The sequence below is a fragment of the Ciconia boyciana genome, chromosome 2 (assembly GCF_034638445.1).
Source record: "Ciconia boyciana chromosome 2, ASM3463844v1, whole genome shotgun sequence".
Taxonomy (NCBI): Eukaryota; Metazoa; Chordata; class Aves; order Ciconiiformes; family Ciconiidae; genus Ciconia; species Ciconia boyciana.
In genome coordinates this window covers 99,186,986-99,259,074 of record NC_132935.1, presented here as the reverse complement: position 1 = coordinate 99,259,074, position 72,089 = coordinate 99,186,986, and the positions used below count along the sequence as shown (strand labels likewise).

The 72,089-nt window shown below is 41.3% G+C and overlaps 1 protein-coding gene across 1 annotated transcript; it reads left to right on the top strand.

The window, feature by feature from the left end:
* Positions 1-43,642: 43,642 nt before the first annotated feature.
* On the top strand, positions 43,643-60,090 carry MYLIP (myosin regulatory light chain interacting protein). The gene is made up of 7 exons (XM_072853324.1): positions 43,643-43,895; positions 45,042-45,232; positions 54,462-54,647; positions 55,402-55,599; positions 55,936-56,100; positions 57,904-58,324; positions 58,704-60,090. Exons 1-7 carry the CDS (start codon positions 43,809-43,811, stop codon positions 58,791-58,793), a joined length of 1,338 nt encoding a protein of 445 aa, XP_072709425.1. The 5' UTR covers positions 43,643-43,808; the 3' UTR covers positions 58,794-60,090.
* The last annotated feature ends 11,999 nt before the right edge of the window (positions 60,091-72,089 follow it).

The window sequence follows — 72,089 nt, the reverse complement described above, 5'->3', positions numbered from 1 at the left end:
TAAAATGCAAATATTCACCTATAAAGCTTATTAATTTCTGCATAAGTTTGCCACAATTAAGCAATACTATGAAGCAACAATATTAAGCGATGTTGTGACACAGTTCACAGGTAGATGATGCATCTGAGCAAGTGCACTTAAATCTCAGTTTCCAAAACACTGTCTTTATCTTTTTTGACCAGTGTGTTACGTTTGTATTTCTTAAAGACATACCTTATGACTTCTCTGTGCATGTATTGATTTTTAGCTTATAATTGAATACATAACTTCCCTTTGCTGACCAGGTCAGATAATGCCTCTGCCAATTACACTTTTAAATTATTCTATAACAATTCCTACAATATTATTACATCCTAGGATTCTCTTGTTTCTTATGTATCTGCTACACTTCATCATAAAATCCTTCCACATCCTTCCCCACCTTAAACCATTGGTCAAATAGGCATACCGAGTGTCACTTAACTTGGTGCTATAGTCCAAAACCTCAGCAGGCATGTCTTAAATAGGCTGCAAACTATGAAAACATTCAGTTTCTCTAATGATGCTTGCAATTATCATCCCTCTTCTCTGCTTTTGGAATAAAATTGACTGAAATATATGCAGAAAGCCCCAATCTGACTGGTTTTATCTCACTCTGGGCAGAAGGACAAAGTTTTGGTCATCATAAGGAGAAATAAAGACAATTCTCTTAATACTTTGAACTGTTTCTCACCAACATTTTATGAAAAAACTCTTGAGGAAAAAGGTGTTGATACCTTACGTAGTGAAGGGGCATTTGTTTCTTCATTTGCCTTTGCAAGGCACATTTGTGGAGCTGTTTCTCTCTCAGCAGTAGCACTGTCATTCCTGCATTCCTTAGTCCATTTCCAGGGATGCTAGTAATCCACCACTGCAGAGGTGAGCCTGTGCTCCAGCTGATTCTCCCTGTAGAGTTGGGGGGAAATTTAAGTCAGAGACAGAAACTGGTTTCTAACTAGAAAGTAATAAAATGAATTATCTTTTCTATTTTTCTTCGAAGGACAGTATTTTCTTGTGACATCCCTCTGGAGCTGTGTGAATTGAGATGGGACAGGACATTTCTTTATACTAAATTAAATAACAGTTTGGCTGAGCAAATCAATCTACAAAGTGCCTCTAAAGCTGTTTACTGGGGCCTGATCCTATATTATTGATTGATTTCAGTGAAAGATGTGAACCTTAAGGGCATGCTTCTATGGGGAGTTATTTCAGAAGATCTATTGAATTGTTGGTAACTCCATGAGTGGATGTGTAGGATAAGAGTGCTTTTAGATTATTTAGCTGGATCTGAGCAGCTAAATACAACTGTTGATACCAGGTTTCCTGGTGGACAAAGTAAAAACCGTTTACCCTGTCACAACAAAATTCTGCCACGTATTTGAAGAGATGACAGGTCCACTTACAAGCTAATGGTAGCTTGTAAGGTAGAAATAGTTTGCTTTTCCAGAGTCATTCTTAGGAAAATATCCCAGCATTTTAAAAACATTTTGCCCTCGTATTTAAAAGCGTGTTTCACCCTCACTTTATAGATGAGGGAACTGAGGCACATTGAATTTTAGTAACTCTCTGATGTCAGAAACTTGGAAAAGGGCAAATCCAAAAATAACAGCTGGGTCTGGATAGCAGCAGCCAAATCACTGGATAATATTGTCTTAGAGCTAAAAGCCTGGAGGAAAAAGCTGAAATATCTTTCTTCCCCGCTCTGGCTTTACCCATGTCTGCATATCGGAATCACTGAGCTGGAAAAATGTGAATGTTGCTGTACAGCGTGAATGAACTAAGTTGTCTCTTGTGCAGTGAGCGCATTTCCCAGCTGGGTAGGACATTGCAAAGCTTTTATGAGTTTCCAGCACCATTTCACTCGAGCAAGACCCTCTTGAGGAAGTCCTGGTTGAATGCTGCTTTTATTTTTCTTCTTCTGTCTGGAGGAACACAACAACCTCCCATTGTTTTCAGCACAGCCTCTGCCAGAGATTAGGGCAGTGCGCATAAACAGAGGTCTCTGGTGCAACAGGGGCTGTTTCAGAGATTCAAGAGCCCTGTCTCTAAGTGGAAAGGGTCTTCAACAGCTTATATGGTTATGTCTTTATTAGCTGAACAGGAACCTTTGCTGAAACCACCAGCTAGGAGAAATTGCAACAAGACACTCAAAGGGCAGTGCAGGTGAAATTAGTGCCAGTGTGATGAGACTGCTGCTGCTTCTCCAGCAGATTGCTCCTCCCTTAGCTACTTTAAAAAAATAAAAAAAACAACCCACAAAAAAACCCACACCACCAAATCCCTCTTCAGTCCTGACATTTCAAAATAACTTGACTTTGCACTGAGTAATCAGAGTTTGCCTCCTGCCCAAAGGCTCCAGAGGAGGATACTGTGAACCTTGCTCTGCTTTGAGATGGCTCCCAGGCTACAAATACACTTCTTATTCTCCAGCTGTGTTTTGCATTGACATGGAATGGAGATGGTCAGATTGCCTTCTGGTGCCTGTCTGGGCCAATAACCACTGACGGTGGCTGCTTGTTTCTCTGGCGATATTCAGAGGTGATGTGCAAAGGGAAAGAAGTTAACCGTTTGACAAGGGACAGCTTTATTTACAGAGTGCTGCCAGGCTAAAATCAGTTGAACTGGGTGAAATAATGTGCGCTTGTTCGGAAAAAGAGACAAAAAGCTGTGACACTGGCAGTGAAAAGCCTATAAAACAGCACACGTCAATGGGGTAATAGACTGCTTCCCTCACATAAACAATTTTTCTCCTTGCTGTACTCCTTATGCACTTGAGCAAGCTGCGATTCATAGTGATGGAACGTAGCAAACAAATAATTTTCTGAAAGCTGTGGAAGATATGAGACAGAGCTTGAATGAGAGGGTCTTTAAAGATAATATTAGTAATATTAACAACAATAATTTAGTGGATTATCCACAAAACCACTGACTCTCAAACTATACTGGGAGAAGAATTTCCTTTACAGGAATTCAGCCAAGCAAGGGAACAGGGCAGCGCTAACTTTGCAGACGTAACGCACCCACCTCCCTGTATCTGCCTGCTACCTCGGGTCCCAGAGCTATTTGGAAGCTTGCTCAGCATCACTACCTTGAGTGTTGTTCAGTTATTTCCAGGGATCTGGCATTCGGATTTTGGAAAGGTAAAAACCTTTTTGTCGGGCTCCTGCTGGCTTTGTTGTTTTTAATGACTTTTCCAGCATGTGAGCGTTGGCTTTGCTCCCCTTATAAGGAGGATCAGGTTTTCTTAAAAAGCCAGCAGGAGTCTGTGCAACTTATAGCTAAAGCAAGCGTGTGTGCAGGGCCTGGCTGCCTCGTGTGCTGCTGGTGCACTACCCTTCAGCCAGGCAGAATTAACCTGTGCTGCAAGATTAAAGGACAACCTTGGGCACGGCGAGGACTTCAGAAAAACATAATGCTGCTTTCAAAACAACGTACTCTGCAATAAGCAGAGATAACTCTGAGCCACAACACTAGGCCTGGAGCCAAGCTGTTGCGAAGTTTGGCCTGCTCAGATGTAGGGTTTCTTCATAAACATCTCCACAACAGAAAAAGTTTGCGGTTTCTCTTTTGCAGTTCTGGATTCATAATCCCAGCCGTTCTGCTGTTGAGTGTGTTCACCTTATGGTTTTCCCTTGATCTGTTGTGAACTAAAGGGTAGCGTGTGTGTGGGGGGGTTGTTCAGCTTTGCTTTATTCTGCAATGAAACCATGTGCTATTCTTATGGTCTCAGATGAGATTTTGTGAGCTTCTGTCATCACAAAATTTACGGAGGCTATTGTGTACCAGCTATGCAACTTTACTGCAGGATCAAACGAGAGGAGCCAGGTCCCTGTGAAATGTGTGGGAGTGAAGGTTTGATTAAGTGGAAGTATCTTTGAATGCTTTCCTAGCCTCTTTCCATAACTACCGGTGGGTTATACAAGACAATGAGGTGGAAGGGTCCTCCCTTTGGAAACTGCTTTCCAGGCAGGGACAGGAAGGTGCGGCAGGGAAGAAGGCAAAGAGCAGGCAGAGCAAGCGTTCTGCTGGGAGCAAAGCCAGCCTGGCCCCTGCACATGCCTGGGGGCTTCCTCTGCTCTCCCCCACCTTGGTTTCTGCTCTTCGATGGGGCGCAGGGCTCGTAGCTGGCAAAAAACAGCGGCAAGGACAAGTTGCCAAAGATGACTACTGGTGTCTGGTACTTCAGTGGGGCATGCGACTGGCGAACATGCCTCTCCTCTGTGTCCAAAGGGCTGAAGAGGATGTAATTGAACCGTTTGCTCAGTGTGAAGACAGAGTTCAATGGCATGTCTCGAGGGATCGCACTAAATTGATACTGCGAAAGATAATTAAATCGTGTGGCAGTTTATCACGGGAGATGCCCGAATGATCAGTGATTTTAAAGGCCTTTAAATCATGGGTTTGTAGCCTGACTGTATTTATGAACTATAAGGAACTCCTGTGGATTTTGCTTGGCTGTTAGATTCTGTGGAGGAGCAGTCTATTTCTGTCCGGTTGAGTGATGCCACCTCATTAGAAATGATGAAGTACTGACCTGGCCGCGGGCGGCAGACTCTCTTGCTTTCAAATCCCCATCTGGAATTTCACAGAGGGTTAAAACCATCAAACACTTAAGTGAATGCCTTGATATGTCACTTCCATTCACAACTTCTCCTTTCTTTTGTCAGTTATCCCCTCTGCATTTTCCTCTCTTTAAGCAATTCAGGAAACATTGCCTGCAATTCCCGTGTTATTCCTTCCCATATTATGTTGATTTCTGCTAGCAGGAAAACAGAGCAGCAAAACCCTACTTCTCAAGAGAGAGAAAGCACTTCTGAGTGGGGTTCCCAGTTGCGGGGGGCAAGGCCAGTGTTACTGGGAGATTTAGAGCACAAATTCCTGGGTGATGCTTACCACGCTTTTCAAACCAGCCTTTCCTAGCTAGATCCCAGAGTGCAGGCAACATGGGAGAGACAAAACCTCTTGGGCACGCCTGATTTTGTTGCCACTGAAAGATGTTGTTTTCATTCCCTCTGTCATCAGATTGACTCAAAACCTTCAGCCACAAGTTAGGACTCAAAAGGATTTGTAACAAGTTAACCCATGTAGTCAGTAAGGCATCTCCAATATATCCTAGGTGTTTCACTTTGCAAAAGCTCCATCTGATCCATTTGTATGCTTCCTGCACCACCATTTTATTTCTTCTTTTCTCTGTATCATCCTCTTGGTATTTTTTTAATTCCTGCCCTAGTCATGCACAGATGCAAATTTCTACCTTAGGCTTCCAGACCTACATTAGCATACATCAAACTTGTCACGGTGACCTGGACCCTGGGACCCTGGGAGCCCAGAGCATTGCAGTCTGTGAGAGCCTGGGACTGCCTGTATTTGCCTTGAACGTTGACCTGGGACCTGAGAAATCATCTTTCCTCAAAATGGCTTTTTTCCTAATTAATCTCCGTACATGACTAGGTGTATATACACACACACACACATATATATATCTAAACATATATGGAGAGAAAGACAAGCACAAACTTACATGTAATTAACACTTGCCTTCGTACAAGTCTATTTTGTATGTGCAGCTTAGAGGCTTACACCCTGCTTGCAGCCATGGCTTTTTCACTGGGCTCATATATTACAACACTGATTAACTACAGATATCTTGTGGGATTTTTTTTCTTCAGTCAATTATCATCTAGTTCCTGAATGAGGAAACGATAAATTTTAAAGGGTAATATTTTTCCTGTAAGAAAGAGGGATAGAAAAAAAATGCGCAAATAGAACTTTGTTACCCTTTTGCTATCTTCAAGTGAGTCTGTTGCTGAAATCAATGAAACTCTGTCCTGTTCTTTCAAGATGCAAGGCATTAAATGTGTTATTTGAAATCCATGAAATAAATCAGTTTTTAAACTCAGGACCCAGGTGCATCAACATGAAAAAGCTGTCGTACATTGCACATCCTGCTATCACTTAAGCATTTCTAAAAGCAAATTCAGTAATTGTTTCCTGCTTTCAAATACTATAGTTGAACTGTGAATATAAAATATGCCAGATTTAGCAATTCACTAATAAGACAATGTCAAGAACTCTATATTTCAAACTCTCAATTGCAGGAACGATATTGCAGTCAGAAATGCTTTGCACGCACTCTTAGTCCTGTGGCTCCCATCTGTGTATGTGTAAAGATTAGATTCACAAAACACCTTATTAAAAGCAAGGATTCTAAGGTTCAAGCATCAAACATGTATAAGGTAGGAAGTGCCAGAATTAAGGCAGCCTTGTGCAGGTTTAATTTGCTATCCACACCTTTCCTGCTGATGTACATACGTTCTGATACAGTCTTTAAAGATATAATCAGTTACTCTCTTTTTCCACTAAGCTTTCTCTAGGAGTTAATTGGGGTTGTATAATGAAGGAGATGATTAATAAAAAAGAGGGCCCCTACCTAAAAAATTTGGGAGGTATATAAGTCCATAGAAAAAGAAATCTTTTAATGAACTACAGAACTAATAAAAACTGTTTTCCTGTGGTTTCCAGCCTTCCATTCCATAAACCTCTTTCCCTACTTCTTCTTCTTCTGTAACTTCTCTGTTTGCCCAAGCAAATGGCTGCCCTTGTTGTGTCTGAGCCTGTTCTGGGTCCTCGCCTCTACCCAAGTGTGCACAATCTTAAGAGCGTTAATTTATCTTTGACATCACTGACCTTCTGTGAAATTGGGCTGAAACTGCCCAGCAGGTTCACAAGTTGTCAGGGTGGAGAGGCAGGCAGGTGAATAAATGGACAGAGAGAGGATTTGACTAACCTCAAGTTTATTCGTTTTTAATTATCTGTAAAAGACAAATATGATACCAAGTAACTCACTCTTACTTATACAACACATTCATGTGATGTGAGGTAAGGCTTTTAAGCCAAATTTTTCATAGATAGTTGCAAATTTGTATTCTTAATTTTCACAGAATCACAGAATCGTATAGGTTGGAAAAGACCTTTAAAATCATCAAGTCCAACCGTAAACCTAACACTACCAAGACCACCACTACACCATGTCCCTAAGCACCTCATCCAAACGTCTTTTAAATACCTCCAGGGATGGCGACTCAACCACTTCCCTGGGCAGCCTCTTCCAATGCTTGACAACCCTTTCAGTGAAGTAAAATTTCCTAATATCCAGTCTAAACCTCCCCTGGCGCAACTTGAGGCCATTTCCTCTCGTCCTATCACTTGTTACCTGGGAGAAGAGACCGACCCCCACCTCTCTACAACCTCCTTTCAGGTAGCTGTAGAGAGTGATAAGGTCTCCCCTCAGCCTCCTTTTCTCCAGGCTAAACAACCCCAGTTCCCTCAGCCGCTCCTCACAAGAGTTGTGCTCCAGACCCTTCACCAGCTTCGTTGCCCTTCTCTGGACATGTTCCAGCACCTCAATGTCTCTCTTGTAGTGAGGGGCCCAAAACTGAACACAGTATTCGACTGCGGCCTCACCAGTGTCGAGTACAGGGGCATGATCACTCCCCTAGTCCTCCTGGCCACACTATTTCTGATACAAGCCAGGATGCTGTTGGCCTTCTTGGCCACCTGGGCACACTGCTGGCTCATATTCAGCTGGCTGTCAACCAACACCCCCAGGTCCTTTTCCACCAGGCAGCTTTCCAGCCACTCTTCCCCAAGCCTGTAGCGTTGCATGGGGTTGTTGTGGCCCAAGTGCAGGACCTTGCACTTGGCCTTGTTGAACCCCATACAATTGGCCTCGGCCCATCGATCCAGCCAATGAGCACCTTGTTTCTGAGCACCTTGTTTAAGGAGACTGACATGTGAAAGTGCTGCAGCATTCACGGCTGCATTTGAAATCAATGGGACTGTGCGATGTTAAGTAGTCACAAAACATCAGGCCTAAAAATCTTAAATTAGGCCAGAACATGGTGGTGATTCACCAAGATACTCCAGTGATGACTGCCAGCGATAACCCCTAGGAAAATTTATAATGGTCTTTTTACTAGGGTTTGGCTGGTGATACTAATAGACCTTGGGGCTTTATGCTAAGAAGAAAACAGTCTATGGAATAGCTGCTCACTCATTCAGCTCTATCTGGCCATCTACCAAATGAGGTATGTTCCTGTAAGAAAAATAATTTGTCATGATGGCCTAAGATTGTACCATTTTGAACGCAAGGAAATTATTTCCTACAGGCATGGTATGACCGGAAGAGGGGAGAAGCAGGAGGTTGGACAGCCTTAATTCAATGCCAGAGTATTTATTTTGCAACTTAAAAGTTCTTAACTGAAGAACATTGTTGTCCTGGTTTCGGCTGGGATGAGCGGCTGGAGTGAGCGAGCGGCTGCATGGTGCTTAGCTGCCAGCTGGGGCTAAACCACAACAATTGTTCTCATATAAAACATGTTTATGAACAAATATAGCATGAATATTTTTCAAAAGCTTGTTTCTTGTGGCCCCTGTGATTAACGACTTCAAACAAGTGATCTATATATAACTGCGAAGCCCAGAAAATTTTGAAGGGCAGCTTGGTACCTTTCATAAATCCTAGGGATGGGGAGAAAGGAGGGAGCAGGAAGAGGGAACTGTGGTCTAGCAAGTCACTTGTTGTCCACCAAAGACCAGACCTTGATATTCAGTAGGGAGTGAAAGTGAAGCACGAGGGAATGTAATTCTAATAAACTGATATCCCTGACACACAATCTTCTTCCTGAAAAATACATCCCATGATTTCTGTGTTGGAGTGCCAGCTTTACCTGCACTGCTAAAGAAAATAAGCCCTTACCTTATCATTGGAAAAATGACGTTTTCTCCTATCTCACCACCCAGACCATACCAGAAGCATTTCCACCCTCAGATGCTTGCTTTTCCTCTAGTTTGACTCTTTTTCACTGTGGCTCTGACACTGGCCAGAACACTGATTTTTTTTTTTTAATGTTATGTCTAGTTTGTTCACTATGGGATATCCATAAATATAAGATATGCCAGCAACTCCTAAGATGACAAAATATAAAAGGATTATAGAATTACAGTTCTGTCCTCCAGAACTGAAAAACGCATTTTAGAGACAAATAGAGAAATCTTAGTTTTAAAAAATGAGCCCTTATGTCATGCTGGCAAGGTCATTAACAAAGAAAAAGGTATTTATTGTTTGCTGTCTAAATGCATCACTAACTGACAATAGCACCCGATATCAAGAAAAAATTAATGCCAGCTGAAAGATTAAGTCCAGCACATTTGGAGGCAGCTAAAAGAGTATGATACTTCCTAACTATTTAATTTACTGTAGGGCAAGCCTTGAATATTTACATATCAATTGAGTCCTAGTTTCTTCCATGACAGCCTCAAAATTCACTGATTCTGTTCTCCGCATGCTTCCATGGTACAGATGATGACCAGGATTATATGGATATCTAATGACTTTGGTAAGATTTGGCATAGTTTGGTGATCTACCCGCACAGAGAAACTGGACCATCAGTTTCCCAATGTGCCAGTGAGGCAGGAGAATTAATGGATTCCTATTAAAAACAGCAAATTGAAAAAGAAAGTGGAAAGGTGATTTGCAGATTTCCTCTTAGCAAGCCATAAGTACATCTTTACAGTCCTTCGTGTGAGTCATTTTTACCATACCTGGAACAGCTGGAAAAAGAAAACAAACAGGGATCATATGACTCACAGTCATGTCAGCTCAGAGAAAAAAACAGAGCTGAAGTTCACAAGCTCCAAAGAGTAAGAAAACTGTGCGAGGTGGACTCATAAGCTCGCTCTTTGCCCTCCAGGGAGCAGAAATAATGGGGAGTGAGGAAGATTGACTGAAAGATTAGGATTTTATAAACTTTATTACTAGTGTTGATAGTGTTGAAAAGAGTTACTGACAAAGAACTTTCAGTATAAATTTTAGATGGGGAGAATATCAGCAGTATGCAGGGCCAAATAAAACAAGTCATCCATCAAACTGCAAAAATCCTGTGTCCCCATCCTTTACCCTTTTGAAAGTGTTTTCTTCCTTTCCCAATTTATTTTGCTCTTGCAGAGTGACTCCCATACTCAGCTGTGGAATTTTACCCTTCCCTGGAAAAAGCCAGCATTGATCTAGCAGGCATCAGGGTCCAGGGTGACCCTACTGTAGATGTATGTGCATCTCCTGTGCCTGACAGAGGAGCCTTTAACCTGGTAAGTGCTGGCTGTGTGCTCTACGCCTCGTCATGCTTTCAAGCAAAGGCAAAAGCGGTGGGATCCATCTGTTCCTTGTTCCTTCATAATTCAGATCTGAAGCTGATGGAGGGAGCAAGAAAGTGAGCACAGAGGGTGAGCCATGAACTCCGTATTGATGACACCTAGAAGAACTACAGAAGCTTTAAGGTAAATAATTTCCTTTCATGCTCACATGCCAGTTTGTATCTGCACAAGCTAATGTTGTCATCATGGTGGTGCAAATAGAGAACACTTGGTGCATCAGCCAGTCATTGCATTACTGTTCCTCTGAGCTGACGGTGTGACTAACAGCAAAGTTCAAAGTATAATTCTTTCAAAGGTCAGTGGCCTAGATCAGATGTCTGCCTTGCTAGTTTTTTCATATTGACACTCTTCTAGATAAGACAGAAGACACCCCTGAACTTTGAAGTCTGGTGAAAGACATATGCCAGGCAGCAGACAATACACGGAAACATTCGTGTCATCTGTTTTGGACTCTGGGATAAGATAGCCAGGCTGTAGTCAGAAAGAGATAAGACCACTTTCTGAAAGATTGTCTCATCACTATAATAAGCAAGTTATTTTGCCTACAAGTAACTAATGTCTTTCCAGTTGATTGAGTGTTTTGCTTGTGATTTCTGATTTGCAGAGAGCAGTCCTTATCCATAGTAGTAAGGCAGAGAATGTCATGATCCCAGGTGCAGTGATTTAAGTTATGGATGGAGTACTTGATCGTGATAGTGTGAGTTTAGGTCCTTGTCTGAGGGCTGGAGCAGAGGCTGTATGAGTCTGTAGTTAATACATCTGTAGCAAGTCTGTCAGCCACAAGTATCATGGCCAATTGTGAGCTATAAGAGTGATGCTGGCTTTGTCCCTCTTGTTGTATGGAAAGGGTACTGAAGAGCACTGGATTTGATGGAAAGCAGAAAACAGGATCTAAGAGAAAAGTCGAAGAAAGCCATCTGACTTAATAGGTGCTGCAATTGATTCAATACCATCTGCATATTGGCCCTCTACAAAAGGAGTTTTCATTGTGGAATATGATACATATTGAAAGTGAGTCCTACCCAAAATCATTTTATCCAGCCTCACTTAAAAAATGCTTGACAAGGCAATCCAAAGAGTAGTTCAGCAGATGTAGTTTGAGCTCAGCACCTATTGATTGGAGGCACACAGGAAACAAAACTTCATATAATCTGGCATTTGTAGCATGAGCAAACAGTTAGTTAAGAAGAAGAAGAAGAAATGTGATCATTAAGGAATGTGGCAAAACCTGGGAAAGTAGGCTGTTCAGTGCTGAAAAATGGATGGAGAGTGCACAAAGATTCCTAGCAGCATTTGTTGGAGAAACAGTGTAAGACTGCCCAGGTGAGCTGAATAAAGTTAATACCTAAGGATAACTTTCAGGGTAGAAGATTTTGGGTTGTTTTTTCAGTTTCTTAAGTCTCAGAGATCCATAATGACATGCAGGAATGTATTTCGGTAACTCTGTATTTTACAAAAGGATTTTATTGTTTTTTATTTGCCCTCTGTAACTTTGCTTCCAATATTTTACTGGCTATTTACATTTGGCTACAATCAACATGCATTTTCCCCTTTAAAGATTATCTGGTTTAAGAGAGATCCTGGGTGACTTTGACAGGAGCAAAGCATATTGATTATCCACCAGACCCACACTCACTCTTATACTTGGATGCAGTATGCATTGAGGCCATGCATTTACCAAAGCAGCCCCAAGGCCACCTCAGACTGCCACCATGGTGGTCTGTTACAATTAAACTACACCATTAAAACCATTAAACTGCACCAGTAGACTGCCGCCGTGGCAGTCTAATGGACGTCAGCAAGTATTTTGTTTAGTGCTTTCTTTAGAGACAGTGACAGTCTGGTGATGCTCAGTTTCATAAGCTGCTATGTTTGGAACTACTATCTTTAAATTCATTTCATACAGACAATCAACAAGCCAAGTTCTTCTCAGCTTCACCAGCACTTGCTCTTAGCAGCAGCAATCACACACGAGAATATGAATTTTGTCATTGTACACAAATCCTAAATTTATCTGAGAGTCTCTGGCCTGGAATATGTTTCTTGCCAAGCCTTGAGGAATGGGTTGAGAGTCAGTATCATGAAAAGTGAAGTTTTGAGGATAAATCTTTCCTCTAAGGTGTTAATCAGTGGTCCTCTGACAAGGAGCAGGGAGTTGCAGGGAAGTTTCAATGACCAAGTGTCTTCAACCTGTCACGGGCTGTAAAGAGAGAAGCAAATCAAGTACTTGTGGATGCTATTCAATACCGAGGCACACGCAGCCCCCGAGGACATGAATATTCAAGGGATGTGATTTCACTGGCCCAGAGTTCATGCAAGCTCTCAGTGAGATCCGTGCTTTGTTTTTTATTCGTAATACTTTGTATTTCAACTTGAATACTAACTTCAAGAATCAGAAGAAAGTGAAGTTCACAGAAAAATGATAATGAAAACAGGGTTTAGTAAAGCGACTTCATAGGAATTTTTAAGTGAAAAATGTATATGGTTGGTATGGCATTTTAGACTGCTGTTTTTACCCACACTTTACAAGTGCAAAAAAAATACAAATGCAATGTTGTGTCTGTGTTTTTATATATCTCTATATATGTACATACTTATGTATGCACATCTGTATGTATGTACATGTGTGCATGTACACGTATACATAGTTACCAGTGTCACTGAAGAATCTGAAAACCCATTATATGTTCCAGTGTATCAGCTGTATGAACTATGCAACATAATAGTTATGCATAAGCAGGGACAATTCCACTTTTTTTGTCATTTGTAGTAAATAATTTTTGATAGATGCACTAGCAGAGTGGCTACAGTTGAGACACAAAATTTTCATTATTGTTTTCCATTTCCATTTTACTTTACCCTACCAAATAACTTACTCTTCATTTCTCAAACCCATAGTAGTAATGCACAAGGGCCACTACACTAATAGTCCTTATTTTGCTATCCTAGGTATTTCTGTTCCTTCTAAATGAAGTTTTCAGACCATGCTGACTGATTGTGTAAATGTAGGTGTTGCAGAGAAGTAACAGACCTTTCCCATTGAACACCGTTTGTGCAAGTAAACTAAGAACAGCTAATAAGCAGATATACCTTACAGCAAGCAAAAATTGTCAGGGAGGATGATGATATGCATCAAGCTATGCACATGCAAAACTGTTTTGGCTATAGAAAGGGGTACCTCAGGTTTCCTTGGGAAAATGCCCTGCCATTCCTCCATGCTGCCACCTCCAGAAGAATTCCTGGCAAAGGCTGGATTGTCGCAATTAGCACAATCTTTTATGCAGTGCCACCTCCTGATAAGAAGGAGCTCTGATATCAGGCAGGGATGGGCTTTCAAGTTTTTCATGAAGTGCACTTGGTCATGGGTGAACTGGACCATCTACAGTATTCTCCTTGCCCTGTTCTGCACGGTGGTCTTCACCCAGAAGGTCAACTATACTGACCCTTTATGCTTAGTAGCCTCCCCTGCTGAGCAGTAGGACACACAGAGAAAACAAATGGTTTCTGGAGTATCAGCGTTGCTCTGTGGGTGACCTGAGCTCAAAGGACAGGGAGAAGGTTTTTGCACACTTCCATAAATGCAAATAAGGGTAATCTATGCCTAAATGAGATGTTCTCCCCACCCCAAACCCCCACCCCCGCCCTGTATTTTTTAGGAAGAATATACAAAAAGCCCTGGCATATCTTAACTGTCATGCCTGAGCCTGAATTCTTGTTCCCTTCTGTACTTTGAAAGGTTTAAACCAGCTCTGCACATTTTTCACTAGCAAATGACTCCTACAGCCCTGCTGTTCTGCTGCAATCTATCAGTTTCACGGGGTGCAGCACAAATGCATACATTTGTTCTTGTCATAAATCTACTGTGCAGTTCATCTTCTTTCTGTGATGTTCTCCAGGAGATCTGTATGTTCACTTCTAGGTAATAATCTACAAGCATAAAACAGCTTTGAGGGCCTGCTGAATCCACACTACAGTTTAATTGTTGATCAATGTTTTTCCACCATATGCAGCCCTACCTGTCTCTTTTTCCCCTAGCAGATGGAACTAATCGTCAACACACCTGTAAGCAGTGTTTCCTAGAAGAACCACCACGTATTTCTTCTGTAATAAAAGAGTCAGGCTGACTGATGATACGCATATGGACGTCACCTCCAGTATAAATACTGCAGGAAAGGTGAGTATGAAGTGCTACGCTAAGGGAAGGGAAATGAAATGTAGAAATACTAATTGGGGAATATCTGGCAGAGAAACAGCATGGCAGAAAACAAGGTGTTGTTATAGAGAATTACAGGTGAAATATGAGCCAGCAATGTGATGCCAAAAACAGGAAATGGTATTCTATGGCGTATTAACAAAAAATGTCATATAAAACACAGGGACATAATTACGGTGCTCCACTCCTCCTATAGAGGCTTCTGCAGGAGGTGTGTGCCGGCTTAGGTGTGTGCCGGCTTAGGTCATGGCACTCTGAGGAGGCTGTAAGAGAGAACAGCAGAAAGAAGTTCAGAAAATAGGACCTATGAACAGAGGTTGAAACAACTGGCTGTCTTTGGTCCAGAAGCAAGAAAATTCAAGTGAGATGTATGTCTTCTAACATAAAAAGGGCTATAAAGGTTACAAAGAAGGGATCGATAAAACTGTTGCTGTATAATTTTTTGTCATTTCTGCTAAGCGAAATGCCAAAATGAAATTAGTTTAATTTGCAACAAAGGAGAACTCAGCTGAACAACCAACTTTGGGTTTTGGGTTTTTAGTTTTGTTTTAGAAAGTGTATTGATTTGGGCTGAAAATTAAAAGAACAATCCTAATACTAAGAGCAATGAAGTCCTTCAACAGCCTTCCAGTAGGAATAATGATGATAAAATGCTAAAGCTCACTACATTTAAGGTGGACTTCAAATCCACTCTCTTTTCCCCCACAGTGCTACATGACCTTTACGAAGAGCAAAAAAGAAAAGTGTTACTTAACCACTCCAAAAAGTTAAAGACTTACCAGAACAGGACCGCTATAATCACTCTTCAGTCTTTTATTGTGAACTGTATCAGTACAAACTGGAGTTCTGATTTTACAAAATCCATTTATCTTTCTATTTAGATATGTATGTCTACAAATTCTGTTCTAATCTGTACATGCAAATGCCACACAAATCTACAGGCAGTGTTTGTCCCACAGGTGATAAGGTAGAATATTATTGCCTTTTCTGAATTCTGTCATGTATATTCTATCAAAATGCATATTCTGCAATTCTGTTGTATGCAAAGTGCAAGTTGTCATCAATACACTAAAACAATTTTCCTAATTCAGCCTTAGATTTCCATCCCTATAAAGCCTTTGGCTGCTTGTCATAGACTTGCCCGCATTTCATCAGGGACATGAATAGTGAAATTTTACAACCAAACAGTATTTCCGGATCTGCACTAACGAAGTTATAGAGTTATAGCATTAGCCTTTCATCCCTCCTTTGCCCCTTTGGCTGTTGCAATGTATTGCTGTCCCAAAGCATCCCAGCCAGATGAAACTTTTTTACATTCCCAGCTCCTTTATAGCACAATCCAGTATCTATACCGGATGTGTGGCCTTCACCATTGCCAGCATGCTATAAGGGAACCAAAGTCCAACTGGGAATCTGGGAAGTTTCTCATAAAATAAAACAAGGATGTTATCTTCTATTAGATGTCTAACCTACTTGCTAGCAGTTGTATCTGAAAGTGTTGTCTCTAGTTGCCCATACTGTACGTATAAAAGACAATAGAAACACTTAAAGTTGAGAGGTTGAGGCAAGAGCTTTGTATGCCACAGATTAAGACCCTGAAGGACGGTGAAGGAATTTGTTGGTCTTTGCAATCTGCCCCTGGGAGGGTGCCCAGCCAGGAAGGACACTGCTTCACTGGTACTCCAATCCCCACAGAGGAGGTACCACAGAAGAGTAAGTGATTGTGGCTGCATGAATGTTTTGAGTTAACTTAAGTAATAGCTGCTGCTGAAAGAGATGGTTGCTACCCACCCCTCTGCTCCATGCCATGCTTTCCCCATGCCTCTTTGTGTTGCCACTCACATTCATGCACTCTCATGCAAGTGAGGTCGGGGGGCTGCTCTGTCTGAAAACCCAGCACAAAGCAATAGTTTCCAGCCAGATGACTTTTTGCTCTCCCTCACGCATGAGCACAAGCACCAGTGCAAAGCTGGGAGCAGCAATATCTCCTGGGGTGCCGGGGAAGCGCGAGATCACACATTTCAGCTGCTGTCTGCACCTAGACTGTCTTAAAGATGCCATGAAAATGCAGCCTAATCTGTCTGCTGGTACACCTCAGGTTATTTGGATGAACATGGCAGACATGTTTAAGGAAGCTTGAGCTCCTTCTGGTTCATCTGCAGAAAGACAGTAGTCATGTCTCCCTTTCAGTGAACAAGAGTAGGCAGAACTTCTGTGGAGCCACCGCAAGGCTGCAAAGCCAGGACAACTTGCTGATGTCCCAGAATGCAGCTCTGGTGGGTACCATTGCCATGTGCTTCAGGTGGACACATAGTTAATAAACTATATAATACATATAGAAATGTGTATGTATAAAAATTGAAGCTACAAAATACTTCTATGATTTAGCTTCCTAATTAACTCATTCTACTTTACTGGATGAATTCATAATATTATTTCTAGTTTCAGGGGGAGGGTATTTCTAGAGGCAAAAGGTTCTCTCTGACTCATTGTTTCTGTCTTAGTTCTCACATTTTGGTGATAGAAAAGGGAAGAAAGGAAATTACAAACTGAACGGCCTCATGAAATTATAAATTATAAATGAGGAATCTGATCTGAAGTATGTGACAGGACATCTTGCCAACCTGCTTTCTCAATCTTTTACTTTTTCACAAATAATACCTCCTTTTCTAGGCAAGAAAACAGAAGTAATGCTACATCAGTTCTCATTTTATGAAATGGCTGAGTACCTTTTTAAGTTCCAGTGAACATTAAGTAATGTGGTAGGTGAATTCCTAGTCCTGCTGTAACATATTCTCTTCCTTTTTTGTCTTCTTAAGGTGTGCAGGAAGCCTTTAAACCACCATGATTAATAAGGAATTTTCTAAAGAAAATTGCTCCTGACATGTTATTCTTTGTAAATAGGTGTAGTGTTCTGCTTAGTCTGGTATGAATGCTTGCATTTTGGCATTGCTACAGAGTCTGTTGTGATCAAAGGTGAGCAGCCTGCTGTAAACTCAGCTCAGGCCTCCAGGCAACTTTGCAGATTTCTCCATCACTTGTTCTTTCCTTGTGTTTCTATTACAGTAACATTGGGTGAGACTTCTACCACTTGACTGCACGCAAAATAAGTCAGCCTCCCGTCTTCCTTTTTTCCCCAAACCAAAGCTTCCTCAAGTAACTGAAAATGAATGCTTGTTTTCAAAGACATGGCTTCAAGCTGAAGACAGGTTGAATGCTTGGGCTTTGAGAATTATCACACACTTGATAGGGGGTGGAAGGGGGGTGGAAAGTGATGAGGGGGTGGAAACTTCTTTTTGATGGAAGTGTATATATCTCTAAATATAATATAGGTACTAGCAAAGCTGATTTTGAAACTTCCATTAAAATAAGCAAAAGAATAATGCCATTTACATACAGTAAAACAAATGTATTGCTCCAGGACCAAACTCTGTTTGTGCTTGCACAGGAAAGGCAGATGCAGTGTGGTAACTACCTGAATGCAACAAGTAGTATCTGTGTAATGCATCTATCTGGAAAATACACTTTTTATTTTAAGAGTGAAATGCTAGCCTGTTCTATGTAATCAGGTTCTCTCCCTTAGATTTCACCTATCCTGAATTTTGAGGTTTGTGTATGCATGCACAAAATCCAGATACAATTCAGTCAAAAGTGCTGAATATTACCTCTTTGGGGGTTATGTGAATGTCACATCTTTTCAGTCAGTAACAAAATACCTACTTGGTGTTTGTCCTCAAACTTGGAATATATCAGTCAAGGTAAGCACAAAGAGTATCCTTTCTTTCCTACAGGCTGTTACTTCTTCCATCCCCACTCTTGTGAAGGTTAAATTCTTGTTAAAGTAGGGATTTCCAAAAGCACAAGATTATGTAAGTAAGCCTACAGAAAATGGATATCTGACTTCACTGTGTCACAGAAATGCCAGCTGAAGGTGTCTCTGGAATTCCCCTCAAAGCAGAGCTGTTGCCATCCATGGCCTTGCCTGGCCAAGTCCTTAAAACCTCCAAGGTATTTTCCTTAATGAGCAACCCAAATCTATGTGGCAATTGCCTCCTTACGTTCTCTGTAACTACCAAGAAGAGTTTGGCTCCATCGTCTCTGTAACTGCCCTTCAAGTAGTTGTAGGCTGCTATTCCTTTTGTTCCTTTAAAATCTCTCCATAACTATCAGGGAAAGCTATGAATCCTTTTTATCTGCACTAGAGCTGTGCTAGCTGTCTGTGCTAGCCAGCACCTAACACAATGGCAATCTCTGTAAACTGGTAAATTAAATACTATCCTGGACTTCGAATAACTTGGCACAGAGAACTGCCTGTATTCAGGAGGTTTGGGACTGATTGTTTGCACACCTTCCACAGCATGCTAACTACTAAAGAAACAAATACAGACATAAAATTCCTGATCTTAAGTACTCGCTAATTTGGAGACAGATTCTGTTTTGTTTTGGCAAATGACCAAGCGTGAGCAGTACTGGAAGATTTCCCCACAGCCTACTTGCACAAATTGAGCTTGTTCAGCTCTAAATAAGACTATGATCCAGCCTTTGCAAACAGGTTTTCAGCAGAAAAGCTGGATCCTTGCCTCAATTCCTTTGACTCTACCCCAGGTGCCTGAGCTTAGTCTTTAAAAGTTCATCTGAGTCTTTTCACAGGCACTAGATTGGGATTTAGACCCAGAGAAGAACATGTATTTTCTTAGAAGGTAGTCCAATAACTTAATATCGGGGCTCTTGAAAACTTTGGGGAGACTATGATCATATTCAAATCCACAAAAGGGAAACAACTGAGCGTCACCCCAGAGCTAGAAATTAACTGTTACAGCAAATAGGTAGTATACAAAAAGAATGCCAGTTGGACATAGTAGCATGTAATATGGCAGAACAGTAAATTTAACACATTACATGACACAGTTTGTTTGAACTGTATTTTCAGAAAAATATTTTTCCACCTCCCTTGCAACCGCTTTTCTAAGGGGAGGACAAGGATTGTCTAGATGCTGTACGCATGGGGATCGTATGTTGCAGGGTGTTTCAATTTTGTTAACCTTCAGCTCTATTCAAATATAGGTGCTTTTGCAAAAATTTAAATCCGGATGAAATCCCCTCTGTAAGTTTGCAGATGACACCAAGTTGTGTGGGAGTGTTGATCTGCTTGAGGGTAGGAAGGCTCTGCAGAGGGACCTGGACAGGCTGGATCGATGGGCCAAGGCCAATTGTATGGGGTTCAACAAGGCCAAGTGCAAGGTCCTGCACTTGGGTCACAACAACCCCATGCAACGCTACAGGCTTGGGGAAGAGTGGCTGGAAAGCTGCCTGGTGGAAAAGGACCTGGGGGTGTTGGTTGACAGCCGCCTGAATATGAGCCAGCAGTGTGCCCAGGTGGCCAAGAAAGCCAATGGCATCCTGGCTTGTATCAAAAATAGCGTGGCCAGCAGGACTAGGAAAGTGATCGTCCCCCTGTACTCGACACTGGTGAGGCCGCACCTTGAATACTGTGTTCAGTTTTGGGCCCCTCACTACAAGAGAGACATTGAGGTGCTGGAGAGTGTCCAGAGAAGGGCAATGAAACTGGTGAAGGGTCTGGAGCACAAGTCTTGTGAGGAGCGGCTGAGGGAATTGGGGTTGTTTAGCCTGGAGAAAAGGAGGCTGAGGGGAGACCTTATCGCTCTCTACAGCTACCTGAAAGGAGGTTGTAGAGAGGTGGGGGTCGGTCTCTTCTCCCAGGTAACAAGTGATAGGACGAGAGGAAATGGCCTCAAGTTGTGCCAGGGGAGGTTTAGACTGGATATTAGGAAATTTTACTTCACTGAAAGGGTTATCAAGCATTGGAACAGGCTGCCCAGGGAAGTGGTTGAGTCGCCATCCCTGGAGGTATTTAGAAGACGTTTGGATGAGGTGCTTAGGGACATGGTGTAGTGGTGGTCTTGGTAGTGTTAGGTTTACGGTTGGACTCGATGATCTTAAAGGTCTTTTCCAACCTATACGATTCTGTGATTCTGTGATTCTGTGAATAAGGAGTTCTAAGTGTTTGGCAGTTCAAGCCCTGAACCTACAGAATCTGAACTGCCTTTATTGCAAGATCAATGCCTCAAGCAGGACCTCGCTGGAGCTCTGGGTTTCACTGTGAAAGTTTTGAGCAGATATCATTGTCACCACAAATCCTCCTGCTTTTTATTTTATGAGAAATCAGTTGTGACTTCCTTTAAAAAAATCTGACAGATTGTTTTTTATAGCTAGGGAAGCAGGCTGTCTTTTTTGCCTTGAGGTTGTGAAGACAGAATAATTTTACACTATCTAGATTACAAAAGAAAAATTAAAATTGCTTCTTCTTGCTCTTTTCTTTTAAACCCATCTGAAGGAATATTTTCCTTTCATTCTCAATAACATACACCCATATATGTATTTATATGTACAGTTAAAAGTTAAAATCATCTTATCCTGTCAGTTTTCTTTGTTCAGCCTTCATACCTTTCATATTAACAACAAACCTTTATCTGCCTGTACACTACTTTGTTATCATAGGGTTTTTTTCTAACAACCTGTGGCCCTACCAGGTTCAGGGAACATTGCTTGTTATGACTATGCTTTGCTCTTCATTTTGTTTAGAAATTCACCTACACTCTATGCAACAAAAATTCACTTTGCAAACAAATAAAAAATGTCCAACATAACACAAATTTACATCTGTGTCAAAAATGACACCTTTATTTTCTCTGGCTTTTGTAATCATGAGAGAAACAAAAGTGTCTCATTCAGATATAAAAATTAAACAAGTCCCCAAATTCATATTTGGAGTTTCCGTATTTATATTAGAATATATGTGTTTATTATGAGACCTGTACTGACTTCACTAAGATAGGTTTAATTTCCGGATGAAAGGATTTCTTTTGATATTTTACAGTCTGAATGTATAGCCCTTCAAATCATATTTCTGTTAATTTGCAATAACAATTGTAGGATTAGACTTCCAGGCAACTGTATAGTAGAATGTTTATGAATAGAGAATATAATTAAGTAATTTATAAGCAAAAATCGGGAAAATGAAAGAACGCTACTAAGACAAGAAAAAAAGAGCAGTTATTCTGTCTCCTCTCCTTTTTTCAGATTAGAATTGTGCTCTTAAGGATCCTATGCTGCTTCGCATAAAAACAGAATTTGATTTTACTGGCCAAATTCCAACTGCAATTTGCCTAACTAATTGCTTCTTGCATTCTTAATTGGAAAAAGCATTCCTCGGTTTCCAGTCCTGCCTAATTTACTTTTATAGTGTCCTTAATTCACTATAAACCAGGGACATCCTTCACCAAGAGGTGATTCATCTTTGAAGGTAGACAATGACGCACTTACTTATACTAAGCATGTCACATATACCTTGCAATGTAATATCACAGTTATTGCTTCTCAGTATCCAGCACACCTAGCAAAGTAATGCTCCCCTCCTATCACTAGATTTGATCAGTTCTGTGAAAACCATTCTAAGCAAAATCCTCCTTTCTGTGCCTCAGACATGCATGCAAATGAGAGGTGAGTTAAACCCTCCATTTCTATATCAGGAGCAGCAGTGAATTGCCAGGGCTGGCTGGGTTACCCAGAGCCCTCCCATCTCTTTGTCCAGCGCTGCAGATCTTCTGAGGAGGAGAGACAGATGGCATCCAAGTGCTCGGTACTGCAGAGTAAGCTTTCTGGTATCCTCTTAATCAGCGGCGCGGCTCTGCCGATGTATCGTGTATCTCTTCCTCTCCTCCTTTCAGTCTTTCTGAGAGCCAGGCATGGAAATAATAGAATCTGCACTTGTTAGGCTTACCAGCTTGCTGACCCAAAAATGAAATTCTCTCATGATTTGTTAAATTCAACCAATCTACTCAACAGTTGATGCTACCGATTACTCCTGTAGCTCTCTTTTCTCTACTTACTAGGTTTGATACTCTTGTGTATATGAAATGCATAAGTGTCAGCAGACATTATGTTTGAGTTATATAGCGTTATAGTCCAATACAGAAATACAATTTTAGAAACTGCAGTTATTCATTTTGAAATGTGATTTTAAAATATACAAAGTTCCTAGTTAGGCAGCTAGTCGTGGGAAATGCCTGACAGGAGAGCTGAATGGAGAGATCTAAACTGGCTGCTGCTGCAACAGCAACTGCTACTGCTGCTTTTTGGCTAATTCAGGGGAATTCTGAGGCAATATAGATTTTCACAGGTCATTTCTGAGTAGTAAGGGTACACAGTTGAGAAAGTACCTAGGTTTTAATGAAAGCTTAGCTACTGATTTGTATTTTGAGTTCGGGAAAGGGAGGTAATCTATGCCTTAGTTCTTTTTCAATGAAACTGGGGTAAAAATACAATTCCACTTTCAAAAAGATACCGAGAGTTGGTGTATGATACTTTTTGGCTGTATTTCCATGGTAGCTGATCAGACCCGAGGTCCTTTTTTTCAGACTTGCTGCTTGCAGAGAATGCAAGTGCAGTACCAATGGCAGCACTGAGGTTGCAGCGTTGATGTATCCTTTCAGATCCCTGAAATGAGAGGTGCTGCAGTACTAGGTAGTGGTAATCTCTCAGGTGAATCGCCCTTTCTCCTCTTCATGCATTGCTGCTCTATGAATCACATGCTACTGCAAGATAGTACAGTGGTATCCTTCCTTCCAGTTACCACCACGAACCACCACCTCTGTTTTGGTACCCCTGCTTTAGCATGTTTTATTGTCACTGTAGAGAGTAACACTGACCTTTCCTATGCTGCTCTGTGTTCTTTGTCTCCTCCTTAGTTCATTTGCTTTAGCAATAAAATGATATGACTCAAGACAAGAGTTATTTACAACATCTGTTTGAAGGCAGTTTGACAAGGCTTGGGTAAATATAGATTTCAAGTATCCTACACAGATTCATAAGTGACTGCTTTACATGCTTCAAAATCTGACCCGTTCTTTCAAAACTGGATATTTTCCAGGGGGTAATTGAGTCCAACTGTGAATAAGAATAAAAAAAATGCTTTCATTTTGACCTATTGCTTGAAGTTATTCCATGTCAGATGTGATAAATTCATGATAGACTGTATTCCCCATGATGTGGTATGTTGCATAACAGAATCTGCATTTATTGAACACCAAGTTCAAACAAATAATGTATTAATACAATGCTAATTTTGAGATAGTAGGGCCACCGTACATTTGTGGGCTTTTCTTCTGAACATATCTTCATGGTTTTTTTCTTCAGAGTCCCATCCAAGTGGATTTTCAGTAAATCCAACCTGTACATGGATTTTTTCATCTGCCACAAGCAAGATTTTGTAGGCAAGGTGCTGAAATCAGGAGGGGACTCAGTGTGTGCTGCTAGACATAGGAGCACAGATAGCAAGGAGAAGGACAGCAGAAACAGCAGCTGACTGGGAAGAGCTGGAGGAGACTATGCTGGCATGACACGTATTGGAGCCTCTTGGGGAAGCTGGACCCAAGGAGGAGGCATACGGTGTGCAATAAATGGAGAACTCCAAGGTTGGAGGAGCTTGATCTTAGCAGAAAGGAGGTGGGTTGGTAGCATGGTGTGGGGAGTGAGGGGCTGTAGCATGTGTTTGTGAGAAAAAGGAGGAAAGGAGGAGGCTTGCAATAACAGATTGGGGTGTGCAGACTTGTGGAGAAGGAGTGAGGACTTGCGACTTGAGAGAAGGAGTACTCTAGGGGATGGGGATGTGATGGGAGGAGTGGGGAGCACAGCATACTGCAGATCAAGAGTCACTGGGGTTACTTAATGGCAGTCTATGTCCTTACCACCTTGTAAAGCAGGCACAGGTATGGAAGCACAGACGTGAACAGCGTCATTCCCCACCCACCCCTTCTAGTGCAGCTACAGGGATGTTCTCCTATCCCCCCTGTTCCACCTTTTTAGCTTTTGGAAATGTGATAGCTCAAAATAAGTACCATAAATTCAGGTAATCCAAAACACTGGGGTAAATGTTTTTTACCCCAGTGTTATCTGACATATTCTGTATATTTAATGGTGAACAAACAACCAACACACAAAAGTTTACTTTCAACAAGCATAGTATTTTATGGGGTGTATGTAGGAACTTCCCTAGCTCTCATTAATCCATTGCATTTATTTTTCATTCTGATGACAAACAAATGCAGATGTAGCAGCCTTCTAGTACTTAAAGGGGGCCTACAGGAAAGATGGGGAGGGATTCTTTTCAGGGACTGTAGTGATAGGACGAGGGGTAACGGTTTTAAACTGAAAGAGGGTAGCTTTCGATTAGCTCTCAGAAGGAAATTCTTTACTGTGAGGGTGGTGAGGCACTGGAACAGGTTGGCCAGAGAAGTTGGGGATGCCCCATCCCTGGAAGTGTTCAAGGCCAGGTTGGATGGGGCTTTGAGCAACCTGGTCTAGTGGAAGGTGTCCCTGCCCATGGCAGGGGGGTTGGAACTAGATGACCTTTAAGGTCCCTTCCAACCCAAACCATTCTATGATTCTATGATTCTATGACTACGCAAATATCTTTGTAGCAAACTTTTCCCATATGAAAAATTGCTACAATGTAAATTTATCACTGGAGTGCATGTAAAATATTATCAGTCAGATGTTTATCTCAGTAATAGCACTGTATTTCATTAGCAATGCCCTATATCTATATTGCCTTAACTGAAATTACAATCTGGTTCAGAAACAGGAATAGAAACATTATATACACGAAAGGCTGAAAAAAAGCCTTAATACACATTCTTAATCCTCTCGTGCTCAATTCTAAACAACTAGTGCTAGCTTTGGTATTTACTTTCTTCGACTTAAAAAAAGGGGGAGAAGAGAAAAAATACAACTATATTTCTTTAAAGAAACCAGAATAAAACTGAAATGCTTTGGGTCAGCTTTGCAGCTTGTGAAAAATCAATGTTGCTTCAATTACTCCACTGACTTCAATGTACTGGTGTTGATTTACAGTAGTGGGGAGCTACACGATGATTAATAATAAGAATACCTTGGACTTTGATAGTGCTTTCTATCTTGAGATTCCTAATTGCTTGTCAAACTCTGTCTCTGTCTTATAGTTTGTGAAGATGAAGTATTGTATTCAGGACCTCATAAACACTTTCAATTCAAGACAATTACAGATTTATTCAGATGAATGTCTTATTAAGAAGTCTTATTTAATTTCCTTATTTTTATGTACATGATATAAGCAAGAGAAATGCCTGGAGGCAGTTGAAATTGTTTGTGAACAGTCCTTTCAAGCAGTGTAAAACCTATTTGAAACTCAAAAGCAGCTTTCAATCCTGCTGTCGTGATGCAGACAAGATGAGTAACTGTCTTAAGTCTAAAATCTTGGCAAGATACCATACAAACTATCATCCCTTGAGATGATCTGGGTTACTTATCTACTGCTCACTCTGTGTTCCCTTCAGTTTGCTGCATAATCCAAAGACAGATGTGGTCCAGCCCTTTCTTTCCTCAAGCAGAATTTTTTCTTGTCCCCATCAAGCTTTTAAAAATTGTTTTTAGGGGGGCTGTATATCACTTTATTCATTCCATAGTGATTTTTTGCATGAACTATAATGCATTGCAGACTACAGTTCAACTTTTCATGGGTATTCTAAGGAAAGAGGGTATAAGGATGATCCTTTGTAAGGCCTGTGTAGGGCTCTCAGATAATTACAGTTGTTATGATTGGTGTACAAAATCCTCCAGCTAACAGCATTAAAGCTTCCAAAGGATGCCCTATGGAAAGCAGGGGCTGGCCAGGATGCTTCTCTGGTGATGCCATGCATCTGATCAGCACAGTCTGTCCTCGCTGCTGGTTGGACCTGGGGGCATGGAGTTGCAGCATGCCAGATTCAGTATGATATATTTTCCTCTAATATATAATTTCCTAGTTGTTGTATTCTTTTAATTAACATAATGAAGTTTTACTTAATTCTGCTTTACTTAATTCTGGAGAAGGGATGAAAGCCACTTTGGCCTATAAATACTCCTGAAGATAAAATATTTGTTTATCCTTCAGATCTACTTTCTCATTATCAGCACTCTGTCCTTTCACATTGAGGTGTATCTACCTCCAGACGTAGCCCATACTAATATTATTTAGGGCTATAATAGCTTAAAATACTGATTAATCTTCTGGCTAGCAAACAGCAACAACCCACATTATATGAATGTAGTTGAAGAACTCGGAATCTGTTTCAAAATGATACCACCAGCAAAGCACTCTGCCCTCTCCAGGAGTAGAAACAGTGATAAGCTTTACCCAAAACTTTATCAAAGTCCCACATATGGGACTCTGATACTGTGTTGTACATTTTCGAAGGTATCCATGACTCAAGAACAAGTTTCTATTTTAAATGGATGATTTGACAGGTTAGCCATCCCCATTTAAAATACCTCCTGTTCTTAGACTGATGCTGACCCATTTCAATACACGATGAAAGCAGTTCTTGTTATAGAGTACTCAATCATACCTATTGTGCAAATATGAAAAGTGGAACCAGTATCTCCCATCTGTTGAAGTACCTAAAGCATTAGGACTCTGATCCATGCTGAAGATGCCTAAATATTTTAGTACTTTAAATAAGAAAGAACAATAGTATCAGGTACTTTTAAATCTGATGGTTGTACTGCATGTGAGATTCCTAGCAAATTATTCAGATTTGAAAAATCATAAAAGATTCATTGAAATGCTAACTAAAAATGTTTAAAATAAAATCTTATTTTCTTCAATAACCTGTGCAAGACGTAAGCACAAAACTCCACACTTAAAATCCCTCACTCCCTGTTCAATAATTGTTTGCCATGAGTATGAATGATGCAAATCTTCAAAAGTTGTAATTGCACATGTAATGCTAGAGTAAATAGGCGTTATTTCTACATCTTTTAGAGCACAGAAAATAATTTAATAGAACTCTACGTAACTTCCAATAAAATTACATCCTGTTTTAGTACCCCTATTTACAATTTGTTTCTTAACATTGGAACATTTTTGTCTTGTTTTGTAAATTAGTCTTCATGGATTAGCACAGCCATCTGGCTAAAGTGCGTTAGGAATCTGCTTCGCAGAGATCATCCTACGATACTGTTTCTCCTTGATTATGATTATTAGTTATGGCTGAATGTAGACTAATGCCATCAGAAACTGGCATGCTGGGGTTGGAACAGGCTTCTGTTCCATAGCCAAAAGGCTATGACTTTTATGTTCTGGACCTTTCTTTAGATTTGTTCTGAAGAATATATTTGGATTTATAATACCAATGTTTTGGAGAAGCACTGCTTCTGAATAACTGTTTTTTAAGAAGCTGGGACATGAGCCAGCTACAAGTGGACACTGAGAATATTCAGAGACTTATGGCAGACAGTGCTGATCAGTCAGAGCCAGATGCTGAATGAAGCAGGGCTCTCTCAGATATTTGGCTCTGAATGATTTTTTAACTACGGGATGTGATACCAGGAGTAGTGGTACAAATGAAGAAAATAACCTCAGTAAAGGGATGGAGCAGTTAAATGCTCTGCAGGAGAGGTAAAGTGCAGAGGACAACTGGGGAAGGTTAAATTAGCGGATGCCAGCAAAAACAGGATGATTGGTCAGAAGGTAGCTTTATTTTGGGTAACAGTATTGCACGATTTTAACAGCTTCCAGTTAGCTCAAGCAGAAAAAGCTAACTATAAAACTTTATAGAAATGTAACATTATAGCATCTAGAAATAAAACACATGAAAAATACATTATTGAGCATTTAGGAGTACTCAGACTGCCTAAATTTAGTCTTATAAATTAGGTAGCTAAATTAGAGGGATAGTCTTCGTAGATTATTAATCGAAAGAGAGAGGAAGGGAAAGGCTGGGAGTGGGAGGCTCCTTAAAGAGTAATTCAGAGCCCAGTTCAAATGCTGCCGTTGTCCTCATATGGAATTCCTCTCTCTCTTCACTGACTGTATAGGAAGCTGTAGGACACGAGCCTTCTAACTTAGTCATCTAAAGCAAGGTATGTAAATATCCACCAAAGAGTACAGAAAGACTTTAGAAAAATGGAGTCTGCAATCAAAAGGAGAAGAGACAAACTGATAATTTGGGGGGGCAATTCAGGACCTAATAAAAGACCAAATTATAATGGGGACATGGGATGAAAGTCTTAGAGCGTGCACAAGAGCACAAGTGCAACAGGCAGGCTAAAATTAGTCCATGACAAAATAACTAGAATTTGCTAACAAGAAATTATTTTGTCCAGAACAACAGTTGGAGAGAATAGACAATGCTCTGATGATGCAGTTCTGATAAAAGAAGCTTGAGGCAAGAAGACATGTGAAGGTCAAAGTAAGCCTGCAAAAAACCAGCACATGCTGTGGTAAATAACACAAGCTAAGCTTGGCTTGTAGTCATAACATAAGATAGAAGAACTCAGTCAACTATATCACTTTGCAAGAATTTGCAAGTACTAGCAGAGCACGCTGATGTACATACAGCAAACCAGAATGACAATAGCACCTTTAGTTCAGAAAAAAATCACCATCATAGCAAAAGCCAATAGTTACAGTAGAAGATGGAGACCTGACAATAAACAGGATACTTCTTTGTCCATTTTAATTGGAGAAAGATGTACAAGACAGTAGAGTGCCCCCAAAAGTAATGGAGCACTGAAGGAAAGACCATTAAAGCAGTTAAAGAAACTACTTTAAGCCCCTACCTCTGTCTCCATGAGGCATGTAATTTTCAATAGTATTACATTTAAAGTATCCATTACTGACTTAAAATTATAGCAAGTTCTTGCTCTCATCAAGAGGCTGATCTCAGCTGAAGTTCAGGAGAACAGAACAACTGAGGAAGAGTTTAAGGATATCTTCCAAGGCAAAGGGAAGCTCTTCGCAGAGCAGGACTGAAAGGGTCATGCTGGACCAGAGTTTGCGACCCCAGCAAAAGACTGTGGTAAAGCATACGCTAAAATAATGTTTGAAATGCTTTTTCCTCAAGGAGCGATGGGACAAATAGAGGGAATAACTTTTCACATTTAAAGAAGACATGAAACACTTCACTGAAGTAATGTTTCACATAGCAAAAATAAGTAAATGTATAAAAGGGAATACTTTCTACTGTTTACACAGGAAGAAATTCTAGATGAAATTATGCCAAATATTTTTCTCTCCTTTTTGCATCTGCAGGGTTCTGTCAGATTCTGTTAGCAAAACAGAGTGCATATTAGCATACACCTAGATACCTGTTTTATAAGATGTTCACCACACACTGCCACATTCATTTTGTTTGGCATTAGGTGTTTCACCACAAAGTGCCGCAGATTGTTTTTGATGTAGAGTAGGAAAGTTTGCATAGAGGTTGGCTTTGATCTAAGGGAGACCATCTGAAAAGAGTCACATAAAAATTGGGGTAGCAACATGATTACCCGGCCAAAGCTGAACAAACACAAATGTCAATACATGATAATAGAATTAGCATGCTAGAATTAGAAAATGCCACAACATATATAGATATTCCCTGAGGTACTGGTCTTCATTGATAATTCTTTCCAACAGAGAAGGGGTACAAGTAGTCATTGGAAAAACAACTGCTGTAAAAAACCTCGTGCCTAACCTAGTTTGCCTGCACAAGCAATCTGAGGGCAGTGTTCTGCCAGGCAGCTGGTACTGCAAGATGCCTCGAACAGAAAATTTAAGGGAATTTATGACACTGAACGGTAATTACAGAGTCTGTCCTATAGGAAATGGCCGTGGATAGTTCAAGGTTACCAACGCACTCCTCTTACAATCATATAGTCAAACCCAGAGGCTGCTAACTTATTCCTCACTAGCAAAAACTGATAGACATGCATAAACAGACAGACATGAAGACTGTGGCCTCAGTTCCTGGATGTAAAAAAAACCCCAAAACAGAACACTGAGCCTGGTTTCCTAAGTAAATATGGTACATGTATTGCTCTCTCTGCTAATTCCTAATCCAGTAACTTCTGAAACTGTTGACCAGTCTCAGCTAAGTCTGACAGAGAGGCAGTTGTCTCAAAGATATCAAGTCGTTATATAAGTTTAGTGAAACTGGGTACTTGTGTAGAGAAGAGAGACAGTATTAGTCTCTTCACTGAGGAAAGATTGCTGCCTTTATTAGACACCAGAGAAACCACATGAGAGGGACATTATGAATGCTCCAGTCAAAGGAAAAGCCTCAGTGAGAGGCAGCAGGTTATTAAGCAGCTGGGAATCCACCCACAAGACAAAGCCATAGGCTTCATTAGTTCTGATGCTCATGGAAGTAGTTATTTATGGGATGCCGGCACTCACTGAAACTGCCCATTAACGACTTCCTGCCATAGCCAAAAGCAGCTTCACAAACAGATCATTTTTTCCACCTACCAAAATATGATTTGCAAATTGAATACAAAACTGGGAGTGGTTTGATGTTAAAAAAACCCCAAACCAACAAACACAACCTTTCTGAACATCTGATAAAGGGATAGCAGAACAAGATCAAGGGCTACGTTACCTACATGCTAACAGCTTAAAAAGGGAACTGGGTTCTTACAAAATGTAGGTTTTGACTCACAGAGTTCCTGCTGAGAATGAGTTCCCACAATAGTAGTTAAGGCTAATGCACAGGACACCATATTTCCAGTCACCAGTTAATTGGAAGGCCTCTAATAAGAGGAGGGAGATATTTAAAGGCACCGGGTCGGTGATTCTGAAGACACTACAGAGAAAAGAAAAAACTTCTAAAAAGTATCTGGAGGTTATTAAGGGATTTAAAAACCTATGGGAAGAGACAGATGGTTTTATAGTGGCCTTAAATGAATGTTGACATTAAAGTAGTTGTTAGAGCTCTGTGAAAAATACAGAGCAAGTCAAGTGAAAGAGCCCATGTTGATGGCACATGAAAAATAGGTTTCCACAAGCAAGAGATACGGTCCTCTGCTCTTTCATGGGCATGTCACTTCTTTTTTTCTGGTTTGGTTTCATTTTCTCCTCTAAAATAGTAATTAATATAAAGACTATATGATCCTCTTTGTAAATGGAATTTCTGAATCTCTAAGACCTTCTGCAGAGACAAGGAAATGGTACTTCCTCTGCTGAAAGTTAGAGTTGTGCATGTACTATTTTGTCGCTACACTTCTTTCTTTAAACTTTTGTGAGAGCTGTCAGGTGCAAACATAATATTTTAGTGAAGAGAGTCTTCAAAGAGATGCTGTCTAATGGATGTTGAACTGAGGTTTTGGAAATTGCAAATAATTGTCAGTTCTCAAGCACTTTTTTTCTGGTTACAAGAATTGATATAGAGCTAGGAGAGTGAGTGGAATCATAAACCAGACATTTTCTTTTTAACCTTGGCCTACACAATAATGATGGGTTTACAATGGAAAGGCTCTGACTTTAATGACTTGCACATGACTCACAGACTACAACAAAACACATTGGAATTCTTTCAGAGCAATACAGTTTTCCCACAAAAACTGCAGATGCAAAAACAGTCTATGGAAATTATTGTTTTTCTTGCTAAGCTGTAGAACATACAAAGTAGCCTCTAAGAATATGGATAATTTATCTAACTTCTACTTTTGTAGCATATATTTTATAGAAAACTCTACAATTTGCTTTTTGTTCTCTTCCCAGCTATGGTCAATTGTAAATCAACCATAATTTCGAGATACTTTCATAAAGGAATACCCATTTCTGCATATCTGTTTTGCCTTTTGAGAAATGTGAATATTTTTTGGTTTGTAAAGTTAAAAGCACAATTCTGGCCCACTTTTCTTGGATTTTACCTTACTCTCTGACCATTCTTGCATGCTTTCATTTGTGGCATTAGAGGCTATTAAGCTAGTTTGCTATCTACGGATAGGCATTCTCAAACACTCGTCAAGCATGAAATCAAATTCAAAAGAAGGCAAATGCAGAAAAAATGAAATAATTGAAAAGTCTTTTTTATGTTTTCGATGATCCTGAATGAAGAGATTATGTTCTATGTAAAGTATTGCATTCATTTATGTATTTTGTGGTTAATGTACAGAGCTCTCCCAGAAAAGTCTCCAGATATCTTTTTTCATACAGTTTTCTTCATATTTTCAGTTCTATCCCCTTTCTTCCTCCAGTCTTTCACAAGGAAAGAAAATCAAGTTCTAATTCTCTTCTTTCATTATCAAGGACAACTTTTTCATTACATTTCTTTCTATTCCTAAACTTGCATATATTATTTTGCTTGTCTGTTTTATCTCCTCTGCACTGCCTTGGTTTCACAGATCCTTAGGTCACTACTGACTGCTCAAACTAGTTTCCCAAATTGCACCAGGCAAACAACCTCTTTCTTCTCCTACAAATGCACCTCCCCAAGTCCTTGCTGGTTTTTTCTCTTCGCTAATGTTCTTTTCATGCTCCACAGTAGATTCATCCCTATACTATAGAACCATTCCAGTGCCCATAAGCTACAAATGTGGCTATTGGAGCCTTTCACATATATCAACTATGTATCCTTAAAGGTGCATAACATTTGTGACTTCTGTTTGGATTATTTACTTTACCAGTTTAATCAAATAACATATCAAGTTATTTCTACCAGCTCTGTTAGCAGTTTCATCATCTCCTGTAAAAGCAGTTACAGCTAAGTTTGGAGGGTTTCTATGAATAAAATATCCTTTTTCATGAGCTTATTAAAAATATTGGTAATATGCAGTCTACCTACCAGATTGCAGCTTTCAGAAAATTATTACTGATTTTCTTTTGCATTCAAGAATACACTAAGCAAGTGTCAGTTTGGGGATCCGATTCATGCAAACAAATTAATTCACAACATAGTCAGTATCATGAGCTTTGCCTCTTGTCTAACAAGTTCCTGATCCTGCTAAGAATGTGTCATGTAACTGTGAGACAAATGTTTCAGAAAATCAATTGTCACACTTTATCCATTTCTTGAAAGTGTCAATTTTTTCCCTGACTTCATGAAACAATTGGTGTCACCCATTTGGGGAAACAATTACATTGCAAGATAACTAACCTTTCACACTCAGCAGGTATTAATCAAAGTATATGTGCATATATACATACATACATATATGTATACGTACACATGTGTGTATATTTTTAGCAGGAAATATTTTTTTCTAGCAGGAACCATTTTTTCTTTAACTAAATGACAAAATAGCACTTTTGTTCCTTCTTTTTTTTCCTTTTTTCCCGCTCCTAAGTGTGCTGTCTTTGATATAAGTACACAGGCTAAGCAGCTAATCTGTGAGCTAATTTCCCTTCAGGGCTGTGAAAGAAGCCATTACCTACTCCATACCTCAGCATAGAAAAACACTCTGTGCCGCCAGGGTAGCAGAATTCTGTGTCACTTAGATCTTCCCTTTTTTGTAGAAGTGATAAGTACTGGATCTGTCAAGTGACAAAATCACTGACTTTGACCTAAATTCCCCCTAAAACATGGCCTGTAGAGAGAACCCACACACACTGCATTAACTTCTCTGAACCTACTCTATCTACACTTGCTTACTTTGACTTTTCTTAGGAACGGATAAGCTTATTCACAGACAGGAATAATCACATATATAAAAGATTTATTTCCCTTTTGTGGCAGAGCTGGAAGTTTCTGACGTATCTTAATATGCTGATTATATTTCTACTTAACTGGAATTACCACAACTTGGTATCTATTCCTCTTCTGCTCACAACAAATTGCATGCATGCTTCAAGCCCTAAAGAAGAGGAACTTTTGTTATGTTGTCCGATTAGAGTTTTGCTTTTGTTAAAAATAATGAGCAACATTTGAAAATGATGAAAATATTAATCCCTCCAATTAGTTTGTGAGCTCTTTACTGTGGTCATGAAAGCTATAGACCCTAAGCTTTTTTCTAATTATGAAGTAAGAAATAAGAACACTGAAGTTACTGAAGATAGACCAGTTTGAAGATATTGTAAGAGAAAAAATGACTAACAGTGGTGAGTTATGTTGGTTCTAAGGGCAACCAGCTTTGCTTCTGTTTTGTTGGCAATCTTGTTGGCTGACATTTAAAACAAAACATAATTGTCTTGACTGCAAATACTTTCAATTGAAAGATAATAGTCCATCGAAACGCCTTCGTGAAAAATATGCTTATAAAATTGTGCAATCAGACCACTTTTGTGTTCATGTGCCTTTGTTTCAGACATTCATTTGCTAAATACTGGGACATTAATTCCTAGAGACTACGTTTTTTGGACTAAATACAACTGATAGCTATCAAATGCTATCTTCTCAAACAAGCTGTTTTAATAATACTTGGGAGACATGGTATTTAGCAGCAAACAGTATTACTCAGTGTATATCAGCAGACACAGAGATATAATAACCCAGGTATTTCTTATTTCTCCTTTTTAGGCTATAAGCAAATTATGTAGTCAATTGCTGATAAGAATGGTTTGAATTAAATTTATACTAATTGTAACTGAGATATTAGGATGTAGAATAAAATAGTAAAATATTTTAAAGATACTAATCATTAAAAAATTATTGATAAGTTAAAGAAAATCATGTTTCTATAAATTCTAAGTGAAATAAAAAATATTAACTGAATTGAAAAGAGTGACCATAATACTTTCTTTTCCTCAGAATTAATATTTAAAAGAAGCCAGGGGAATACCTACTGTTAAATTCCTTGGCAGAAAATGGCCACTTCCCTTTCCGACTTTTTGTGAATGATTCATAAGAGAGGATATTTTTTAAAACTTGATGTGAAATTTTTTGACCTGCACATGGATCCATGAAATCTGATAAGTAGCTCTAAAATCAGAAGAACAGACCATTATTACAGGACAACAGAATTAGAAATAGATCCTTTTGTCTAATCAAAATTCTGGAGGAATTCAGCTCACATAATTTTAGTTTCTGCAGTCAAATAACCAGTGTGACATCATCTGACCACTGAGTACTCTCAGAAGCCTATATTTTCCAATCATAAAAGGAAAACATGATTATTTTCTTTTTCATAAAATACTACTGCTATTAATAATTTTGTTAGCTTCAGTTAGGCCAGTGTGGTGGAGCTAATGTTTCTGTAGTGCATGAGAATGTCAGACTGAGGCTTTTTGATGAGACCAAATGAAACAAGGAAAAGGAGAAAAAGAGGCAGGGAGAGGAGATAATTTTTTTTCTTTGAAAAACAGTTTAAAATTATTGTAATATAGTTTGTTGAATAGTTACTGTATTTGCAAAGTCATGAACTCCAAATTTTTAAAAATGTTACAATTAAGACCATCTTTGCCATTAGTATTCACCCTGCTTGTATACGTGTCTTATCATACATGTTCTTGATTACCCAGAGAGATACTTAAAAAGTGAGGATGAATCTGAGCTCAGGATGTACAAGGTATGTGAAATGAGGGAAAATGTACTCTCTTATGTTCCTCTGTTACAGTTGTTACAAAAATTTATTATTCACACTCAACATAATTTCTTGGAATTGAAGTGGGGTGGTTTTTTATTTTTTATGCACGTAAGTGAAACTGAAATTTCAAAGTAGCATAAAATAATAGCAAACAAACACCCTCACCCCATAAATAAATAAATAAATAAATAAATAAATAAATAAATAAGCAAGACAAGTATGGTAGTCTTAATATAGTCTTAATTTAGTGGAATTATACTGAATGAAGCTGAAGCTCATAAATTTTACTAATGAGGAAGGGCAGTTCTCATATCAAAACCCATTCCCAATGTGTTTTGTTGCTATTATTGTATGGAATTACGTGAGAAAGAAAAACAGATCAATCTCTTTCATTTCATGAGCATTAGAAAAGTATCGCATCATGCAAAATACAAAAAGACAATGCATTTCATGATATTTTACTTTAGAAAGGTAGTTGAGTGGTTAAATACTTGAACTGATGCTTATTTTATTTAGAAATATATATGCAGCACTAAAAATTGAAAAGTCAATATATATCAATATAATCTAGCATATTATAGGGTGCGTCACTGAAAAGGTACATATACCTCTTCACTAGTCTTATACTTCATAGCAAATGTACTGAAAGTAGGTCTGACTTAGTTTTTCAAACTAAATTCCATCCCCTGAGATCAAATATTGTTAAAACTCAACCACTCAACCACAGTAAAGCCCTATGCTTTACTGCTAGAAAAAACACACAGATTAAAAATCAACCTTGCAAAAAATGCCAGAAAAAAGTAGAAGAATGGATTATGAGAATTTACATTATTTTACTGTTTTATACTCTCCATTATCATATCAAGCCTTAATGACTCTGTTGGGTTTTTTCAATTTTTCCATCAGTGACGGTGTGTTGCATTTCCTTCAGACAAACAACTGATGGGTTTGCACTAGAGAAACAGTGGAAATGAGTATAGGCAAAGTTAGGTCAAATGCACAGATCAACCAAAAATAGAGAAATATGTATTTTGTCAAGTCTCTTTGTTAGGTGTTATTTGTAATAAAAGCACATTAAAAGGGTTATATTGATTGATTGACAGAGATAAAAACACAAGGGTTATACTACAAGATTTATAAAATCAAGGTTTGACAGCTCTGATAATGCAAAATAAAAAAAATACCTTTGATATGATTTTTTTTTTTATTATACCCCTTTGTATTTTGTGGAACTGACTTTTATTATTATGACAATGTAACACCTTCCTAGATATATGTAATTTTTTTTAAATTATGGTTATTGGTTGTTTGACACATACAAAAATAGCTGTTAAACCAAGTCTTTCTTCATATTTTAATCTGTTTAAATTCTGACCCATTTTTCTCAATGTCCTGGCAGTTCTGAAAGTGATGTGAGGAAGGGCAACCAACCAACTTTAATATATGAGCTTATAGTGACAGTAGTAGGAACAAATATTAGTGAGAATTTAATTTGTGAAAGCTTTGATTCTAGATCACAAGAGCACATTTTAACAACATGAAAATAATCAATGATGACTCAATTCTGCAAGCACTAAAGGAATTAAAATGCTCAGAAATGGAATCGATGACCTGGAAAACAAGCTCGAATTCAAAGGTGATTTGATGTTAGGAGCTTCTGAAAAAGTGCAGACTGAGGGATTTCTTTCTGCTACCATTTATAAATAAATTGGTTATGAAATGGAATTAACAGATTTCACAAGCAGCTGATACATGTCCCAGCAACAAGAATAGGGTTTCTACAATTAGTCTGGTCTCAAACTGGGAAGGTTTTGGAGTAGGAAATGCAATTCTACTTGACAAAATTATTTACCTAACACAAAAATAGACTGGAAGTCCCTGAGTTGCAAATCAGTGGAAGCTGGGAGGGGATTCTGGGGAGTAAGAATAAGAATTTCTTCTTATACGCTTTGATATACCATGAGGTATTGGCCTCAGGCACTTTGAAGCATATAGGCATCAACAAGTACCTCTTGCATGTTAAGCATGCCATCTACCACTGGACTAAATCCCCAAGGAACAGGATTCAGGGCTATGTGAATCCTTGGTCTGAGCTGGTGGGATTGTTTTTATGTTCTTAAAATGTCCCAGACCAGATACCCCAAGATAGAACTGACATCCTAACTTTTTTTTTTTTTTTAATTTTGTCAAGATTCTTGGGGATGACCACCAGATAATGCTTCGTAAAACAGTCAGCTTATGGCCTGTTAGCTGCATGGAGAATCTTAGCACATTATTCTGTGTTCATTATATTGGTAAAGGTGAACCAGCACTGTGGGAAGCATGTCAATCACTGACACGCACTTTTTCCATAGAAGCTGATTAAGCACTGTGGACAGTGCGGAGCGGAGGAATATTTTTCAAAAAGTTCAGACAGGGGCATGATATATACGAGAACACTAAAAGAATCTTTCAGGTAGAAAAGGAAGTGTTTGTGTGTTTATGGATGGATGATGGTGTTTCCCCTAAGCAATCATCACTGTCAGAATAGCTCCTCAATTTCATGCTTCCCTCCATGCTTCTCAGTCGGAAGATCATTATCCACATGAGTGATGTGCATTTGCAACATGACCAGCAGCCTTGACAGTGACAAGAAAGAAGCTAGATGCTACCATTGTGTTCATGCACAAAGCTATTTTACCCAAGGAGGAGATAGAAGAAGAGACTGACTACGATCATGTGATCCCACTCAGTTTCATTTCAAATCATCCTAAAATGCATTTGTGCTGATCTGGTCCTTGGTTACTCAGTTTGATACAGAATACAAAGGGACAGTCAGAAAATAAAAAGAAAAAAGGAAAGCAGAACTGAAGTAACAATGGTATGGTATGTGCTTTCCAGTGCTTTTCTCTAAGGATTTGCGTTAGTGGAAAATACACCTAATCTGGCAGCCTGAGAGAGGCAAGGCTGCTGCCACTCCATGCCCCCAGGTCCAACCAGTAGTGAGGCCGAACATGTATTCCCAGTAGACACACGCATGCAGAGCACATGTATACACCACAAATATACATATATACACTGCTGGCCATACAGATCAGAGACAGACACACAGAGCACTCACACCAACACTGACAGCACCACCAGCCTCATCCTGCTCCCTGCTCTGGCTGAGCAGGATGGGGGTCCATAAGTGGGAATATATATACATACCTACAAGGTGGAGCCCTCCAGCAGCAGGGCTTGGACAGTCGATCCAGTCTGTCCCCTGGATCCCAGTCTCCCCAGTTGCTGTCACCTGGACATACAAACTCTCAAGGCCACAGCCACACTCCAGCTGCTGGTACAGACCATCACACACACACACACACCAGCCAGAGCCATCCAGGACTCCCCTGCTCCCAATAGCCATGCCCCTGTGCTCTCACCCCTATAGACACGCAGCTGCTCTCATACCCAGAGGTGGTCCTTAGAGACCTCCAAACCCATCCTGGACCCCAGCCCACTTTACCTACTCATTGGCTCATCTGGCATTATCTTTGCTAGCAATCACACCCACACTCGCTCCAGTTGCTGCACCACAGGACAATCCCCCCTCCTCCCCCCATACACACACGGAGTAGAAAGCCCCTTACTAGAAAACAGTTGAAGGTAGAGTTTAGTAACCAGACAGGACAGACTGTGCTGGTCAGGTGCAGGGCATCACCAGACAAGCATTCTGACCAGCCAACTCTTTACACAGATGAACCCTTTTATTCCCTTATCCCACACTTGTTACTGCCTAAATCTCCTAAATCCCTCCTTTGTCCTGCCTTTGGTTCCTCCCCTGAACATCCCATAATAAATCCTGTACAATCCCCAAAATCTCTTGTCCTGCATCCCCTTATGTGTCCCACACCTCCAGCTAGGAACCCCCCTTAGTCCAAGAGGTAACCTGGAGAGCTGCTCCCCATGGTTCATGGTGATGGGTTTCATGCCTGGACACTGGGGCTGAGGCTCTGCTGGGACAGCCCTGGGAGGGGACTGGACAGGGCCTCCTTTCCTCTTAGTCTTTAATTTGGGTTCCTGCCTGCCATTGTGCCCCCTGTACTCCTCTGGGCTTGGGAAGATGGGCCTTTCATGGCTCTCCTGTGATGGGTGTGGGGGTAACTCAACAATCTGTCAATAGTCTAACAAACTGTATGTATTTAAACCTACTTAATATCTCTTATTTAAGCCAAACAAAATGAGAAAGCAATAAATCAGAACAGGAGAGCATATACAAGGTACAAGAATAGGGAAACGGAAAGCCAGGGTCTACATTCTCATACTGCTTCTGATTATTATATAAACTGGGATTACAATTACAAATATTTTGTCATGCAGCCATTCATTCTTGCTAGAACAAAAGGCACCACACACAACCAGCACTGAGAAGTCTGTTGGTGATTAGCCTTCCTAGAGAAGGGCAGGCTGCTGTTTTATACAGGGCTACAGAAGCTCATCATTTGTCTGGGTTATTGTCTCCCTCACAGTCTGTAGAGCACGCTTTTGGCACCAGGAGCTGAGATAATGCAGTACTTCCATGCATGCCTTTAATGTGACTGCCACCAACGGACAGTAAAGATAAATGATAGGTACTTCTAAATACTTGATGAAGCCTCATCCTGAGCACATGCAGGAGCTGAGCATTTCTAACCTTTTACCCGATAGCATAGTATTCTGTAGCAGTAAAGTATCCTGAATTTGATCAGTCAATACCATGGGCAACAAGCAACATAAAAGAGGATCTTAGAGAAGATCTTGCATAAACATCAGGGTAAAGAGACCATAACTACACTACTGGATTCCTCACAAGATGGAGTATCATGGCAATAGGTTGGGCAACTACCTGGGAAACCTTGTGAACAAAAATCTGTACAAGGAGACACATTAGCCTTTATTGGGAACAAGTGTCAATATTGACATGTTTGGGTCTAAATTCAAAGGTGTGGAACTTATTATTTCCCTTCTCCAAACAATTGGACTTTTCGCAGGCTTTCCATTCAAATGTCAGACAAGGAGGCACTAAAACTAATATTTGCTACGTGAAGTAGGATGTGTCCAAAAATGAACCTTGTAGAGGGATTACATCAAGGAAAAATAATCAACAAGTGTTAGGCAAGGGAATTTAAATATACTAATGTATATAAGGTGAATTACTTATGCACAAATTGACACAATAGCAAAAGACTGACCCACATAGAGATATTACTGTCATATAGCACATAGCATTTCATGACATCCAGCACTGACACAGCATGTTGATAAACAATGTTCTTTTACGATACACAAAGGGTGAACATCCGTGCTATGAGCAGTTTGACAATGTACCTCACTGAGTGTTGTTGATTCATCAAAGAGACCAGGCAGGAGACTGTAAGACGTTTCAGTTTTTTCTCTCAGAGCCCAAAGGGTTGCAACGGCCACTTGTCACAAGAGCTGTCTCCTGTGTGCTAATGCAGGACTCGGTCCTTTACTCTCTCCTGTACAGCATGAATAAAATATTACAGAGAGACTGTGAAATGGAATATATTTCTATGACAGCGGTGTCCAGATCACACCCTTGAAAAGAAATGCTTGTTTTACACAGGGCTTAACCAATCTATGCAATTTACTGCCACAAACTATTTTTGTGGGTTACGGTTTAGCAGATTTCAAAGCAGGATAACACTTTTACAGACATAATAAGAACACCTGCATTTACATTAAGTCAGATAAAAGGAAAACACAGAATGGATATTAATATAGAGAGAAAAGGTAAGATCTCTGGGACAAGAAGAGATCTTGTTTCTATTTGTCTGGACAACACCTAGCACAAGGTGAACATTGTCCTAGTATACAAGTAACATGGATAAGTAAATAAAGGCTAATCTATTACGTATAAGCCAGCTTTAACTGTTTAGTGCTAGAGAAACTATACAAGTACATTTTCTCACAACTACATAAAGATTTCTTGCACCTTCCTCTGTAACATCTGATCTGAGCTACTGTCAGGGAGAGGATATCAGAATACTAATGGCATGAGTCATCATGGCAGTTTTTGTGTTTCTTCTTCATAACAACTCTAGGACTCCTTTGACTATGACAGAAATATAGAAATCACACAAAATACCATAACACCGCAATAAATAGAACTAAAATAAAACTAAAATCTTATTTCCTGCATCCACTCCAACAGGAACTAAAGAACAAGTGGAGAATATGAGCTTTTTTCCATGCTAAAATATTTTGTGATTTTTTGTTAGTGGCCAATCCCCTCACAATTAAGTCCCGCCCAAAGAGGTTTCTTTTCCCCATAAAATCACAGGGTTAACATAATTTTGCAATTTTGTTCATCGTTCTTTCATGTTATTTCCCTTTTTCTGCCCTTCACTCTATGAGTCTGGTCTTTTAAGACTCCAAGCTCTTCAACTTAAGCCCTATAGACCTGGGCATGAAAATCTGAGCTAGTAAGCATACAGGTGAAATGCAGCACCATTCAGGTTTGACATCTCATGTCCTGACTCTTACTTGCCTCCTGCCATTCTGCCTGGTTCAGAACTGAGCAGTCTTCTAGTTACAGAGTTCACAGGAACAAAGTGGATAGAGCTCCATATACTGTGTTTGCAGAGTTCCCAGCAGAATGAGCATCTGTTCTGAGCGTTCCTTTAGTACAAATTGAAGATACTAACAACCCTGACAAGCACAGTAGAAATACCCAAAAAGAAGCAAGTGACCCATACACATGGGAACAAGCTAATATTCAGCCCTGTGGTGGCCTTCCATTAGTGCTGTGGTTTGTTCTTCTTCCTATTATCCTTCACCGCATCTGCAGATCCCCATTTCCTCTCTTAGTTCCTCCCCTGGCAGCCTACTTGTTTCTCACCACTGCACTGCTCAGTGCTTCTTTGATCTGCATTTCTTTCAGGGAACCTACACAGCATGCATTTTGTACTTAGTCCTCCCTGTCGTTTCAATTCACATTGTTAAAGCAGCCATAAACTACTTTACTTTATGTACCTTGGGTATGTTTGTCAAACAAATACTTCTAAGGGCTCGCCTGGTGCAGGTGTTCCTCCCCCAGCCAGGAATCACCTACAAGCTTCATACCTACAGAGTTCAACGACTGTAAAAGCTCTATCATCCATTAGCATGACAGTGCATGGCAGCTGCAACATTACTTGACAGGTCCTTCTTAAATTTTCCACATTTCCAGTGCTTTGCATGCTGCCTAACACAAAGTTGGACCAAGGCCAAAGAGAACATGGGAGAGAGAGCATTAATCTGGATGTTAATTTCCCCTCAACAAAAAGGACTGTTTGCAAAGCCTAGAGATGAGCCATGAAAATATTTGGTTGTCACATAGCTCATGGCCACTCACTCTCAAATTAATTTTGTAGACAGTCCCTGCCAAGCGGGCTTGGCCTCCACCTTCACTTTGAAGAACTTACTTTGCTTCGATTTAATCAGGCATAATTCCAGGGTAGGAAGTTCTGGGCTGTTGCAGGTGACGGCGGATAAAGGTAATTTGGAGACGGTGGGTGCTAAAGAGGAACAGGACCCCGAGGACCAGCTCCTTTCGGGTGGCCAAGCCACAGCGGGCAGGGCCTGCGGCAGGGGCTTTCCGCGCCGAGCAGGGCAGGGCAGGGCGGGGCGGGGCGGGGCGGGGCGGCCCGCGGGGAGTCCCGCCGGCGGCCCTGCGCCCCGGCAGGGGGCGCCAGAGAGCGACCACAACAAACGCCCTACCCGGGGATGGCGGCGCTGATTGGTGGCGGCGGCGGCCCGCAGCGGTGAGCGGCGCCTCGCGATTGGTCCGCAGGTGCCGCTCGGCGGGGGGAGGGGGAGAAGGAGGGTATATGTGGAGGGAGCGGAGCCGGCGGAGCGCAAGCACTGGGGGAGCGGCGCTGGCTGGGCGCTGGCGGTGTCCGGGCGTGGGCGGGCGGCGTAGGCGGCGGCCGGGGGACCCGTGCGTACCCCAGCCTGTAGCGACAGCTGCGATTCCCCGCCGGCAGCAGCAGTAGCCGCTCCGGGTGTCCGTGGCCTCGGCGCTGGCTGGCCCCAGCCATGCTGTGCTATGTGACCAGGCCGGACGCGGTGGTGATGGAGGTGGAGGTAGAGGCGAAAGCCAACGGCGAGGACTGCCTCAACCAGGTGAGGGGCCGCGCTGCGCTCTCCTCTCCGCCGCCCTTCTGCCCCGCCGCCTTCCAGGGGCGCGAGAGCTCGGGGGGTGGGGGGTAGCGGTGGCCGTTGGGCACCGCAGACCGTTGGTGCGTGACAGACTCGCACGAGAGCCGGCGGGCGCGCGTCATCCTCTCCCCCTCCCCGAGCCACCGCGCCTGGGGGGTGGGGGGCGAGGAGCACGGCCTCGCCGGCTCGCGGCGCCCCCGGCGCGCGCCCCGGCCGTTGAGGGCGGCGGCGGCGCGAGGCAGGGCCGTGCGGCGGCGCAACCCTGCGCAGGGGCGTCCGCGGCGGTGGGGGCGGGGAGCCGCCGGGAGCCGCCGCAGTGTCCCCGCTTTCCTTCTGTTATTTTTCCTTTTTCCTCCCCCTCCATGTTGGATGCGGAGGTTGCTGCATCCCCCGCCTCGGGGCTCCCCGGCCCTTCTCCTTCATAGCGCGTGTGGGAAGGGCAGGCGGGGGAGCCTGGGGAAGGTCTCGGCCTCGTTGCTGCAGCGTGCTCTAACTGTCCCTAGGGTGGGGACCACGAGTGGGACCCACCTGGCCGGGGTGACGCCACCCGGGCGGTGCCGAGATGGTCCCCGTGGCCCGCTGGGGCCTTGTTGGCTGAGGGGCTTGTTGTCCAGGTGCTTTCTCCCTTCCGTCGCCACCGCCTCGATGTGGCTGCGGCGGCTGCCGTGAGGATGCTGGAGAGAGCCAAACGTAGCAGCCCAGTCTGTTGGTGGCATCTAAATAAAACTTGCGGGTTGTACTTTTTTCTCTTTCTTGCCTAGAAAGTGCTATTGCCTGTGATGTTGAGTAACAGATACTGTTCTCTTTTGGAAATCCACTGACCCTCTTAAAGTGCCTGTCCTAGGGGCGAGTAGGGTGGAGGTATTTGACCATGGAAGTCCGTGTGGTTTTCGACTACCTGAGAAATTCCTAGTTTATTCTTAGTATTTGTCTGCATGCTGCTTTGTATGCAACTTAAAATCCAAGTAATTAAGTAATCTTTTGTAGAAAGGTGCTTACAGCAGCATTTATTTTTTGTGTTTTAAGTGAGCAGTCTGAAACAGTACTTGATTTGGGGGATTTTTTCATCGTTATGTTGTAGGCTCATTATAAAGAACCTCTTTCTTTCAGGTTTGCAGAAGGTTGGGAATTATAGAAGTTGATTATTTTGGACTGCAGTTCACTGGCAGCAAAGGGGAGAATCTGTGGCTGAATTTGAGGAACAGGATCTCCCAGCAGATGGATGGTTTAGCCCCTTATCGATTGAAATTAAGAGTCAAGTTTTTTGTAGAGCCACATCTTATCTTACAAGAACAGACAAGGTAAGGTAAAGATGGTTGTAAGTAGATCTAATTTATTATTCTGTTTTCAATATCTGTAACTTATGAAAGTGATTACACACTGACCTTATTTCTTCCACCTTCTGTTAATCTTAGCTTGACTTTTCTGTGTAGTCTTAGAACCTTGGTGTTATTTAAATGTATTATGCCTCTTTTGAAAAAAAAAGAATAAAACTGGTAATAGTGTAAGTATTGTGTAGCTACCAGTAAGTAATGGCGTAAGTAATTCCATGAGCACTTAGTGCTGGAAGTGGAAGAAGCTAAGCTACTAGTAGAAAATTATTTGTATGGTATTTGCATGTCCGATAGTAACCCCTGTTCAGTGGTGTTACTCTAGGTCGTTCTAAACCACTGGTACAGAAAGGCAGGAAACAATTCCTCCCACAGAGCAAAAAACTTGCTGAATTCCTTTTTGTCTGGTATTATGTTACAGTAACTTTCAAATAGCTACAGGCTCTTTGAGGCTACAAAAGAAACAGCTGTTTTGCTTCTTCTGTGGCTTGTCCTCCTAACTAAATTGTTATACTGTTAGCCAATCATCAGAATTAGTCTTCTAAGATTAGTAGTGAACATTTCTTTCACTTCTTGAGTTTGATTACCACATGAATTGCAATTGAGTTATCTTTAAAGCTGTGCACATATATGTTTAACGCTGACCTTTCAACTAATTTTTCCTGTCAGTTTTAGATAGTACAGTTAATACAAATGGGGCAAATTGAAATCTACTGTCTATATGATAATGCCAAAACACATTTTCACTACTCACCTTAACGTGGTACTTTCAGAATTAGGACCATGGATACAACATGGTTGTTCTGCACAGAATATTTGTCTAAAGAATTTGGTCAGAGGCTGACAGCATGATTTGGTGTTTATTTCATAAGAAAACGGTTTTGAGTTAGGAGCATGCGTATACTGTCTTATTTTTTGAACTAATATGCAGGGGAGAGGCTTCTGGGGAGCAGTGGTTTTCAGCTCATCAATCTGGTTGAAGTTTTCAGAGTGCTATGGAGTTAGACCATAGATGTCCTGTGTAATAGCTTCAGTTAGGCAAATGCATTCTAACCAAATTCCAGTTTTGAGGTACCTTATTTTGGAAAAATAAATTCTATCTGCGGTGTATCTTTGGGCTCTTGAGTATTTTCCTTAAGGAAACTTGTCCCTTTGCTTAAATATTCCCAATGAGAATAACTATAAAACCAACCAATGAAGGATTCTTATGTAGAACAAAAGGAGCAACACAATTTCATACCTGATGAGGCAGGAGAGCTTACCCTGAGCATGTTGGATGTGTCTCCACACACAGACCAAATCAGGATGAATCTGAGGAAACCTAAAGCTGATATGATTGGCATTTTTATGCTAGCCTTGATGAATGTTTGTTCAACTTCACAAGGTTTTTGCAGATACCTGTGTTCCTGCCTCCAACACTGTCAATGCAAGACTTGGCAGGTTGTGCAAGTTAATAGAGAGCTTTAACTGGTGAAATATACCCCAAGGCCTAAAAGACAGGTGGTGTAGCTAGAATGTAACAGAGCTTGTATACGTAGATCAAAGTAGCAAGTACTCCACTATAAAGATGACTTTAAAAGGTTGTAAGTGGGACAAGCTTTCTTTTATGTATGAATTAAGACTGTTCTAAAAGTGATATTTAAAAAAAACAATTTTAAAATTAATTGAGGCTCAGTCATCAGAAGAGATCTATTAAAACTCTGCTCTGGAAATAATTACTTATAATTTGTGAGAGCAACAGGCATTGAAACTAGTATTTAATATCACTCTGTCTTGCAAACATGGATAGTCCTGAGGCTTCAGCTAACTGTTCAGTCTACATCCTGAGTATTTTTAGTGTTCTTGCTAAAAACAAATAAGTTGTAAAATAGTTTGCAATAGCTGCCTTTTAGTTGTGTGTGCCCAGAAGTCTACATGTAGCAGACCTAGAATTCCATAGTGCCTGTGGTTAATGTATATTTCTCTAGTGTTGACACTGCGTTTGTGATTTACTTTTTTCCACTTGGGTCTACTTGAGGATTTATATATGCACATAACTGTGCATTCATATTTAGTTTGCATGTAAGCGTGTGTGGTATCAAGGAGAAGACAAAAAACTTGTTAAACCTGTCACTGAACTTTAAATCAATAGGTATATCATAGAATTGCAAGGATAAGCTGTACAGTTACAGCTGACATCCTGTTTCTTACCTTTACTTGCAAAGTCAGTGTGCTGGTCGGTGAAGAAATAGTGATGGGGGTATCTGTGGCTTCCTTAGCAGTTATGTCCACAACTGATGCATAGCATGTTTCTGGCAGAGCTGTTGCCTTCTGGTCCCTTGCGTGAAGAACGCTGAGGAAGTCTTCCAGTCTTTTACTTGCTGTCTCTGCTGCTGTTTTTACATATAAATTAGATGCATGTTGAGACTGCTTTTTGAAATCTGGGAAGCTGCAAGGAATTCTAAATTTTGTTGATACGCTTCATCATGATGATAATAAGGAATGTTGTGACTGAATTGTTACCAGTTTTTTTTCTATATACTTTGGAAGCTTTGAACTGCTTCATTAGAGATCCTTGTCTTGGACTTTTAAATTTAAAACTCGGGTGTATGTTTGTAGCAGTTTAATGTTCAGGTTTCTCCACACTGTGTGAAAAGCTGATGTGGCAACTGAACATCAACCTCTGCTTCTGTTACCTTTAATCAGTGTGCAATCCAGTGGAAGATCACAACCTCATGCATTTTAATCTTCTTATGTAAGGGAGCCTTCTTGCTGCTGAGTGCCAAGGCAGAGCAGGTTATAATTGTACCTTTGACCACTATGGCAACAAACCATCTTCTCTAAGCGCTTTGTGAATGGGAGAACTGCATGGAAAAAAAACTTCTTACTACACTTTCTTTCCTTCTACAGGGCTAAAAGTGGTTTATTTCTGTTGTTCTTTGGATCTCAGTTTCTAATTTTTATTTGACTGCCCAATACTGAATTTCACCACAGGATTTTGGTAGTTCAGAACTATTTTCAGTGGAATGAAAGTGCCTCAGTGCAAGAATTTTATTCAGATTTAATCTGCTGCTGGCAACTAGAGTTTTACAAACCAGTCTGAAATGTGAACGGTGTGCTTGTCCAGAGGAGTGTGAGTAACTATACGGGGTTTTTTTGAATGGAGAACCACACTGGCTCGAAAAGGACTGCTATCTTTTTGCTTAAAGATACATGTGATGGTCCAAGATCTCGATCCTAAGCCCTGGCTTCTGTCAACGTTCGTTTTCACTGTTTTCTCTAGTTCCTGATAGGTATTGCAACAGTTAGTAAAAAAAGCAAAAAGTCGGGCTTTTGTGAGAATGACTTATGGGTGGTTTTTGTATCGGACTTTATGAAGCGCTGAATGACAGCGAGGAGCTGGGACTCGGAGAAACGCTGCTACTTACCAGCCGGAATTCTGAGGAGCCTTTTTGTCCGGGGGAGAGCACGGCTGGCAGTCACCCCGGCCGGCCGGGAGGAGCCGCGCCGCTGGCGCAGCGCTCGGGGAGGGCGGTGTTCGCGGCAGCGGGGTGCGGCCCTGGCGCTCGCCCCGCGGGCCGCGGCCGGGTCTGCGCGCCTCCCTCCGGGGAAGCGGCACGGTGTAACTGCAGGTCACTGACTGGCAGTAACCTCGGCTCACAGCTACTCGGCGGGCCGGGCGAATCGGCGGCTGCGGCGGTGGGGCACGGCCCCAGCAGCCCGAGGAGCTCAACTCCGGATTGGCCTGCACCTCTGTCTCGGGGCGGAAAGTTCTTTTTCTCCGGCTAAAAGCTTTCTTTGTGAAACATGTAGCAGCGCAGTCGTGAAGCTTGCATCCACCTTAACAATGAGAGCGTTTGCGGAGCCGCGCAAGAGGCAAATTGTGCCAAACGGTCGTCCAGGAGAACAATGGTTGTAAGTCTGGCAGGATAAAGTCAACATTGCAGTGATTGCACAAAAGTAGAAATAATTTTCAAGTGAATAATTTTTGAGCAATGTAAGATTTACTCAGATGTACTTCAAAATGGGCAAAGTTATTTGTCTTGTGTAATAGGACTGAAAATCAAATGTCCATATGTAAGCCATGACAATTTAAAATTGCATGTCAGTTTCTAACAAGCCACACAATCTCATGAAGCATTCAAAATAGCTGTATTTTGCCAGCCCCGAGATAGATAATTATTGTTTTGGAAGGTGTTGAAAGTTGTGCATGGTATTTCCCAGGATTTGAATTATAGTTACAAAGTACATTGTTTTTGCAGTGTTACCCAGTTGTATTGACAAATTAGTTAAAACTAAGAAGTGACTTGTGAGATGGATTGAGTGTCTTAATATTTTGCCTCTTGATTTTGATTCCTTTAGACTACAGAGAGCTGTAAATTTATGTCACAGTAGGAAAGAGCCTCACCCTGTGGTAGGAGTGTCATACCCCAAAGAGAATAGACCGTTCCTTGGGATGTATGCTAAGATTTTTGTCAGTAGTCTGGCAAGAGAATGGGTTCTTTTGGCTATATTTCTAGTTTAGGAATCACTAGTCATCTACAGATACTTATATTGGTAAAGGATTGGAGTTTGTCACTTTTTCCACTGGCAGCTAAGTTTAGAGCTTAAAACTTTTAATATAGTCTTTAGATTTCTATTTGCCCTGTTTTTCCATTCCTTGATTAAAGTAGTAGAAACGAAGTTTTCAGTGTAGAACTTTGAATCCTGATGCACATAATTGTCTTCAGTGAGTTAAAGAGAAATTAATCTTGTATTATGTATACTCTACACTTTTCATAGTACTTAATTTGTGGGGCTATTATTGCCAATTCAGCTGGCAATAATTAAGTGATTTGCCTCCTGTAGGAATTTCATTGTAGTGAAATACTGACATCCATTGCTGGTAGTGGTGTTCAGTATAGTTAGCCTGCATAAATCACTTCAGAGGGAGGCAAAAAGCAATTGATGCGATATCTAGGTTTGTGACTTTAGTTTGGTAGCTGTAGCTTTTTGTCAAATGGGCCATGTGCTGAAATCTCCTTGCAGCTTCCCCTTTCTACAGCATTTGTATGAAATTATTTGTGCAACTAAAATACTTTAATCACACTGTACATTTGATTTTTAATAAGCACATAGAACTTAAATTGTATGAAAAGCACTGGGGCAAAAATAAGGATACAAAATGAATATAAAATCACTAGTGTAACTAGTGCTTGAAGAAAGCATGTGATCCTGTTCTAATTCTAAAACTGCTTTTTCTTCCTTTGGAAAGGAAGAAATTCTGCCTGGGCAGTGACTAATGAAGTATAGCTTTGGCTAACTTGATGCTTTGTCCTCTAATCAGTATTTCTATGTACTGTTTTGAACTGCCAAACTCAACGGAAATGTTCTATAATTGAATATACAGGAATATCTAGCTAGCATGAGGTGGGGGGGGGGGAACTAACGCTGGTTTAGGTTATATAGACTGTCTTTTGTACTCATGCTGTAATATGTAGAACTTGAGCTACAAGTGCAATGGAAAGTTCTGTTCTTAAAGCTGCCCCTAGTTGTTCAATGTCCCAATATGTCTGGCAGGTGTTAAGATGACTAGGAGCCACAATAATTGATTGGCAAAGTTCAGAGTTGTGAAGACTTGTTTTCTGTGAAGATTTAAAGGTGAAATTAAACTTTGTCAAGTGTAGTAACAAAACTGCAGAATGTGCTAAGAGAATATTGGGGCGGGTGGGTAGGAAAAATACCTTTTCTCTGACTTGAGTTACTTGTCAAAATTATAATATTAATGTGTCCTATATAACTGAAGTGGTGAATGATGCAGAAACAAAAACAATTAGTTTCTTATATGGTGGTCAAACTAAGACATTCTACCAGCAGTATTGCGAATGTCCTGTAGAGGACTTCAGTTATAAACAGTTTTAAAACTTGCTTGGTAAAAATTCCATTAAGCATAAAATACTAACACTGAATTAATTCCTTGAAAGACCAAATACCGTTTTACTGCACAACCTGACCATCTTTAGAGGTGGGAAAGCTTTAACAATTTTTTCATTGTATCTAGATATTCCTAGAGAGAGGAGGGACAATGGATTAAGTGCTATTAAGTTATTAGGTCACAATCTAATTTACAAAAACTTACATAAATACTTTCTGGGAACTAACAGAATCTGTAATATGGCCAGGTTTTCTGCAGAGAATCTGTTGAGTCCTTTAGACTTTGCAGAATTAGATAAGGAACTGCCTCAAGGCTCGTAATGCTTTAGTTTTGCTTGACCGTATTCAGCAATAAAAGCACGTTCTTTTGCCTTTCTGTTTTAAGGATCAAAAGACTTTTTTTAGTTTTGTGTAAAAAGAAAAAATACCTGCTTTTATAATCAGATTCTGTCTGGTGTCATGTTTTGAACCTTGAAGGGGGATGATTTTGCAATGGATATTAATGTAACTTTGGAGAAGTGCAGTCTTGGGCTGGATGGGCTAATCAGAATCTGCAGTAATCAGAATCACTTTTTCAGATGTATAAAATGTTTGCAACCCTCACTGTCTTTCAATTTCTTAGATGCTTTTCCTTCTTCAAGCGCACTTAAGGAGTCAAAAAATTCAAACAGCAAATTCACTGTTGGTTCTTTGGTTCAGGGCAGCTGCTATAGCAGAGCAGTATGAAGTCATTCACTGTCATTCAAAAACTAATGTCACTGGCAGGCTGTATGTTAACTAGTTTCTGACCTATTACGGATGCAGTTTAGGCAGTGGGCTTGGGCTAGCAATGGGTTTCTTAGGTGCAGACCAATGACTTTGAGATGGACTGTTAAATATGGGTGTTTGTCTGTTTTCTGACTCAACAAAATGGCTTACCATAGTGTAAGCCAGGATGTGAATTTGCATAGCTTTAGTTACTTTGCAATAACTGTCCCTTATACATGCCGTACCTTTGTCCCCTTTATCAGAAAAATGCAAAGTAGCTTAGTCTCTGAGATGTTTTCCCTTATGTGATAGGAGCCACTTATGGGAAGTTACTGCACATTAGCTGTTGTGAGGTTATTTCACATTGTACCTTAAACTTGTTTGTCTACCTATGCCATTACTGGCTTTTTAGTAATGGAATGTGACAAGCCATGCCTCTGCTGTTGTTTCTGTAATGCATCTGTATCTGCAGGAGTGATCTTGTTTTTCAGCTCCCCTCTTGATGTCAATATGGTCTTCCCAGCAAAGGGGGGAGAATGACTTCCCTGTGTAGTCAGTGCTGTTGTATGGATAAAAAACTGAAGATACAAGCATTTAGGTGTGGTGGTTGTAAACATGTGTCAGCTAATGAGAAGAAAATTGTCAGATGTTTCTTTGAAATACTGTATGTGTAATTAGTACATAGTTATAATGTCTGGAAAACCTGTTCTGGTATTAACAGAGGATCAGAAGTGCATGAAAAGCCATTTATTTTGTGAAATGTTGGTTGGAATAAGGGAAATGGCTACTATTTGAATTTATTTTGGCCACAGTGCTTTAGTAATTCATCAAGTACTTTGGGATTTATGGACTGAGCGAGCCCTGAAAGGAGTGTGTACAACCTCTGCATTTTAAAAGCTACAGATATGCCTTTCTGTGGCCCAAGCCAAAAGTTATGAATTAGCAAGGTAAGAGAAAGGGATTGGAGCAGAGATTTGGGACTTGCTGCAAGAAAAGCCTAAACAAGCAATAACCTGCTAACAGTGGAGATGACTGTACTGTCTGCAGTTCTGGCTCTCTTGCCACTTAAACTTGTATCCTGCACAGTAAGAATATTAGCTTCCTGCAGACTGCCACTAGAACTGCTGAAGTGTAGATTGATGTCTAGACATCAGTGTGATGCAATTAAGCACTTGTGTCACAACTGCAATGAAGCTCTAGTATGTCTTAAACTGCTTGCAAAAGGAGGTGTTGGAGCTGTGATTTGCTGCAGGAAATTGATTGTAGGGCAGCTTATGGGATAATTTTATACCTACTTTTTCCTTACTGCAAAAGTTCTGGATACAGGGCATCTTTTGGGCCATTATTTTCTTAGCTGCAGCATTTATCTTAGTAGAGCTAAGAATGAACACAAATTTTGCAAGTTATGTGATTGCTCACAGTGGTGAAAACGTAGCCTTATTTGCCCTGTTGTACGTGGAACTGTAAGGTGCTACAACTGAATATACATAAGGTATTATCCAAAAGTGCTGTTGGAAGGAAAGCTAATCACTCGCTAGTGTCTTGAACTTCAGTGATGAGTGATTCAATATAGCTTTTTAAGAAAAACAGATTACACTTAATTTTAGAAAAAGTAAAATGTAAATGTCCCATTACTGTGGAAGCTAAGAGATATCCCTGTGGGTACTAGGCTTCATTTACTGAAAGATTTTTTCAGTGATGTGTAACTGCTTCTCCACCTGGTTTCCATAAATATATTGTCTTAGGAACAAATGCTAAGAAATTTTTATTGTCTTCCCTGAGGGGAGAATAAGGATGAATTTATAGAAGTTAAGGTAGACTACAGGGGAAATTAGCAGGCTGCTGTTAGTGTTGGTGGAAATTTTGATTTGTCTAATTAACTAGCCTATTAGATAATTAAGAGCAGCTTTGTGAATTTTGCAGCTAGTTGTCAAACCTGCCTTGATCCCAAGTATAAAGCTTCGTCTGACAAATATGCTTACACAGTGGATGTTTTTGTATTTTATTCCATAACACCTTTTCAGAGGTTTCAAGTACCATCTTCCCTTTGACTCTAGTGGCAGAGGCATTTCAGCTGTGTAGAGAAAGTGTGGCTTCTGTTGCATGATAGACCTGTGTATGCTGTTTTGGGCTGCTCTTCACAAATTTGCTTTTCTGAAAGGCAGAATAATTTGTAAATGGCAACCAAAGAAATTTAAACATAGGAAACTAATCCAAATATACTTCATTTGATATTTTACTCACTAAATTGAAATTACTAGGTGGCCTTAGGAGTTAAAGCAGTTCTTATTCTTAAGAACATTTAGTGCTCATTTCTTTTAATAGTGCTTTTAGATATGGTCTTCAGTTGTAGCCTCATGTTTAAGTGGAAGTGAAGAGTAAGATGGAGGCCCTTTTCTTTCCTTTGTGCCAGCCTTTCTCTGCTTGGCACATTCATTGCAAATTCTTGATTACCAAACTAATTGTTACCAAACATATCTGAGATGTTATTTGATATATAGCTTGATTACAAACATCTTTTAACATCTTGTGTAAGCAAACATTTCTGATTGCATTGCAGGCATATGTTTTTCTTGCATATCAAAGAAGATCTTCTCACTGGTAATCTTCAGTGTTCTTCAGAGCATGCAATTGAACTTAGTGCATTGTTGGCGCAGATGAAGTTTGGAGATTATAACCAGAACACTGCCAAGTACAATTATGAAGAGTTGTGTGCAAAAGAGCTCACCACTACCATTTTAGAGAGGTAAAAAGAGCACAATGATATAACCTCCTTCTTGGAGATCAAAAGATGTTATGCCCTTAATTGCTGATGCTATAGTGTATCTTGTGTTGTTAAAAAAAATAATAATTTAGATAGCTTTGGAGATCAAAATACAACCTGATTGTTTAACTAATGTTCTGATTTCAGTTCATTTTTAAGCTCAATTATGAGTATTTTTTGTGTGAAAAGCAAAAGCTGTTGAACTCTAGTACTTGGGGAAATACAGGTATCTAAATACTTGGAGCAGGTTAATCAAATTGCAAGTATGTCTTAGATCTACATTTGTGAAAGAAAGTAACAAGGATTTATCTGGCTTAGTACACTTACACTGAGAAGTAAACAGGATTCCCAAAACACCTTCTTAGCTCAGTTCCTGAATATCAAGAAACTTTCAGTGTGTCGTGCTTCTCTGTACATTTTTTTAGTTATGAACTTAGTGGTTGTTGAGGTGAAATACGTTGAGGGGGGTGTTAGTTGGAAAGATTTGTTTACATGTAGCTTTTTAATTTCTAAGCAAATGCACAGTATTGTCTCCTGAACATTCTCAGGATGTTTTGGTAATTCTCAATTCTTTCTAGTTCATGATTACTGGAAATCTATAGCCAGATAAAGCAGGTCAGGAGCATTTAATAATCTGGTTAACTAGGTCATCTAAAAACCCATGTTAAAGCAAGCTGCTGACAGTAACGGCACATACTTGAGTTATTTCACCTATCCTTAATCTTTTTATCAACAGCATTATTGCAAAGCACAAGGAGCTAGAAGGACTAAGTCAAGCTTCTGCTGAATACCAGGTTCTGCAGATTGTTACAACACTGGAGAACTATGGGGTAGAGTGGCACTCAGTGAGAGATAGTGAAGGGCAAAAACTCCTTATTGGTGTTGGACCTGAAGGCATATCCATCTGTAAAGATGACTTCAGTCCTGTCAACAGGTATGTGTTTTGTGGAATCATTTTAATCTTCTGTTTTTCAGAAGTACTGAGTGTGCCTCTAGTTTTTACATAAATATACAAAACTGTTCTATGAATTACTAAAGGGAGCTATTGGAATGTAGGGTCTGAGGACATTACCTGCTTATAATCAAGATGACAACTGGCCTTAATACTCTTGATTTCTATATGTATTTTTGAGGTGGCATCTTCAATCCAGCATTACAGACAACAGTCAGATCATTGTAACTTCTGATAAAAGTGCACCATAGTAGTTTGTGGAAGATGCCCTTATCCTTAAAAGCTAAATAACCTTTCTTTTTTTATATTCATTTATAGGATTGCTTATCCTGTTGTTCAAATGGCAACTCAGTCTGGGAAGAATGTATATTTGACTGTTACCAAGGAGTCTGGTAATAGTGTAGTTCTCTTGTTCAAGATGATCAGTACAAGGGCAGCAAGTGGACTCTATAGAGCAATTACAGAGACACATGCATTTTACAGGTCAGTGTTGCCACTAGAGTCAACTGCTGCTGCTCTTTCCACAGTAATTGAATTAAGTGCTTAAGCAACCAGCAGTCTGACTGCACTTCAGAAATTCTCTGCAAAATTTCATTCTCTGCAGCCTCTACTTTAAGTCCAGAAACTGAACAGGTTTTTGCTGCTTTCCATTTTGTGGGGTGGGAGTAGAAGCCAAGCAAAATTTTTCAGTCTACTGCTATGAATAACAGCACTTCAGAATGTAAACTTACCGTGTTCTTTGATACTTCGTAAACAATACATACTTTTTTTGTCCCTATGTAAGAGGGAGGATGAGAGAGCAAAGGAGAAGATCCTCTCTTTCAGAATATGTAGGTATAGCTCGTGCGTGTGTGTACTCCTTGTTTCTCCTTTATTTGGCTCCTCCAGTTGCTAGAAGTTACCTGTATGCCACCTTCCCATCTCATGTATTTAAATCTTCCTACAATTCCTGTCCTTGCTCATGTGCCCAGGATTTTGTTTCATGCCAGCCAGCTATCCATTGTCTTTATCCTATTGTTCTTTGAGGTAAGGATGCTATACTCATTTGTTGATGGCTGATTTTTTTAAACCCCTTTTCATTCCTACTGTGAGGTCCAACACTCATCAGTAGAGCTAACTGTCAAAGAGACCTAGTGGTGTTTTCTCCAAATGAACTACCACATACCAGTTTCAATTACTTTGTAAGAAAAGAATTGGACTTGAAGCAGAGGAAAGTACCTACACTAGGCAAAGACCTGTCCAGCTTCTCAAATTAGATCATTTTAATACAGTTACAGCAATTAACATCAACTAGTTGCCTTTCTAACTGCTGCAGCTAATCATCAGCTAACCACTGCTTACTTTGTGAGCCTGATGTTAAGCATGTCTCGTTCTGCTCTGTAATTATATGCCCTCGCACTGCTGTTTTGTGCTCTTCATACTTTTTTCCAGGCAATTTAAGCATTATATAACTTCTTAGACAGTCTTAACTCTTTGATCTTTGTCTGTGCTTGTAACTTCTGCTGCCCTTTGCAGTTCTGATTTTTAATTTAAGCAGAATTTTAGGTAGGCAATAGCGTTTGGCCATAAGCTTAGATCTTGGACCTTAGGCCCGGTGAGGCTGTAGTCCTTGTGTTCTGTGTTTGTGTTTTCTTTCCTATGTTGTCTAGAGAAGTGATATGCCTTAATAGGCTTCTGCAGATTTAACTATATCACTGAAATATGTGACAAGCATAGTTAGGGTAGCTGAAATACTCTGTGGCAAATACAAACGCCTTAATTTAATTCTCTACACTGCATTCACACTGGGTCCCTTCAGATGTATTACTAGTATATAAAGTACTGAGTGGAAATTTGGTTAAAGACATTATGTGACTCTATGCTAAAAATTTTTGAGAGCCTGTCTAAAGAAAGAAGTGTTATGCCAAAGACTGTTAATTGGAGTTCTTTAATGCAGTGTTTGGAAATTACCATGTAAAGAGGTGTGGCCAAGCTGAACTGTGGATTAAAGCAAGTCTTGGCTGTTTGTATTAGCATAATGCCTTAAGTCCCTTCCATAGGCTGACTCCATTTTACCAGACACTTCGCATTTTTGAAGATGTAAAATAACTGTCATTTTTCCATTTTACACTTTTCAAAGTAGAGTTGTCATGTAAGACAACTCATTCAAGGGCTTAAATATTACCTCAGACTGCTCTTTTTGCTTTAATTTCAGTGCTGCTACTTCAACTTTGGGAACAAATTATTGTAGGGATAGGTTTATTGGTATTAACTAATCAAGTTTGCATTTGTCCTATTGTTTTATAGATGTGACACTGTCACCAGTGCTGTCATGATGCAGTACAGTCGAGACTTAAAGGGCCATCTAGCATCTCTATTCCTGAATGAAAACATTAATCTTGGTAAAAAATACGTCTTTGACATTAAAAGAACATCAAAAGAAGTTTATGATCATGCAAGGCGAGCTCTTTATAATGCTGGCATTGTGGATCTTGTTTCAAGAAGTGACCAAACCCCACCAAGTTCCCCCCTTAAGTCTTCAGAAAGTAGCATGAACTGTGACAATTGTGAGGGTCTTAGCTGCCAACAAACAAAAGCTCTGCAAGAGAAGTTGCGGAAGCTAAAGGAGTCCATGCTTTGTATGGTGTGTTGTGAGGAAGAAATAAATTCGACCTTTTGTCCCTGTGGCCACACAGTATGCTGCAAGAGCTGTGCTGCCCAATTACAGGTAATTGCAATGCCATTAAGATGTGACTTAACAAATATGTGGAAGTTTTGGTTTTCTGTATACTTAACAGTCACGGATTAATATGTTTACATTGATATTCTAGTAAAACTTATTTTTAAAATTTTGTTTGTGGTAAACTAATTCCAAAGAATGTTCTGTTTAGATGATGTGTTTGAAAGATAAGTTTTAGCTGTGCTAACTTAACTTGCAGTGAGGGTAAGAATTAGCTGCATGTTTCTTACGATACCCTGTTTTAAATATGGAAGATTGTAGAAAAGTGCTCTGTTATTGTGTACAGAAGTATGGAGGGAAGTCTCCAATAAGTGTAGAGACTCTCAAAATATGAAGTAAACTAATTTCTAATGTTTTTCCTTTCCAGTCTTGTCCTGTTTGCAGATCTCGTGTAGAACATGTCCAGCATGTATACTTGCCAACCCACACCAGTCTTCTCAATCTGACTGTGATATGATCTACGTATACACTTTAAACCCATCATGTACTTTTTAAACTGCACTAATATGAAATGCAACCATTGATTGTGAAGAAGGCAATCACTCTGGCACCTATCCACGATCAAAAGCAAAAATACTGCATTTTTGAACACAAATATTCTTTGTTCAGCATGTCCAAAATGGTTTGGGACATCTTTTGAGAGCAGAAGTGTTACCGATTCATGTTACTTAAAAGGAGAATGATTTATAAGTTTGTAGCATGGCAGTGTTGCCAAAAAGCTAGGTAACCCTGGAGAACTGTGTTGTACACTGATATACCCAGTGAGAGCAATGCAGCCTTTTGTTTTATGCTCTCTCAATCCTTCTTAGTACAGTCACCCCATTTATTTTAATAGTAAGACTAGCTTTTACAAATATCAGTTTAGTATGGCTCATAGTTTCAGCTTTTAGTAAACTGCTTTAAAGAGGAGAGAACTTCTTTTAGAAAGATGGGTTCTTAAACTAAAGTTACAAGGTTTCATCAAGCAGCTGTGTTTAACTCAGAATTCTGTTAAATAGAAAACAACTCTGAGAATAGCTTTGGAAGGGTAGGACAAGTTTGTTAATCTGAAAGTGGTGAGGGTGGGTCAGGAAAGTCTGCTGGTTGGCAGTGTCCTGTGGAAGGGGACTTGTTAATGGGACTTCATTCACAGCTCTCAGTGGGCAGGGTACTCCCAGGTTTCCCACATCCAGCTTGGCTGGTGGTCTTGGGAGTGGAGCTGCAGTCAGCTGCCCTTTAAGTTGGCTTTATTTTTGGAGACTGGTTTTAAACTATTAAACATGTACCCTTAATTTCAAAAATAAGGGTTGTGTATAATTTTAAATGCTTTCTTTGGTTAACATCTTTATTGGGTAGGTCATTTCCTGCAAAAATGTTTTTAATCTCCACCCCCCTACTTGGGCATTTTGGGCTCTGGTTTCCTAGTGTATTCTCCAGGGAACAGGGAACTAGAGACCATGTTTGGGTGCAATACTGGCTTAATCAAAGCTAGAAAAGTACACTGTCACTTTACTGAAATTTTCTGACTATACTTTTCTTATTGCCTTAATGTAGCAGTAATGTGTGTTTATGCATCTGTTTCTTTGCACAGACATTTTGTCAAAATATTAAAACTCTACTTTTTTATGACACATTAGCATATAAACCTTACTCTAAGAGGGTATTTATTTTTTCACTTTGTAAAGAAAATTTTGTTTCCTCATGAAGCAAGAGCTTTGTCCTATATCATAGGCAGCTTCTGTCTTTTTATATTCAGATTAATAAAGGACTTTAAAAATGTACTTTGTTTTATTGATAAGACATTAACTTTGTTCTGAAATTCATCTGAGACATTACTGAACTGAAAATACAGTATGAAGTATGTTTGTGTTTACAGTCTTGAATGTTGTGTCATGTTTTAAGAGGGAATGATGTTTCCTTAGATGCATGCAAATTTCAAGGGAGGGAAGAAAACTGATGTGGTAAAACCACCTTTGTTCAGGCAGTGTACTTTAAAACAGGTGACATTCCAACTGTAAAATAGCCTTCAGTATTAACTTTGTGAAGAACTTTCCTACAGTAAATTGCCCCAAATACATGGAATATATCCCAGGGAGATGAGAGAAGTGAAAAAATGCAGCTTGAGAGTAGAGATCTGGAGTTTCAGCAATCCTGTCCAGGAAAGTTCTTAACAGAGATGTTGGTGTCTTTTTTTTGACTGAAGCCATTCATATTTACTAACTTATGACTCTGCTTTCACATTATTAAAAGAGATGGTGCTTGAGCACTTCCAGCATAGTCTTCTGGCTTATCCCCACCAGTAAGCTGAAAGATGTAAGACAGTGCTGGGATCAGGCCAAAGCTCTCTGGAATCCATGGGGCTCTATTCTGGCAAGTGTGAACTGAAGTCACTTAACTATGACCTTTTAAAATGAATTTATTGCTGTTTAAAACAGATGATGGCAGAGTAGCATGTCCTGTTGTCAAGACTGTTCATCAGGGATTGAACCTTGAGGCCCTGGACCTGCAATTATTTCAGGCTAGCTCTGAAACACTGCTGGTGAGGGAAGGTGGCTGGCAATGATTCTGAATACAAGAGCTGTTTTCTCAATGCCCAGTGCATTAGGCACAAGATAACTTACCCTTTTAAAGATGAAAATTCTCTCAGCAAGTGTGTGCTACTGAATTCACTTTCAAAAATGATAAATGTTCTGAAGAAAAGTTGTGTTGTCCCTGTGTGCTATTTACAGGAAGGAATAGGTACACACATGTACCAGTGTACAACAGTGCTAAAGCAAACATTCCTTGCTTCCCAAGATTACTTTATGTTCTAACAGCATTATGTTAGTAATGTCTAATCCATCATCCTATGGCAGCTGGCTGAAATGGATTGTAAATTAATATAAATAGATGTTAATACAGGCATCTGATTTAAAGCATTCAACAAGATCAAGCTGTTAAAATAGGCAAGCATTAACTCCAGGTCCTTGTCATTAAATTGGCTGTGTAATTAGACATCCCTAATAAAAATAATTCCCATAGTTAGAACTCTAATTGAGGTGGGGTTTGACAGGCTATATGGCATAGGTGAAATTCAGGCAAAGCCTGTGGCTTCTGTAAACATCTTCTGCCTAGTCTTGAAAAGCTGCGCAGAGGCTTGGGCAGAAGTGTCGAGGTACAGGCCCAGACAAGAGTGTGGCAAGTACTGGGTGTACCCGAGACTGCTGGGGGTCTGGTTCTGTGTCGGCAAAGGAGAGCGTGGAGCCCAAGCAGAGGCTAATGGCTTTTTCCAGTTAGGAGGGATGAGAGCAGTATGTCAGTGTGCTCCACAGCCAGCGTGGTGTTAACAGATGCTATTACCTGTGCTGAGAATTGAGCACCGGGTAACCTCTTCTGAATGCTGAAATCGCTAAAAGCCTCACTTGGTTTATATGATCTAATGGGATGCAAAACAATGTAAGAATAGCTTTGATGTGTCACAGACAGCTTTCTTCAGAAGCATTGTTTGAAATGGAGTTGATCATGCTATGCTAGAAGAGTTTTGCTTAACCAGCCAAAGCTGCTGCAGTATGCGTTGCTCAATGTTTGCAGTTCCAGTATGCTGTGTCTTATAAGAAGTACTGTACCCAATCCACGTGAGCTGCCAAGAGCTGTGAAGAGTGTAAAAGAAACAATAGGAAGTCTTAAACTCCATATGCCACGTAGCCATACTGCAGAAAGAGTCAGGTCTTGTTTGCCAAAGCGCTGTTCTTTCTCCTGAGAAACTTTGAATGTTGTGATGGACGGCAGTGGGGGAAAAACAAAACCCTGAAACAAACAAAAAAAACCCCCAGCAGAATAGTTTGTGGGAACAGCTGGAGTTTGTGTCCTTTGTGCTTCTTCCTCAGGAGCGGGAGGATTGATTACAAAGCTTCATTTGGTGCCTCTCGCGCCTTACGTTAGTGTATCTGTGCGTACCCAGCACTCGTAATGAAGCCAGCTCCTATACTGGTATTTGCTACCCAAAGCTAGTGCAATTTGGCAAGAAAACTCAGAGAAAATTCAGTTCTCATATTCAAAGTTGCAATGTAGCTGCTGTAATCCCATCAGGTGTGTGCAGTGTCATTTTAAAAGGCACTTAAGTTTCTGCTACAAGTGCCTAAATGGGTAAAACTCATTTACCCATGCCTGCACAGACAGCATGACTTGCTGGGTAAATTCGAGAGTAGGAGCTCTTAGTTCCTTGGACCTCCTGATAGTAGAACAGCATTCAAAAGCGGCAGTGTGGAGAGAGGGTTGTGAGTTTGAACTGTAGGAGAGACATTCTTAGTAAAATACTGTTACACTTAAATGTTATTAATAAACAAGACAGGGCTTTAGCAATAACTACACCTGCGCTACTAGTGCTGGGAACTCCCAGCCCTCCACTGGTATCTGCCTGGCTTTCATCCTCCCTTCACTGCATCAAGATCTCTGTTTATGGAGAGCTCAACCTGCGAGAGACTACAAAGGCAGGATGTTGAGATGTTTCAAGTTGCAGCTGTTACAAAAGCACAGCTCTATCCTCCAGCATGTAGTCGCTCATTTCAAGGTACATACACATGTTAAAAAGCTAAAGAACTGTAGAATGAAGGCTTCTGTATTTTGAAATTATTTTGATTTCTTCCCCAAGTGCCATAAAAGCACGTACACAGCAGCATTCATATATTTCAAGATTTATTTCCTTGCTAAATCAGCACTGTTGCATTCCTAACGCAATGCCCTTGGGGGAAAATTCTCATCTGTCAGCCTACACTATTTCACTTCACAGCAGCCCACTGGCATGTTGATCAAAGATGGGGAAAAATTACAGCTCAGATTTCCCGTATACAGTTTTAAACAACAAACTTTCCATGGAGTGTTAAAATTACAAATTGACAAATCTTAGCTTCAGTAATGCCTGGCCAAATATCCTTCTTGAATTTCCGCCCCTCCCATTTTCACTGAAAACATGCTGTAGTGCCAGGTAAGTGCTTCGGTCACCTTTGTGCCCATGGATTCAGCCAGCAGGAGCCTGTTAAAACAAAGTAGCAACTGACAAATGGGTTTAAAAGTAAGAAATCTCAGTAAAATTGTGGAGGGGAAAAAACCACAACTGGGGCAGACTGCCAGAAGAGAGGCAGACTTTCCACGGCAGGGCCTGAGCGCAGCTTTGCTGGAGGAAGCCCGGGCAGAGAGTTCCCCGGGAACTCCTGGTGTAGGGTCGGGGGCCGTGGCTGCCCCCGGGACAGGCGGCCTGGCAGGGAGCACTGCTGGCCCTCGGCAAGAGGGTTTGGCTGGAAAGCAGTCCAGGGGAGGCAAGAAAGGGCTGGGCAGGAGATGAGATGTGCCAGGACAGGCGAGCCCCTGTTGGGCTGATAGCTCCCCGGGGAAACTCACCGGAGCACAGTCCAGACAGGCCACAGCCAAACCTCCCCGTCTGCAAGAAGCTCGTAACATCACACCACTTCAAGGTGAACCGCCAGCTGGAGCCCCTTGGTTCCACACCTCCTTCAACAGTACTGGGTGGTAAAAGCTGTCATGGTTTCAGGGTCTTCTAGTTTCCTGCAAAGGGTGCTGTGAGCTAGGAAGAGGCACCAGGAGGAACAGAGGAAGGGCTCTCAGAGCCCCAGCTAAAGGAATCACTGATTGGTGCAGTAGTGGGAAAACACAAACTGTGGTAACTCTGAAAACTCAGTGGGAATCGTGATTCCTCTCCATGTGAGAGCGGGATGTGAGGGATCCAGAAGAGTGAATGGGGCTGGTGCTCCCCTACACTCAGAGATGGTGAGCAAGGTTCAGCGGGACCTCCTGTTCCTGCTGGGACTGAGGACTTGTGGGGGCTGGCCAGCGGCTGACTTTCATAGCAGTCATGCGTACACCAAGTTCCTGAAAGAAAAATGTCAAGCAAACAAACCATGCCAGCTTTCTGAGAGCTTAACAACAGGTCACTTGCTGATTTCTTGCCAACTAAAATGCAGAATCCTTTTCAGCTGCTTGGAGGCTGGGGGAGGGTGAGACACGAGTGGGAGGGGAATCAGTCTGCCCCTGAAAGCTGATGCCTTTCTCTGCCTTCACTTTGATCCTTTCCTGAGTGACCTGATTTAGCCTGTCCACTATTTGCTGACCCTTCCTTATCCTGAAGAGTCTTCTGTTCTCTCACCAGTGATTCCTGGGATCCATCACCAGGCTCTGAAGCCAACCTTTCTTTTAGCAGCTGTCCACATAAGCTCTGCTCTGGGAAAGAATCTGACTTTCTTTGGCCAACACCATCCAGTGAGGATCTCACACACACACACAGACATATCTCTTTCTGTGCCTTGTCAGAAGCACAAAGGGCACCATCTCCATCTGTGGCAGCACAAAAAAAAATCAGTATAAATTAATGGTTCTTCTTGCCATTGGGGTGCCTAAACAAAAATATTTGTCTGTAGCTACCCTTTCGGGGTCGCTTAGTGGTTACGATGGGATTAACTAGGTGTGCATATGTGTGAAGGTGTTTGCTATCTCTATTTTTATCTGGTAGTCGGTGTCTAGCGTCTCTGCTTCCTCAAAGCAAATCAATGCAGGTAATGATAGACAGTAACATGGCAACTTTTTACATAAACAGGCTTGCTGGAGCCAGATCTTCCTCTTTCCTGCCAGAAAGCTGTTTGTCTGAGGAATCCATGCATCTGGCACCAAATTCCAATCATAGCACTATAACTGCGGGAATTACAGAGACATTGGCAGCTCATCTGAAGAGACAATATTTGTTTTCCTTGTTTAGAACTATAAATAGTCAATAGAGGACTCTCATTCAAACAGTATTGATGATTGAAGTAATCCAGGCACAGAGACACAGCCAAAAATTGGACTTCCGCTCCAAAGCCAACCCAACTCTTGCTTCAAAAGGTGAAGTTCCAAAAGGGCAATGCAGAAAGCACGTGCCCAGCAGCAAACGAGCCCTGAAGATACACTGACACACCAGGTGCCTGTGTTTGACCTTAAAACTGCTTGCCTATGTTGTTGTCTGAACTGGAATTTTTTAAAACACCTTCAGCTCTGCTGTGGGCTGAGCAGCTGACTTCCTTCCTCCGCCTCTCCGAGATCCACAAAGTGAAGCAATACCAAAGTGTCCTGAGAACACCCTGTCTGGGCAATGTGCTGACAACACGCGTGTTACTCTGGAAAGGCAGTTGCAGGGTCTTTATACAGAATCACAGAATCACAGAATCACAGAATCATATAGGTTGGAAAAGACCTTTAAGATCATCGAGTCCAACCATAAACCTAACACTAGCAAGACCACCACTACACCATGTCCCTAAGCACCCCATCCAAACGTCTTTTAAATACCTCCAGGGATGGCGACTCAACCACTTCCCTGGGCAGCCTGTTCCAATGCTTGATAACCCTTTCAGTGAAGTAAAATTTCCTAATATCCAGTCTAAACCTCCCCTGGCACAACTTGAGGCCATTTCCTCTCGTCCTATCACTTGTTACCTGGGAGAAGAGACCGACCCCCACCTCTCTACAACCTCCTTTCAGGTAGCTGTAGAGAGCGATAAGGTCTCCCCTCAGCCTCCTTTTCTCCAGGCTAAACAACCCCAATTCCCTCAGCCGCTCCTCACAAGACTTGTGCTCCAGACCCTTCACCAACTTCGTTGCCCTTCTCTGGACACGCTCCAGCACCTCAATGTCTCTCTTGTAGTGAGGGGCCCAAAACTGAACACAGTATTCGAGGTGCGGCCTCACTAGTGCTGAGTACAGGGGGACAATCACTTCCCTACTCCTGCTGGCCACACTATTGCTGATACAAGCCAGGATGCCATTGGCTTTCTTGGCCACCTGGGCACACTGCTGGCTCATATTCAGGTGGCTGTCAACCAACACCCCCAGGTCCTTTTCCACCAGGCAGCTTTCCAGACGCTCTTCCCCAAGCTTGTAGCGTTGCATGGGGTTGTTGTGACCCAAGTGCAGGACCTTGCACTTGGCCTTGTTGAACTCCATACAATTGGCCTTGGCCCATCGATCCAGCCTGTCCAGGTCCCCCTGTAGAGCCTTCCTACCCTCAAGCAGATCAACACTCCCGCACAACTTGGTGTCATCTGCAAACTTACTGAGGGTGCACTCAATCCCTTCATCCAGATCATTGATAAAGATATTAAACAGAACTGGCCCCAACACAGAGCCCTGGGGAACACCACCTGTGACCGGCCGCCAACTGGAGTAAACTCCATTCACCACCACTCTTTGGGCCCGGCCATCCAGCCAGTTCTTTACCCAGTAAAGAGTACGCCCGTCCAAGCCATGAGCAGCCAGTTTCTCCAGGAGAATGCTGTGGGAAACCGTGTCAAAGGCTTTACTGAAGTCTAGATAGACAACATCCACAGCCTTTCCCTCATCTCCTAGGTGGGTCACCTTGTCGTAGAAGGAGATCAGGTTGGTCAAGCAGGACCTGCCTTTCCTGATCCCATGCTGGCTGGGCTTGATCCCTTAGTTATTCTCTACATGCCATGTGATAGCACTCAGGATGATCTGCTCCATCAGCTGCTCCGGTACCGAGGTCAGGCTGACAGTCCTGTAGTTCCCCGGGTCCTCCTTCCAGCCCTTCTTGAAGATGGGTGTCACATTTGCTAATCTCCAGTCAGCAGGGACCTCCCCAGTTAGCCAGGACTGCTGGTAAATGATGGAAAGGGGCTTGGTGAGCACATCTGCCAGTTCCTTCAGTACTCTCGGGTGGATCTCATCAGGCCCCATAGACTTGTGTGTAAGTGGTGCAGCAGGTCACTAACCATTTCCCCCTGGATTATGGGGGCTCCATTCTGGTCCCCGTCCCTGTCTTCCAACTTGGGGGGCTGGGTACCCAGAGAACAATTGGTCTTACTATTAAAGACTGAGGCAAAGAAGGCATTAAGTACCTCAGCCTTTTCCTCATCCTTAGTCACTGTGTTCCCTCCCTTGTCTACTAGGGGCTGGAGATTCTCCTTAGCTCTCCTTTTGCTGCTAATGTATTTGAAGAAGTATTTTTTGTTGTCTTTTAGAGCAGCAGCCAGATTGAGCTCTAGCTCAGCTTTGGCCCTTCTAATTTTCTCCCTGCACAGCCTCGCTACACCTTTGTAGTCCTCCTGACTTGCCTGCCCCTTCTTCCAGAGGTCATAGACTCTCCTCTTTTTCCTGAGTTCAAGCCAGAGCTCTCTATTCAGCCAGGCCGGTCTTCTTTCCCACCGGCTCGTCTTTCGGCACCTGGGGACAGCCTGCTCTTGTGCCTTTAGGACTTCCTCCTTAAAGAATGTCCAGCCTTCCTGGACTCCTTTGCCCATTAGGGCTGCCTCCCAGGGGACTCTCTCGACCAGTCTCCTAAACAGGCTGAAGTCTGCCCTCCAGAAGTCTAAGGTGGCAGTTTTGCCGACCTCCCTCGCCACTTCTCCATGTATCAAAAACTCTATCATTTCGTGATCACTCTGCCCAAGACGGCCTCCAACCATCACATGGCTCACAAGTCCTTCTCTGTGAACAAGAGGTCCAGCAGGGCATCTTCCCTAGTTGGCTCACTCACCAGCTGTGTCAGGAAGTTATCTGCCACACGCTCTAGGAACCTCCTAGACTGTTTCCTCTCTGCTGTATTGTATTTCCAGCAGACATCCGGTAGGTTGAAGTCCCCCACAAGAACAAGGGCTAGCGATCGTGAGGCTTCTCCCAGATGCTTATAGAATAGTTCATCAGTCTCCTCATCCTGGTTGGGTGGTCTGTAACAGACTCCCACCACAATATCTGCCTTGTTGGCCTTCCCCGACTCTTACCCATAGACACTCCACCCTATCATCACCATCATCAAGCTCTAAACTATCCAGACACTCCCTGACGTATAGGGCTACCCCACCACCTCTCCTGCCTCGCCTATCCCTCCTGAAGAGTTTATAGCCATCCATCGCCGCAGTCCAGTTGTGCGAGTCATCCCACCACGTTTCCGTGATGGCAACCATATCATAGTTTTCCTGATGTACAATGGCTTCCAACTCCTCCTGCTTGTGGCCCATGCTGCGTGCATTGGTGTAGAGGCACTTCAGCTGCGCTGTCATCCGTGTCTCCTTCATAGAAGAACACCCCTTGTGTGCTTTGAGGCATTTCACTGGCATTTCCCTCTTGGCTCCTATTGCCTCAGTATCCCCTAGCTCAATTCTGTTTGACTTCGGCTGTGCCCCAACGTACCCCGCACATCTCAGAGACACAGGCCGAGTGCCCTCGCTGGCACCCGCTCCCTCTAACCGTGGCATGTCGTCCCTCAGCTTCCCTCGGGCAAGCCTGATATTATCCCCCTCCCCCTTCGAGTCTAGTTTAAAGCTCTGTCAATGAGCCCTGCAAGCTCCTGAGGAAAGATTCTCTTTCCCCTTTGAGAAAGATGAATCCCATCAGACGCCAGCAAACCCGGTGCTGTGTAGGCCATCCCGTTGTCAAAAAAACCAAATCCATGGCGATGACTTAGTACACTTAAAGTGGTATACTTTACAGCGATATACTATACAGTATACTTAGTACACTGAAAGTGGTGCTTTGCCACCTCGTCACTAGGGCTCTCCTGCGCTGGGGGAGACGTGCATTTGAACCTCCCTTGCAGCTGAAGAAGTAAATGACCACAGTTCTTCTATTCCTTGGGTGAACAATCCCTCTGCTGCAACAGGAGGAAGAAGAGGACTGTGTCTTTCTTCCCTGATCTTTTTAAAAGGAAAAAAGAGGGGGGGTGGGGGGGGAGAGAGAGAGAAGATTGCTCAGTTTCTGTTTTTAAGAATAATTGCCAGCCCCTCCTCGGAGGAGACATTTGAGACTGGTAGGACTGATAGGTGTGGAAAAACTTTTGGAAGGGAAAAGTGAGACGCAAATGTATTGCCACAATGGACACTGTTGCCCAAGAGACCATGATCTTGGCTAGGTTCCCAAGTGCCCAAGTGCTGGCATTTCCCCCTCAAGTACTGTTCCTACCAGAAGGATTTCCCTCAAAATCAACTGCCATGTCCTGCAAGCCAAGGTTGCCACTGCAAACAATATTTTCTCTTTGTGGCAAGGAGCTCTGTAGGGGTGGAAAGAGGCAGAATAACACCAGAAACAGAGCACGATCTAACAAATGTAAAATCAGCAGCATAGCTATAACTCGTCCTGAAAATCATGTCCTTGAGCTAGAGGGGAACATGTGACTGCGGAAAGAGGAACCAACAAGGGTAAGGAACAACTGACAGGAAGATAAAGGGCAACTTCCCAACAGTCAAATACATTGCTGTAGTTTTTAATAATAAATGGCACTGTGTCATATGTTTCTTTTCCCACTCTTGGCTATGCAAACATTAAATTAACAACCCCAGGCTGCCAAAACCTTGTGTACCTAATACCAGTCACAGCCACAGAGAAACAACGTTGCTTTGGTGGTGCAGATACAACCCTCACAGCTAATCCTCAGCTGAGTGTTGTCTCCCTGGATTTCTTGTGAAGACTGAAGTCCTTTACGATTGCACTGGGGTACATTTTTCCTGGAGCAGTGGAGCCTGTTCTTGCCCAGCCCGTTTGTGAAAGGGATACAGCACTGCCGTGTGAAGCATGCTGCAGCTTCACCACCACCTTCCTGGATGCCTACCAAGAAGTATTATCCATGCACAGTGGGATATTTCAGTCTCTTAGGACTTTTTCTCCCTTCCCCCACACTGTTGCAAAGTCTCTTTTCTACCTTCAATTCAGCCCTATCAAAATGCATTTATCCTAAATAAGGTTGATTTGCACATGAAAATTTATTTTGTTAGGGTGTTTTATTCTAGCAAAATGAATGTATTCAAAAGGAAAAAAGCTTGGTATCTTAGTGAAAGGATATTTTTCATTGTAGCTCTGGCCAGCTTATGAAAAATGTCATAAGAATGATGTCTTCAAGTAGTACATACCCTCAAAACAGACTCAGACATTCACACAGGCACACATAGTTTTTGCTTCAGTGCAAACATGAACAGTTTCAGCCGAAGGAAAAGGCATTTTCAGAAAGTTTTGCAGGTTGTTAAACAAGCAACTATGAGGGAAACTGTTCTGCCAAGTCAGTGATAATTCTCTCTATCACCAGATCATCACCAGATTGAAACTTCACCTTCAGCTTCCACACAGCATCCAGTGTAAAGCTCTTCTACCCTGAGCTGCTGCTGCGTGTTTTGATACCTCTCACATGCTGCACAGCGTTGTCTTGATTCTGAAGATGTGATGTTCTGGCTTCACATCTGAAAATGTAGTGTTCTGGCTTCACCGTGGTCTTCTGCTCTCCACAGCCACCAGTTTTTTACCTGTAGTCTCCTTGTTCCCCCTCTCTCCACAAACCCCGCCCTGCTCATCTCCCCTGGCTCAGTCTCATGCTTCAGATTGTCCTTTTCTGCACTCTCGATATCTTGAACCCAAACCCCAGGAGCACACCAGCTCCCTCAACTCTAAATCACCTTCTGTCTGCATGGCTGCTCTGTTCTTTGCTACATAGCAGTATTTTCCCTACTCCTCGTTTAAGCCAAATCCCCCAATCCCTACAATCTTTTGGTTCTTCCTACAAATTGCCTCTCCCCCCTATCCTTTGCCTTTTTCACAAAGGACATTGCTGCATTTTTTAAAACATGAAATGCCACAGTGCGGGCACTTGCATCTCTGATGAACTGAGTACCAAAGAAGCAGAAGACAGCTGGCCTTCCAGATGTGTAGTCCAAAAACAGTGATGCTGCTACATCTTTTTGAGGAAAAAGCCAAAAAGATACAAAAGCCACCTAAAAAAAGGAAAAAGCCACCTAAACTACTGTCAGTAATTCTGGGGGTTTGCTAGTGATAATCTTGAATGTACAAAAGCTTTGAGAGGAAACATGTCTGGAGCTAACTCATCCCAGACAAGAAAGAATTTACAGCAATGTTTCCTGCGCAGTCTCCAATAAATGAAAGTTGCTAATTGTTTAATCCTCCTAAACTTCTGTTTCTGTCTGCTGTAAGTGACTTAGCCTGCAGCAGACTCCAGTCTAGACTGGAATTTTTGGTTCTTAGCCATCTGCCTGACAGGTTTTTTGTGATACATATATTTCCTCTTAGTGATCTTCTTATTAGGTATCACAGTTTGCCCTCAAAATAGGCCCAAGTCCGAGGTCACCATCTGAGCTCTCTATACTTTAGTCGTGGCTTTTATCTGCAAGGGGCACTGAAGTGAAACCAGATAAACCTCCAGTTTTGGAGTTCAAAGTTGAGACTGCCATCTGGATCAGGATCTCAGCTGCGCAGTTCGGGCACGTCTCTTGTTTTTGTTAAATACCGAGACATGTTCTTCCCCCTGACACTCATTCTTTCCCTCTGGTTTATAGGTTGAAGAATCCCATAATTACTACCCCAAGGCTTCCATCCTCTGGAAAATGCTGTGCCCTCCTAGAAAGGAGGGCACAGCAGAAAAGAAAGAAAAGACCTCCTAGGTCTTTCTGTTCAAACAGAAGGGCTCATGGTGGGCGGGTTAGCTTTGCTTCTCACCTCGTGTTTGTTTCTCTGTAAAACAAACATTTCCTCCAGAGCTGCTTAGGGCTAAGGGAGGTGAGTCATAAGTCTCATTTTACTGTGCAAGTCTTTACATGGGCATTAATTAGGATGAGATATCAGTTATTCCCTGAGCTTCATTTTCCTTATCCCACCAAACCATACATTGCCATCAATGCTGCTATGATGAACTGGATTCCCAGTTTCTCCAAACTGCTGTTAAACCAGCTGGACTGTGTAAAAGGGGCATGTCTGAGGTTTCACAATTCATTCTGACAGCGGCATAATAGGACCTTCA

Bases quoted from the DNA above. Each gene is read 5' to 3' on its own strand.
- MYLIP (XM_072853324.1), top strand. From the start codon at position 43,809: ATGCTGTGCTATGTGACCAGGCCGGACGCGGTGGTGATGGAGGTGGAG. The intron at 43,896-45,041 runs GTGAGGGGCCGC...TCTTTCTTTCAG, and splicing joins GCGAGGACTGCCTCAACCAG to GTTTGCAGAAGGTTGGGAAT. The intron at 58,325-58,703 runs GTAATTGCAATG...TTTCCTTTCCAG, and splicing joins GCTGTGCTGCCCAATTACAG to TCTTGTCCTGTTTGCAGATC.